The sequence below is a fragment of the Podarcis bocagei genome, assembly GCF_964188305.1.
Source record: "Podarcis bocagei genome assembly, chromosome: 13".
NCBI lineage: Eukaryota > Metazoa > Chordata > Lepidosauria > Squamata > Lacertidae > Podarcis > Podarcis bocagei.
This window is the reverse complement of record NC_138138.1, coordinates 42,524,216-42,596,304: the sequence shown is the minus strand read 5'-3', so window position 1 is coordinate 42,596,304 and position 72,089 is coordinate 42,524,216. Positions and strand designations below refer to the sequence as shown.

The 72,089-nt window shown below is 42.9% G+C and overlaps 1 protein-coding gene across 1 annotated transcript; it reads right to left on the bottom strand.

Annotated features, from left to right (window-relative positions):
* Nucleotides 1–56,179: 56,179 nt before the first annotated feature.
* Nucleotides 56,180–68,206, bottom strand: LOC308571825 (vomeronasal type-2 receptor 116-like; the record flags this gene model as incomplete). Its single annotated transcript, XM_081167442.1, has 6 exons — nucleotides 56,180–56,205; nucleotides 59,899–59,958; nucleotides 60,587–60,713; nucleotides 61,441–61,668; nucleotides 66,664–66,857; nucleotides 68,164–68,206. 6 exons carry the CDS (start codon nucleotides 68,204–68,206, stop codon nucleotides 56,180–56,182), a joined length of 678 nt encoding a protein of 225 aa, XP_081023568.1.
* Nucleotides 68,207–72,089: the final 3,883 nt, after the last annotated feature.

Genomic DNA, 72,089 nt, shown 5'->3' with positions numbered 1-72,089 from the left:
CTGCCAAGCCCCCATTCACATCAAAATAGATTTCTTCCCCAGCACTATTGTTAAAGTGGATGTTTCTCAGAAAAGGGTGAAGCTAGAATCAAAGAGAAATATTGAGCAGACAATGGGAAATGGGTTAATGTTTTTTTTCTCTCAAATGAGCCCAAGTTGTGTCAAATAACTGCATTCCTCAGGTGTGTGTTTCTGAAGCATTTGAAGGTGGTGTTATTGATTTCTAAGAAAAGAAGAGGAGCCCTGCATGTCTAGTCCAGTACCCAGGGAGAATTAAAGCTCAGGCCTGAGGGTGCTAGTGGGGACAGAGAAACAACTTACTAGCAGCATAGTCATCATTTGCAATCATCATTCCCTCACATAATTTATGATGCTTAGAAGTGTTTCTGACACACAGGCCCAAACACACCCTTTTGGACTCCAACATCTTCAGATCTAGTGTCAGCTAAACCAGGAGTTGTGGGTATAGCAAAGCCAATAGGAAGACCCTTTCAAAAACTCTTTACCACAATATCATTACCACCAAACATGAATCTGCAATGGTCTGCTCTTGCCAGATATTCAGATCTCCTCCATCAAAAGAGATTTAGAAGATGAATAAAATAAGTAGTCCAAGAATGGCATATAGGCAATACTTCTTGTTGTTTAGTCGTTTAGTTGTCTCCGACTCTTCATGACCCCATGGACCAGAGCACGCCAGGCACTCCTGTCTTCCACTGCCTCCCGCAGTTTGGTCTAACTCATGCTGGTAGCTTCGAGAACACTGTCCAACCATCTCTGTTTTCCCCTTCTCCTTGTGCCCTCAATCTTTCCCAACATCAGGGTCTTTTCCAAGGAGTCTTCTCTTCTCATTAGGTGACCAAAGTATTGGAGGCAATACTAGAAGCTTCCAATTATTCTCTGCAGCTCAGCAGCAGATCTCTGGACTTCAGGGCAGAACTATGTGCCAGGTCATGCTTCCAAAGACCCCTGCTTTCACTGGAGAATACAGTAACAGGCTGGGATCCAAAGCATGTGAAGCATGTTATCCAGGAGTGACAATCCTAGGGACCCACCTCGTTTGGGGGCCAAAATAATTTTGGGTGTGGGAGCCAAAATTGGGGGCATTGGATGCCAGGTCCTTCTCCTTCTCCTTCTCCTTCTCCTTCTCCTTCTCCTTCTCCTTCTCCTTCTCCTTCTCCTTCTCCTTCTCCTCCTCCTTCTCCTGCCCTGGATGGGAAGGAGCTGGAAAGCAGCCCCTGACCAATGGTGGCAGCAGGAGAATGAAGAAGAGGAGGAGGCCAAGCCCCAGAGAGGAGAGGCAAGTCAACCATTGAAGCCGCACTGTCACCACCTGGCTCCTCTCAACAACCTGACCTCATGCTGTGATGTCACACATACATCATCCACACCCCACACCCATCTCCCTCACCAATTGGCACATCTGGTGTGATTTGTGTCTGAACTGTAGGTCTTCCTCTGCTCAGTGGCAGTACTAACATGGGTAAGCACCAGGAAACATTGTGGAGGCCATAGCCCAACTATGAAACATGAAACAATAATAACAGAGAACTGTGTTTTTGTGTTACTTTATTATGTCTTCTAATTTAATTGAAGAAGCTGTAGCTACCTGCCAGGCCCCGACTTCAAGGATTCCCCTTGCTTTATGCTTGGCTCTTGAGGAATACATGGCATGAAGAGCATGAGCTACAGCATACACAGCATTGTAGATACTGTAGCTCTGGCCAGACATTTGCATTTCAAACACAGCTCTGGGGAGACTCTCCAGCCTCTCCTCCCCTGTGCAGTTCCCTCTGTTTGGATAATTTAGGCTATATCTTGGGAATGAACAGAAAAAAGCAGTGCACCAGAACTCCTTTAGAAAATAAAATGTAGACTGGAGAGGATTGATCGTCTCAAGAAAGTCCTGAAATCCTGGCACCTCCATGGTGTGGAGGGTGAATGACAGTGAGCCGTTGAATGATTTTTTAATTATTTTCTCCCCAGTCTGAACAGCCATAAAATCCCACTGAGCCGTAGTGATCCACACCCTTTCTAGAGGGTGCATTAAAAAGATTTCATTGGAATATAAAATCAACCGCAAACCTTCCAGAGACTGATTGTCTCCATAGACCAAAATCACATTGATTCCTGGCAATTTAAGAGTTTTCAGGACTGGTATCAATCTTTGTTGGCTTATCTCATCTGGTAATAGCTGTGTCACTGGTGGAATCACTACTGTCCAAGCTGGGCAAAGATTGTTCTGCAAAAGCTTTGGTCTCAAGTATCGAAGGAAAGTTTCTCCACTGTCGTCACTGGAAACAAGGAGGCCAATCCAGTTCCATCCAAAATACATGAGTAGCTGAACAATGCCATCATACTGAGGATCTTCATTTGGGGCCAAACGGTACATAGAAGAGAAGTGAGTTTTCTCACTCAGCACTGGATCAAAGGAGCTGTAGCTGAGCTAATGGGAAAGAGAGAACACTTTTAGAGTTCCAGCAGCCAAGATCTTAATAATGAGATAGTGAAAGATCTTAGAGGGCAAATAGTACTTATGTTGTTCATCTTCATCCTACATGCTGGCAATAGTTCTTCCCAATCAAGTGTTAAGCCACAATATTACCAGCAGGATCATCAAGACAATTTGAAAGGCTAAATCCACACAGAATGCATTGCAACAGTCAAATCTTGGGGTTACTAGTACATGAGTCTCTGCATTCAGGCTACCTGTGACCAAGAACATCTGTAGCTAAGAAATTAACCACAGCTGGGAAAAGACACTCACAAAGATGGATCCAGATGGATCCAGGAATGCCCTCAGGCTAGAACCCTGTTCTTTCAGAGGCAGAGGAACCCCAACCAGGCAGGCAAATGACCAGCCTCTCAGGCACAGCCACCCACAGTCTGTCCACTTTCCCAGGATTCAAACTCAGTTTCTTAACTCTCATCCAATCCATGACTGCATCCAGACAACCTTCCAGACCATACTCTGCCTCTTCGGACTCAGATGTTATAGTGAAACAGAGCTACTTATCGTTTGCGTATTTATGATGCTTTGACCCAACACTCTTAATGACTGCTCCCAATGGCTTCATGTAGATTAAGACAGCAATGCAGCCAGCGCAGATCAAAATAGACTTGGCAAAACCTGCTTTCAGACTGGTGGATGAAGCATACAGGAGAGGATGGGTTGCTCTTTATATCCCTCCTCCTTGCTGTATCTGCCTACTGCTACACATACCTGTGGAATCTTGTAGGTATTTAAGATGTTGGACGTCTGAATGGAGTTTTGGGATGTGAGACATCCAATGACAGCCAGCACTTTCTTTCTCCTGGCGCAGTTGTAATTGGGGTAGTGCACTTTTCCTAGGAATAGTAAATCCTGAGTAGCCCCAGAAGTTCTCACGGCACTGAAATAATTATCAAGAACCTTTGCTGTCAGCGAGGTGTTGGGTAACAATTCAGGATTTTTGTTGACCTCATTCATGGCAAAAACAAACGCAAGGACATGTTGGTAGTTTTTAGGAATAATGCTGTCAATGAGATGGTCATACAATCTTTTATTCTCACAACAGAGAAGCAGCCTGCGTTATAATTCCTACGTCTAAGTAAATTGGTTATGATTTCTACATCTAAGTAAATCACCTCTTTTCCTATCCTATGGGATAGTTGTTACGATACAACACAATTTTGAGCTTTACGCAGGCAGCATATGCATATGCAGAAAATGATCCCTGGATCACTCTGTCATTCACCCTCAGGCAGCAAAATGTATGGGGCCAGAACTGCCCAGAGGAACGATTTTCTAGCTGCTGCCCATATATCAGCTTTAAAAAAATCAAAAGAGACTAGCAGAGACATCACTGAGAATGTTCCCCTTAAGAGGAGAAGGGGGCAATGAAGAAAAAGTCAGTCCAAGCAGCTGATTGTAACTAGCAATCTTTGTGGTGAAGCAGAGGGTTTTCATGTGATCAATGACAGCATAAATATATAAAAATGGTATTACTTACTACCCCAGAAGACGAGAATGTGAATGTTTTCTAAAGTCTCTTAAAGGAAAATTAACAAGGCCAATGGATACAAATTCAGCAATTATGATCTCATCTGCAGAACCTTCTGAGCTCAGATGGTGGCTTATAGAATATTGCAGATACAGCAGCAGTAGCAAGATCAACTGAAGCACTGATAAATCCTGCTCCAAGCCACAGCCCGACACTTGCATGATGTCCTTCTGCACTCACTGTCACCACCAGCAGCAATTTTCGTCTTCTGACACAAGTTACATAAAGCTTCACTCTAGAAGTTCTTCACTAGTGCACCAATTCCAACATGGGGCGTTTGGGTGGAAGGACCTACAATCAAAGTCTGGGCTGACAGAGTTGTTCTTGTTTGTTGCCATGAGTCTAATACTCCCTGACTGAATTATAGGCACATCATGGTTACGCTGTTTTTGATATTTGTGTAAAAAGTGATAATAAATGAGGCACTAGTTTAATGCAGCTTCCCAAAGTGACCTTGCTAATTACTGTCATTTTGGTAATTACAGGGCAAGGCATCTTTTCCACCAAATTCCACAAGTATGAGCACAAGCAAAAAAAATGATTTGTTTCCATGTCAGAGCTAGAATTTGTGTGGTTCCTTTGCTTCATCCAAGCACATTCCTTCTTATAGGGTCGCAATGCTTCATCGTCCAACCACAGCCACCCACCAACCAGACCCCTCTGGTCACTTCATAACAGCATTATGATATCGGCTATTTTAGCTTCATTTCCTTTCCTAATGATCCCTAGCACGGAATTTGCCTTTTCTGTGGCTGCTTCACACTGACTCCATGAATGTCCCGGACACTGTAGAGCATATTCTATGCTCTATGAATGTCCCGGACACTGTAGAGCATATTCTCTTTCATTGCCCATTGTACAGTACGCTCCGTCAACGCGTGCTGTCCCCTCTTTTGGGTGGTCTGGAACCCCAGCAAGGTAAATGTGCGGGATTCTGCCTATCCGACGTTGACCAAAGGGTTACGGCGGGGGTAGCCGAGTTTTTGGCTGCAGTCCTCCAAGGAGCAGGTTAACAAGGAAAACCACTGATTTTATATGTATATATATATATATATGATTGTAGCCAACTGCTGCCTTTTTATATATATTTCAAGGCTTTTACATGTTATTTTTCCTTCTTACGGTTTTATTTGCATAATGCCTAATAAAGGTTTGATTTCAGACTCCATATCTTCATTGTGCAATCCATTATGACACCAAGGTCACATACCTGGTCTGTCACCTCCAATTCACACCCCATGAGCATATATATGGAATTTGTATTTTTTTGCCCCAATTTGCATCATGATACAATCAAGGGAAGTCACAGTACCACTCTACTGTGCCTTGGGCAGACCACAACTGACAGGGTGACACAAACCCATGCCACTGGAGTGGGGAATGTCTTTCAGTCCAAAGACTCTGCAAATTATTGCGGTTATCATCTGAGTGAGGCCAAAAGAGAATACAGACAATAGAAACAGATTTAGTAAATGTATTTTAATCCTCTCTTGCCTAATTAACAGACAAGTTCTTCATATAAACACATCAGACCTACATTGGCTCCCAGTTCGTTTCCGAGCACAATTCAAAGTGTTGGTGCTGACCTTTAAAGCCCTAAACGGCTTCGGTCCAGTATACTTGAAGGAGCGTCTCCACCCCCATCATTCTGCCCGGACACTGAGGTCCAGCGCCGAGGGCCTTCTGGTGGTTCCCTCATTGCGAGAAGCAAAGCTACAGGGAACCAGGCAGAGGGCCTTCTCGGTAGTGGCGCCCGCCCTGTGGAACACCCTTCCAGCAGATGTCAAAGCGATAAACAACTACCTGACATTCAGAAGACATCTTAAGGCAGCCCTGTTCAGGGAAGTTTTTAACGTGTGATATTTTACTGTATTTTTGGTTTTTATGGAAGCCGCCCAGAGTGGCTGGGGAGGCCCAGCCAGATGGGCGGGGTATAAATAATAAATTATTATTATTATTATTATTATCATTATTATGAGCCTGCCTCATGTAGTGGACAGGGAATCATAGACTTAGAATCCTAGAGGTTTGGATTCTAAGAAATTTGCCTTTTCTATGGCTGCTTCACACTGACTCAATATCTTCATCGAGCAATCCATTATGACTCCAAGGTCACATACCTGGTCTGTCACCTCCAATTCTTATTCCATGAGCATATATATGGAATTTATATTTTTTTTGCCCCAGTTTGCATCATGATACAATCAAGGGAAGTCATAGTATAGTGATACCTCGGGCTAAGAACTTAATTCATTCTAGAGGTCCGCTCTTAACCAGAAACTGTTCTTAACCTGAGGTAGCTCTTTAGCTAATGGGGCCTCCCGCTGCTGCCACCGAGCGATTTCTGTTCTCATCCTGAAGCAAAGTTCTTAACCTGTGGTACTATTTCTGGGTTAGCGGAGTCTGTAACCTGATGCGTCTGTAACCGGAGGTACCACGGTACCACTCTACTGTGCCTTGGTCAGACCACAACTGGCAAGGTGACTCAAACCCATGCCACTGGAGTGGGGAATGTCCTTAAGTCCAAAGACTCTGCAAATTATTACGGTTAACATCTGAATGAGGCCAAAAGAGAATACGGACAATAGAAACAGATTTAGTAAATGTATTTTAATCCTCTCTTTCCTAATTAACAGACATCGCTTCATATAAACACATCATGAGCCTGCCTCATGTAGTGGACAGGGAATCATAGACTTAGAATCCTAGAGGTTTGGAGTTGGAAGGGATTCCATGCGTCATCTAGTTCTACCTGCTGCAAGGCAGGAATCTCAAATAAAGGAGCCATGACAGATGTGAAGTCCAATGCCATCAGAGGCAGCCCAATGGGAGGTGGTGGGACATCATATGGTCATTCATTTCAGTGCTTCCTGCAGAATGTTCTTGTTGACTGGGCATAGTCTATGAGATCTGTGAGTCTCCTGTTCACTCATCCCTAGCAACATCTCAATCCACCATCTGCAGTGACCATATGATGTCCCATTGGACATCACACCTGTATGTTAGGTCTGGAGTCATTAAATGAAAAACAAGCAGTGTACATGGAATAGATCACTCTTCTTCAACCTTGTGTCTCCAGAGGTTGTTGAACTACGCCTTTGACAATATTTCTTGGAGTTTTATGAAGAAAAATTTACAGGGAATGGGGGTAGGCCAAGGTTTTGAAAACGGCATAGGTGCAATTTATTCAGAACAAAAAGCTAAATTGATTGTGAATAACATAGTTACAGAAGAGTTTAAGATTGAGAAAGAAACACGACAGGGGTGCCCAATCTCTCCATTGCTCTTTATATCAGTCCTGGAGGTTTTGCTAAATATGATTAGAAAGGACCAATTGGTTAAAGGCATACAAGTCGGAGCTAAACAGTGTGGATGATTTGGTATTGCCATTACAGGAGCCAGAATCTAGTACTAAAAGAGTATTGGAATTGATTCAAGAATTTGGTCAGCTAGCAGGTTTCAAGTTGAATAAGCTGAAAACTAAGGTTTTAGAGAAAAATCTAACACCGATTGAGAGAGAGAGGTTTCAGAAAGAGACAGGATTAACATTGGTTAAGAAAGTGAAATACCTTGGGGTTAATATGACTGTTAAGAATGTGAACCTTTTTAAAGATAATTATGGAAAATGTTGGATGGAAGTGAAAAAATATCTAGAAATATGGTCAAATTTGAAGCTTTCATTGCTAGGCCGAATCGCAGCGATAAAAATGAATGTATTGCCAAGAATGTTGTTCTTGTTTCAATCATTGCAAATTTTGGATAAAATGGACTGTTTCAAGAAGTGGCAGAAAGATATTTCTAGATTTGTCTGGCAGGGCAAGAAGCCCAGAATAAAATTCAAAATATTAACTGATGCAAAAGAAAGAGGTGGATTTGCCCTGCCAGACCTCAAACCTTACTATGAATCAGCCGCATTTTGCTGGCTGAAAGAATGGCTGCTTCTTGAGAACACAGACATTTTGGATTTAGAAGGTTTTAATAACGTATTTGGGTGGCATGCATATCTGTGGTATGATAAGGTCAAAGCACATAAAGCATTTAAAAACCATATTGTCAGGAAAGCTTTGTTTAATGTTTGGATAAGATACAAGGATCTGCTTGAAAACAAAACTCCTAGGTGGTTGTCACCATTGGAAGCTAAGGCTCTGAAAAAGCTCAATATGGAGGCCAATTGGCCGAAATATTGGGAAATATTGGAACAAGAAGGAGACAGATTAAAGCTGCAGAGCTTTGAAAAACTAAAAAACAAAGTACGGGATTGGCTTCATTATTATCAAATAATGGAGGTTTATAATTTGGATAAGAACATTGGGTTTCAGGTGGAGAAATCAAAATTGGAAACAGAATTGTTAGATGCAAAAACTAAGAATTTGTCGAGAATGTATAACTTGCTGTTGAAATGGAATACTCAGGATGAAACGGTGAAATCAGTTATGATTAAATGGGCTCAAGATGTTGGACATAACATCATGATGGCTGACTGGGAACAGTTATGGACCACAGGTATTAAGTTTACAGCATGTAATGCCTTAAGAGAGAATATAATGAAAATGATATACAGGTGGTACATAACACCAGTCAAGCTTGCAAAAATCTATCATTTGCCCGATAATAAATGTTGGAAATGTAAAGAGACTGAAGGTACATTCTTTCACCTTTGGTGGACATGCCCAAGGATTAAGGCTTTCTGGGAGATGATCTATAATGAAATGAAAAAGGTACTTAAATATACCTTCCAAAAGAAACCAGAGGCCTTTCTCCTGGGCATGGTCGGCCAATTGGTGCCAAAGAAGGATAGAACTTTTTTTATTTTTATTTTTTTTAATGAAATTTTTATTGGGTTTTCAGATTTTATATAAACACACAATACACAACACAGACACACAAACACAAACACAAACATGCATAATTTCAAATCCTTACTTTCTTAACCACTTTCCCTGACTTCCCCACACCTCCCCCTCATACATCCTAATTCCAATAGTTAACTCAGCAAGTTCTTATCTCCCACCTTTACCTTATTATTGTTATTTTTTTAACTAAATTCTTCTTCATTAACCAAATTTAACTTATACCTCAATTAATTCATAATACTAATCTTTTACGTCTTTTTCTAAGGTCGACCCAAATTCCCTTCCACAGATTTCCCAATTTTATAATAATTGCTAAACATACTAACAAAAAACAACATAAAATTACGCACCCTTTGGATTCAAAAACTCTCCCCCCCCCTTTCCCGGTTTCAATCCCCAAAATATGTCCATAATATCAGATCTTAGCCTGGATTCCTCACGTCCGAGGCCTTCAAATCTCTCTCAGTCCCTCTCTGCCGGTTTTGTTGGTAGTCCTTTATGTTGGTCATCAAGTCTCGGAGGAGCTCTGTCCCAGCAAAATCTATGTTACTTCCAACCAGACCTCCATTTTCAAAAGCGGAGCCCAAATCATGTTTCTTACTTCTCTTAAGTCCAAATGACCCAAAAGCTCCAACTTTTATCTTAATCAAATTTGTAATCCATAGTTCTTCCGATCTCCCCATGAAGAGATCACTCCATTCTTCATTCTTAATTTCAGTCCAAATTCTCATTGTCCAAATCTTGTTTTCCTTGTAGTTCTTTTTTGTAGGCCTCTGGCTGTCCCTTTCCACCTGCAACACTTCAGCTCCTCCTTCCCGCTCCTCTAAATCTGCAGATATCTCTTCTAATTCGGCTGCAGAATTCTCTTGAGTCAAGTCGTTAATGCAATCAACAAGTTTGCTTACTTTAGAATTCAAGGTCGTTACTTCTGTAGCCAAAGCTGTACTCTGGTCTTGTAACCTTCCCACGAGAAGGAACATTCTTTCCAGCTCTGCCTGTATTTTTCCATCTGCAGCCATTGTAATGTCTCAGAACCCCCTCTAGAGGGATTCTAGTTACTTAGTAATCTTTCTCCCACAGTCCAGTTACTTTATTAATATATCTTCTTTGTTTCCAGCAACTTAAGATCCAATGTATCAAATCTAGCCAGCAGAGATAATAAAAAACAAATTTTTCTAGCTTTGACAGCTCGTTTGACAGCTGGTTTGACAGCTGTCAAACTCCTTATGTCTCCTCAACAGGCTCGCTCGCGGATCGCTCCCAGATCCCGGGGGGTTGCACGTCAGCTCCTAAAATTCAGTTCTTATCCTCCAGCACAAAACTTCTAATGCCAAATCGTGAAATTAATAGCTTTTATCTCACAAAGATAGAGATAGTCTCTCGACTATAGTTATCCAATTCTTGCTTTAAATTGTCTGCAGGACGGGGGGGCGGACTTCCTTTTAGCGCTTCCCCCGATCGTACCAAATTCAAAGGAAAGGAAATTTTTAAGTTCAAATTCCGTACTACTCACGGGTTGTTTCTTTTACAGTCCAAATGTTCAAGGAAAGAAGTCAGCGCTCTCCGGCCATGGCTCGCGGCTTCACTCCATAGAAGAAGCGGTCTACTCACAGCACCACGCCACTCTCCGTCCCCCGCTCCGAAGCCTTTAAAAAGGCTTCTTTGCGGGTCGGGGGCGCAAATGGTGCCCGCCGAGTCACCAGGTCCACAGGCTTCAGCGCCTGTGGTTTCTGAGGGTCCCCGCGTTGCCGCCGCGGAAAGACCCGTCCTTCATGGAGCCGATTCCCTCCGGAGCTCAGAGGGAATCCGCCATTTGCTGATCGCGCTAACCCGGAAGTCTCAGGATAGAACTTTTTTTATGTATGCAACAGCAGCAAGAATACTCATCGCAAAATACTGGAAGACACAAGATTTACCCACTCGGGAAGAATGGCAGATGAAAGTAATGGACTATATGGAACTGGCGGAGATGACTGGCAGAATCCGAGACCAAGGTGAAGAGTTGGTGGAAGAAGATTGGAAAAAAATTAAAATTTACTTACAGAAACATTACAGATCCAGGAATGCTAGAAGGATGTTGGAATGAAGCAATGTGGTTTTAGCAGAAATGATATAAAAGATTAGGTAAAATATGATTTTTTTAAGTGGTGAAACGAGAATGTAAAATTATAGTACACTAAGATAAATTATTAGGATAAAAACCAAGCGGAAAGGATTTGCTGAAATATTTAATTGAACTAGAATACAAAAAAGGGAGGTGTGAGGAGGTCAGGGAAACAAGTAAATGAAAGATAAGACATGGAAAGATGGAAATGTTTTTAATTGTTTATACTTTCTTGTATTTTGTATTTTCTGCTCTCCTTTTTTCCCCTCTTTTTTGTAACTTCTTTGAAACTCTAATAAATATTATTTTTTTTAAAAAAGAGGTTGTTGAACTACAACTACTTTCATTCTCAGCAAGCATGGGCAATGGCCAGAGATGATGGGAGCTGAAGTCCAATATTATCAAGAGACCCAATGCAAAAGATGCTTTGACTTCTATGGGGAGAGACAAGAACCACATGTGTGAGGGTATCTGATGGAAGCAGAAGGAGGAAAGGGTTGCCTGGCATGCTCTTATTCTTATTTTTATTCTTATTCTTATTCTTATTCTTATTCTTATTCTTCTATATCGCCCTTCATCTGAGAATCACAGGGCAGTTGACAATATAAACAATGAAGGCGTGCATAACCATCTAGCTTACAATGAGGGGATAGAGCTCAGTAGCAGAGATCAGCTTTCCAGGCATAAGGACACAATGTAATTACTATCATCTCCAGTTCAAAGAGCCCCAGTTGAAGCAGAGAAAAACACTTTGAAGGGCAAGAGAGAATTTTTGCTACTCAAGGTAGACTGTAGTTAGATAGAAGAGCTAATGGTTTGAATCAAAGGAAGGGATATGTACATCCACAATCCTCTTTCTATGCCCTGCACAAGTTTCACATTATATCAATTCAGAAACTTATACCAACTGTCCAAGGCACTGCTTCACAAGGGAGCAGATCTTGGGCTATAGTGGGATGGCACTGACATAGCACTTGAGGACTTTAGCAAAACAGATCCCCCACCCTGTAATTTTTCTAATTATTGATCAGCATCACTACTACTAAATATCCCATGGGAAATCAGATGCCAGCCACAATAACAGCCACAGAAACAGCCCTTTCCAATTATGAGGACCCTGTGTTGTAGTCTATATAGGCGCCTGTCCTATCAACTTACATGAATCCAGTTAGGGAGGTGGATTTGGGGCTGGTGCATAGCTCCTTGCAGCCAAGTTTCCCTATAACTTTAGCCAAGACTGAAATGCTGTTGATAACTAAATGTAAACATGATGACCTCCAGCTGCCGTTCAGCACAAAAATGGTTAGCGCTCCACCTGCTTTTCCTGCTGTTGGAGCGGCATTGTTCTTCTAGCAAGTATTTGAACTCCTCCACAAGCAGATTGAGACAACCAATTCAACCCAATTCATTCGGTCCTCCAGCAGACATGATCATTGGTGAATTTATATCCGTTACACAAGGAAACTTCAGAGTGCATGAATTTACGGAAAAACCCAAAATCTCTTCGTTTACTGCTAAGTAAGTAGTTATTTATTTATTTATTTATTTATTGGAAAATTGTCTACTGGGCCCACTGATCATTCTTGATGAAATAAACGACTGCATCAGCTTCTCCTTTAATCCTTCTAGGATACATTCAGGCTTATGTACCACCACTTGAATTATGTCCCGGTCCCCCCACATAACGGATCACATGACACAGTGCATGCACACCATTTGAATCGAAATGCTTTCAGGGGGAGAGGCTTTCTCCAGTATTTGGGGGGGTCCCTTCAGCCCCTAGGAGTTGGATCCTATGCCTGTAATCCCATTAATGCTTATTGCGGAAGCAAAATGCATTGGATTAAAAGGTGGGATTTGCTTCCCAAGCACTTTTTTAAAAGGCATGCAGCAGGGTAAGGAAAGATTGGAGTGAGCTGAGCTGGTTTGCAAAGAGACCCAGAGCAAATGGATCATCCTATCCCAACAAAATAAATGGAGCCTGGGTGAGACGGACCCTGTGTTCCCCAGAAGCAATCTACTCTATCATTTGCTAATGGCTTGGAGTTGCATTAAATCAGAAATTTAGAAAACTCAGTGTACAGAAAGCAGGGAGGAGGGAATACTGCAGATATTGCTCATTTTCTGTTTCTCTGTCTGTTCCTGGAGCTCATTTCTGGCAGTCAAAATGTAGCATGGAGAGAGAGGGAGAGGGAGAGGGAGAGGGAGAGAGAAGGAGAGACCATCCCAGTCCTACACTCCCAGCTCTCTTCCTCTCTTACGCTGTGATTCAAGGGCTGGTAAAAAGCCCTTGTGTGTTGGAGCACACTGGTATACTCAATGGTTGTTCTACAGGTTGAATGGAGAACACATTCCCATGAATACTTCATGGTTCAGAAATGGAAGGGAGGTGTGGTGGACAAAGCAGCAGAACAAGAGGTAGGCATGGACATTGCGTATAAGAAAGAGGCAAAAGGGGTTAACAGAAGAACATAACATCTTTTTATTTCTGGGTTTCCCATATCCAAACCCACCAATTCATCCACAGCACGACAATGAATCCCTTTGAATTCACCATTTACATAAATCTAATCAAAATCTATAAGGAGACTGCTCTAGTTTCATTACTTTGAATAAAATGTTCCTTTCCTATGGGTTGCAACATTCAAGTTACATAGATTCACAAATCAAAAGTGAAACACAGTTGTATCTCTTCCGCCAGTGTTGCAGTCATTCTTTGTCTCATTGCAGTATGATTCCAAAAAACTACCAGCATGTTTTTGCCTTCATCTTTGCCATGCAAGAGATCAACAAGAATGCCGAATTCTTCTCCAACATCACACTGGGATCAACATTTTATGAGAATGCTTTTAATCCTTTGCTAACTTGTTGGAACACTCTTGCTCTTCTTTTCATGGGACAACGAAATCCCCCCAATTACCACTGTAATGGGGAAGATAGATTAATTGCCGTCGTTGGAGGGCTCACCTCCCAAAACTCCCTTCAGATGGCCAATATATTAAACACCTACAAGATTCCACAGGTATGTGTGTAGATACATAGATACAACCACAAGGGCAGACATACACAGAAAACCCCAAAAGCATCCAGGTTAGCTTTCAATCCCATTACGTTATGTTTTCTACACATATATCCTACATTAGACTTGGTATGGGTACATGATTATGTTAAAGCCTCCTAGCTATGTGCTGCCAACACTGCCGTCTCAAGTAGCATTGGGATTTTTTGGGGAGGGGGATAAACCCATAATATTAATAATCCAAGCTCTGGTTCTTCCAAACCTGGCCATGCCACAAATCATGTAATCATAGGAGCATCCAACTTCCTGCTTAGAAACCTCTCCTAGCCTGAGACTTAAAAAACCAGTGGTGTATACTTACAAAAGTAAGACCAGGTGGATAACTACCACAATACAGAAGTATTCTTTCTAGGAACAAATAGATGGTCTTTGGATTCTTGAAAATATAAATCCTTTCCCTTTAGCTCAGCTATGGCTCCTTGGATCCAGGGCTGAGTGACCAAAGACGCTTCCCTTCCCTCTTCCAAATGGTCCCCAATGAAGAAGCTCAGTATGATGGCATTGTCTGGCTACTCAGGAAGTTTGGGTGGAACTGGATTGGCCTCCTTGTTTCAGATGATGACAGTGGAGAAACCTTCCTTCGTACTCTCAGACCAAGGCTTTCCCAGAAAAATCTCTGCATTTCTTGGACATTGGTGATCCCACTAGTGACAAAATTTCTACCTAATGAGCTACTTCAACAAAAGTTGAGACCAATCATGTATGTTCTCACACGGCAGCACATGAATGTGATTCTTGTCTATGGAGACAATCAGTCTCTAGAGGCTTTGAGACTGGTTTTAGTCTACTGTGAGGTTTTCTCTATGTACCCAGTGGAGAGGGTGTGGATTACAACAGCTCAATGGGATTTCACTGCAGTGCTAGTTGGAGACAAATTCCCTTCAAAATCCTTCAATGGCACTTTGTCATTTACACTCCATTCAAATCCAGTTCCAGGGTTTCAGGACTTTCTACAGACCATAAATCCATGGCAGCCAAATCTTTATTTCATTCAGCAGTTCTGGGCCAGTGCATTCCTCTGTTCATTCCCAGATGACAATCTAATTGACACAACTCAGGAACCCTGCACTGGGAGGGAGAAGCTGGAGAAACTCACTGGACCTGTGTTTGAAATGGAAATGTCCAGCCAGAGCTACACCATCTACAATGCCATCCATGCAATAGCACATGCTCTCCATAGCATGTATTCCTCAAGAGCCAAACAGAAAGTACTGAGTGAGAGACGGATGCAGCCAAAAGTTAAGCCCTGGCAGGTACTGTCAACTACTCTCCTCAGTGTTAGAAGCACAGGAGTTATTATTACTGGTTCATATGTTTCACAGCTGAGCCCTGGCATGGAGGAGAGGCCTTGAATTAATCTATCCCAGGATTCTCCTACTTGGAGCTGCACAAGGGCTAGAAGTGTCCTCTGTTATAAGAACTGAGTTGAAACCTCAAATGTATGCCATATAGCACTGTGGCAATTTAGAGTAGACAGTTTTGCTTTTGTTTTTTAGATAATATTTATTATTTTTCCAAAAACTTAAACACTGAAGAAAAAAACAACAACAATACAATATAACACATTAAATTAACAAAACAAAACAAAAACAAAAACAAAAACAATAAAATAAATCAAACAATTTCATTATCCCATCTTTCATTCACTTATTTCCACGACCTCCTCACACCTCCCTTTTTGTATTCCACTTCTATTAATTATTTCAGCAATTCCTTTCCATCTTCCTCTGTTTTCTATCCTATAATTATCTGAACTCATTCTAACCTTATTTTTTCCTTTAATGCTCTATTAATCTATCTGTACTTAATTCTTATAACATTTCTACTAAAGCCATATAACTTCATTCCAACATTTTTCTAACATTCATTAATTTTACAGTATTTCTGTAAATAGTCTTTAAATTTTTTCCAATCTTCTTCCACCGACTCTTCTCCCGACTCTGTTTTGAGCTACAGAGACCAATGATTGGACTCAGCACATGGCAGTTTCACATGTTAATGGGGGAATTTTTTTGAAGTATATATGATAAAATGTAGTAAGAATCCAAAGGTCCACTTTGCAAACGGGAGAGAGAGAGTGTGTATTAGCCTACAAGGTCTGTGTCTTTTTTTCTCCTGCAATCTAGCTCCACTCCTTTCTGAAGAACATCCACTTCAACAACAGTGCTGGGGAAGAAATCTCTTTGGATGAGAAGGGGCAGAAGGCAGGTGGCTATGATCTCCTCAACTTGGTCACATATCCCAATGAGTCCTTCCAGAGAGTCCGAGTGGGGAGGGTGGACCCTCAGGCCCCCCCAGGAAAAGAGTTCACAGTGGATGGAAGTGCCATCGCATGGAATCCCAAGTTCAAGAAGGTGGGTTTGGCCATTTCTTTGTTTTAATCATCATCCACTAACATCTTTTCTGAGAAGATCAGGCGATTCAGGAAAACAGAGATGGCTACAAAGGAGAAGTGTGAGGAGAGAAGCTCTGGTATTCACTGATGAAATACTGTTTTAGTTTCTTTTGTTCAAATTTGCTGATTCAAAACTAGTTTGAAGCTAATTTGGAGCTCAGAGTTCAGAACAAGGTATTTCTGACTAAGGAATCTGTCAGTGTTTAAAGTTCTTGGAAAGGGACTGTTGTCCTCCAAAATGCGTTGTTGGCAACAATCTCTGCCAGGCGGAGTCCAAGTAGAAAGAAAATCATCCACCACCTGAAGTGTGTGGTCACTAATGTTGATGGATGGAGTGCCGGTGATATCCTGTTTTAGGATGTTGGTCTCCATTAGGGTGATAATGAGGCCAAACTCCATGCAGGCTTGGCCATATATTCTTTTGGTTTTTTAAATAAATCTTTATTAATTTAAAGGTTTTGTTGTTGCTGTTTAGTCGTTTATTCGTGTCCGACTCTTCGTGACCCCATGGACCAGAGCACGCCAGGCACTCCTGTCTTTCACTGCCTCCCGCAGTTTGGCCAAACTCATGCTGGTAGTTTCAAGATCACTATCCAACCATCTCGTCCTCTGTCGTCCCCTTCTCCTTGTGCCCTCCATCTTTCCCAACATCAGGGTCTTTTCCAGGGAGTCTTCTCTTCTCATGAGGTGGCCAAAGTATTGGAGCCTCAGCTTCAGGATCTGTCCTTCCAGTGAGCACTCAGGGCTGATTTCCTTAAGAATGGATAGGTTTGATCTTCTTGCAGTCCATGGGACTCTCAAGAGTCTCTTCCAGCACCATAATTCGAAAGCATCAATTCTTCGGCAATCAGCCTTCTTTATGGTCCAGCTTTCACTTCCATACATCACTCTTGGGAAAACCATAGCTTTAATATACGGACCTTTGTTGGCAAGGTGATGTCTCTACTTTTTAAGATGCTGTCTAGGTTTGTCATTGTCATTGCTTTTCTCCCAAGAAGCAGGCGTCTTTTAATTTCATGGCTGCTGTCATCATCTGCAGTGATCATGGAGCCCAAGAAAGTAAAATCTCTCACTGCCTCCATTTCTTCCCCTTCTATTTGCCAGGAGGTGATGGGCCCAGTGGCCATGATCTTCGTTTTTTTGATGTTGAGCTTCAGACCATATTTTGCGCTATCTTCTTTCACCCTCATTAAAAGGTTCTTTAATTCCTCCTCACTTTCTGCTATCAAGGTTGCATCATCTCCATATCTGAGGTTGTTGATATTTCTTCCGGCAATCTTAATTCCGGCTAGGGATTCATCCAGCCCAGCCTTTCGCATGATGAATTCTGCATATAAGTTAAATAAGCAGGGAGGCAATATACAGCCTTGTCGTACTCGTTTCCCAATTTTGAACCAATCAGTTGTTCCATATCCAGTTCTAACTGTAGCTTCTTGTCCCACATAGGGATTTCTCAGGAGACAGATGAGGTGATCAGGCACTCCCATTTCTTTAAGAACTTGCCATAGTTTGCTGTGGCCGACACAGTCAAAGGCATAGTCAATGCAGCAGAAGTAGATGTCTTTCTGGAACTCTCTAGCTTTCTCCATAATCTAGCACATGTTTGCAATTTGGTCTCTGGTTCCTCTGCCTCTTCTAAATCCAGCTTGCACTTCTGGGAGTTCTCGGGCCACATACTGCTTGTGCCTTCCTTGTAGAATTTTAAGCATAACCTTGCTAGCGTGTGAAATGAATGCAATTGTGCAGTAGTTGGAGCATTTTTGGCACGGCCCTTCTTTGGGATTGGGATGTAGACTGATCTTCTCCAATCCTCTGGCCACTGCTCAGTTTTCCAAACTTGCTGGCATATTGAGTGTAGCACCTTAACAGCATCATCTTTTAAACTTTTAAATAGTTCAGCTGGAATACCATCACATCCACTGGCCTTGTTATTTGCAGTGCTTTCTAAGGCCCATTTGACTTCACTCTCCAGAATGTCTGGCTCAAGGTCAGCAACCACACTACCTGGGGTGTACGAGCCATCCATATCCTTCTGGTATAATTCATCTGTGTATTCTTGCCACCTCTTCTTGATGTCTTCTGCTTCTGTTAGGTCCTTACCACTTTTGTCCTTTATTATGGTAATCTTTGTACAAAATGTTCCTAAATTAACCACAAAAAAGGGGGGAGGAGAAAAAAAGGGATTCGTCACCTCAAAAAGGGCGAAAAGGAGTTTAAAAGCAACAAGAAAAGAAAAAAGGGCAATTAAAAGAACCAGATATTTATACAACATCATGTCTTTTCCAATAAAGTTTTCTGTAAAAGACTTCCAATCTATTGTCTTGATTTAGTCACACAGTTTGTTTTATATCTTTTTCCATATATTCCTCTAAGATGTTTATTCCATTATTTATTGTACACAAATATCATTCAAGTCTGCTATGATGGTATCATTTTTACAATATAGTCTTATATATTCCTTAAATATTTTCCATTCTCTGTATACTTTTTGATTTAAGGCTCCCCTGATTTTTTCGGTAAGCATTGCTAATTGGAAATACTCTATCATGAGTGTTTGCCAATCTGTTATTGTTGGTGTTGTTTCACATTTCCAACTTCTGGCTACAAGTATTCTTGCAGCCGTGATTGCGTACATAAACAGTGGTCTTGTGTTTTGCTTGATTTCTATTGGCAATATTTCTAATGGGAAAACCTCCGGCCTTTTTTTGATTGTAAGTTTAAATAATTTCTTAAATTCGTCATATATTATATTGCAAAATTCTCTTAAAATTATGCAGGTCCACCACATTTGATAGTAAGACCCTATTTTGGGGATGAAAGCATCCATGCTAAGGAAAGGGCTAATTCTCAGAAGGCTATTGAGCGCTGTGCTGTCATAGGCCTGAGGTAGTTGATTGATGGATAGAATTTATATACCGCCCTATTCTCAGAGGTCTCAGGACAGTTCACAGAATAAGATCAACGTATAAAACCATAAAATAAATAATGAATATATACATAATGCATAATGAAAATAAAAAACCCAATAGCCCCCCAGAAAAACCCTGTACATTTTAAGAGGGAATAGTTATGTCAATTTCTACAGCTATGGCAGTTATGAGCAGTCTAAACAGTTAGAGCAGCAGGAATGTTCTCTTGTGCTGCTGTCAGTCTGTAACAGTATTTATCATAGATTAAAATCTATGTAACATGTATTAGCAATGTAAGTAACACCTACCTGCATTGTATAGTTTAATCTGAAAGTTCAAGTACATTTGGTAAGAAGGAGAAGCAGCATCTGCTGCCAGCTCCTTATTTCAGCTCTGCTCTCCCTCCAGGAGGGAATCAGCATTGGGTTATGAGGAATCAATCAATCAAGAGGGAGAAGGTTGGCACTAGCGTCTCTTTGCCATTCAGACATGTGCTGGGCTGGCCAAATGGTTAAGTGACAGCACAAAGCATCTTTATTGGGGGGGCCTGATGCTTGCCCAGGGAGCAAATGCTTGACAGCCATCCTCTAATTTCAGTCCTGTGACCTTTCTGCTGCAAAGCGGACATAGACGACAATAAGATTTATTCCATTCAAAATCCCTTGTTTGTCATTACCATTAGATGCTACCCATTTCCACCTGTGTTGAGAGCTGCCACCCTGGACAGAGTATGTTTCCACAGCAGGGAAAGCAAATCTGTTGCTATGACTGTGTTCAGTGCCCTAAAGGGAGGATTTCAGTCCAGAAGGGTAAGTGAAGGAACCCAAGTCAACTGGAATTCTTCCTATCCAACTTTGACATTCATTTCTTAGTCTTATTATGTCTGCTTATTTTCTGTCATAGATCCCAAGCACATGTGTTAATATGTTACTGATACATAAAGTCCTTGCCTCTCTCCTCCCCTGTGGATAGCCATTCAAGAGAATATTGTGTGAAATAACGTCCACATGGGAGTAACCACCATTGAAATCAGGATGACATACATCTGGGAAGAAATAATTAGGATTGCACTCCATAGATTCCCTTTTTGTCAACATTGAACCTGCAGCCAATCAATTTTCATCTTCTGTGATTAACAACTAGTGAACAATTTTCTCTATTGTATCCCCACAATTTCAGTCCTTAGGCACAGTTATTACTTGTCAAATATAGATTTTCCCAGTGAGCAAATGACAGGCTACCTGGCTGTTTCATTCACTCCCAAATTCAATTATGGAAAGTGCAACAAAGAAACACTTGGGCCAGAAGCTTTGAAATGCAAAGACATGGGGCTGAATGCAGAGATAGGCATGTTTAAGGGGGAAAGACTGAAATCAATCAGTATACTCTAACCATGACAGATAAATATGAATGGATTGATTAGTACAGCTGAGGTGCTCATGGAGAAACCATCACTTAGTTGTGAAAGTAGACTTTGGTTCATCAGCTCAGTAATATGTTTTGTGTACAGCATAACAGACAGTATCAATATTAATAAGTATCGCTTCAAGAAATGCTAAAAGCATGCTTCTCATTTTCAGATGCAGATCAATGTGAGAAATGCCCAGATGATCACTACCCAAATACCTTTCAGGACCAATGTTTTCCCAAAAAAATAAGCTACCTATCCTATGAGGAGCCCTTGGGGGCAATTCTGGCCTCCTTGGCTCTCCTGCTTTCTCTGATCACAGTTGTTGTGATGGGGACCTTCGGTCTGCACTGGAACACTCCCATTGTCAAAGCCAACAACTGGGGCATCACCTGCACCTTGCTCTCTGCTCTGCTTCTCTGCTTTCTCTGCTCCTTCCTATTCATTGGCAGGCCTACAAAGGTGACCTGTGTCTTGAGGCAAACCGTCTTTGGCATCATCTTCTCCATTGCTGTTGCCTGTGTGTTAGCCAAAACCCTCACTGTGGTTTTGGCATTCATGGTGACCAAGCCTGGGAACAGCCTTAGGAAATGGCTTGGGAAGAGGCTGACAGGCTCCCTTATCACCTTCTGCTCTCTCATTCAAGCTGGCATCTGTCTTGGGTGGCTGGCATCCTCTCCCCCATTCCCAGAGTTTGACCTGCACTCCCAGGATGGGCAGATCATAGTGCAGTGCAATGAAGGCTCCGACATCATGTTCCACCTTATTCTCGGCTACATGGGTCTTTTGGCCATTGTGAGCTTCTCTGTGGCTTTCTTTGCCAGGAAGTTGCCTGATACTTTCAATGAAGCCAAGCTGATTACCTTCAGCATGCTGGTCTTCTGCAGTGTTTGGCTGTCCTTTGTCCCCACTTATCTGAGCACCAAAGGGAAATACATGGTGGCTGTGGAGATCTTCTCCATCTTGGCCTCTACTGCTGGCTTACTGGGTTGCATCTTCCTCCCTAAAATCTTCATCATTTTATTTAGGCCTCAGATGAACAGTAAAGAGAGGTTAGTAAGGAAGTAGGTGTGGCGTAGTCAGGGGAAGGGAGGGCAGGAGGGAGAGGGGGGGAAGCAGTGTCTCATTCCCTTGATCGTCTCCTGACTGTATAGAGTCCAAGAAACCTCTAATACAACATTTGAACATGAGAATTGATTCAAGCCCAAATCCAGGTCAGGCCTTCCTCAGGTCAGGTTGTGGCTACTGTGTTCAATGTCCCTTCATTTTTAAATGCAAATACTTATTTTCCTTATGTTTATATATTTGTACATTAAATTCATGCTACCCTAATCACAACGTCCAACTGTTTTATGTGTGTTCTGTGATCAGATTTACAGTACAATTGTGCTTGCCTATCAACAACAGGTTATATTTGTGGAGTGAACAGTGAAAAATAGAATACCAGAAATTTTGCATGAAATATATTGAAGACTGATATGGATTTATGGACTCAACCAGGTCCTGAAATCCAGGCACCTTGTTGCTGTGGAGTGTGAAGGCCAGTGTTCCATTTAGGGATTTTGCTGTGAATTTTCCTGTAGTAAAAGTAACTGTAACATCCCACTGTGCTGTGATATTCCATACCTTCTCCATTGGATGTATAACCTTTTCATAAATTCCTAGAAGTATTCTCAGACCCTCCATAGACTGAACATCCCCATACACAAGAACCACATTGATTTTGTCCAAGGATAAGGATTTCAGCAAAGGACTTAATATTAAATGTTGGAATTCTGTTTGTCATACAATGCAAATGTCCCTCTTGAACAGCTTTGGTTTTTAGTGTTTGAAGAAACATTTCACCACTATCATCATCTGATATGATGAGGCCAATCCAATTCCATCCAAAATATTCCAGGAGCTGAACAATGCCATCAAACTGGGGGTTTTCATTTGGAACCATTCGAAAGAGAGAAGGGAACAGAGTTTTATCACCCAACACTGGGTCAATAGAAACATAAGACAGCTAAAAGGGAAAGAAACACAGAAATATTGGGAAGTTGATTATTATATATGTAAAAAGTCCAGCCCTCTTAAACGTCTGCATCCAATCATTGCATAACTCAATTATTTATTAAAGCCATCCCTCATATTCATGTTATTTATTTGCATTCACTGTCAGAAAGGTAGAAACCTTACTAAAATATTTGTTCTATTTTATGTCTCTTATCATTGTTGTTTCCTTTTTCCTAAACCATAATTATATAGTTTGTCCTTCATCTAATTGAATCGCCAACTAATATTATAGGCCAAATGTTATAATTTTAGGAGAACTACCCTAAATGCAGTCAAAAAAGAGAGGGTGGGGTAAAGCTAAGCTTGGGAGAAGGTGGGAAAGGGAGAGTTTTGGTACTCTTGCAGTTAAAGGAATGATGGGCTGTTTACAGGACCCTACTCAGTTGCCCAAGTAGACTCTCTGAATATTACAAGTTGTGATAGGGACACATGTTTTTTGTTGGTATCCTTCTGTATTGAGAGACACTGGAAGACTGCACCACATAGTCAGCTCCAGAATATGGAGACTCACACCTGTGGAAACTTGTAAGTATTCAAGATGTTGGCCAACTGGATGGTGTTCTGAGAGGTCAGATCACCAATGGTGCCCATGAGCTTCTTCTCCCTGGCGCAGTTGGAATTGAGGGGATTCCCTTCTCCTGTGAAGAGTAGATGAAAAATAGACCAAACCACTCTTTCTGGATTAAAAGCATTCTCCTGTATGTTTGAGCCCAGAGTAATGTTGGGGAGCAAGTTGTCATTTCTGTTGATTTCATGAATGGCAAATACAAAGGCTGATAGTGTTTAGGGAATATCCTGCAATGAATTGTTAATGTAATTTAGATCCCCACAATCTTCTGTAAGAGAAATATGTGCATTTAATTTTCATGAAAACACAGCTTCCAGTCCAATCCACCAGGTATTACTCAGAAAGGACAGAGAAATTTTTACCTATCCTTTAACTATAAAGGTTCCAAACTGAAGTTTGGGTTTGATTACTCATCAGAGCTCCATCTGACACAACTACCCATCACTCTCATGGCCCCTATTTTTCTCACATATATTAATTTGATAGAGTCTTTATAGGTTAACTATAACTCAGCAGAAAGTATTGCATTGAATCTAGCTGTTAGCTATTCTCTGCAGGGCCTCCAGCTAGTGACAGCACATCTAGAATAAGCTGATAATTACACTTCAGATAATCACATTTCTTGAAGTTCTCAAGTCCCTGCACAATCAGAGGACATGCTCTTAAAGGCTCCCAACACAGCCAAAGTCTGCTCTTCATGCAGAAATTAAAGGGTTTAATAAGCCTTGTGAGAATCAAAGTGCAAAGGTCTCTGAACAGATTACTACTAATATCAACTTCTGGGAGTAACTTTTTACAAAGGTTGCTGGGTGACCGGCACCCCTATAACATATCAATAAAATAAAATAAAATAAAATAAAATAAAATAAAATAAAATAAAATAATAAAATAAAATAAAATAATAAAATAAAATAAAATAAAATAAAATAAAATAAAATAAAATTGTTATTTTAGTTGCATATATGCATATTGGTACCTTTGTTTTCCACTGTCCCTTCATGGAACTTAAAGTGGTATTTTCCTCCCAATATGATCCTCATACCAATCCTTCGATGCAGGTTTGACTGAGAAGCAGTGAGCTGAAAAAAGCAACAGCAACCCTGACCTTGTTTGCCTGCTGTGTACCATCTATTGAAGCTGGACTGGGAGGGGATGAACCCCCCTTCCCTTCCCTTCCCTTCCCTTCCCTTCACTTCACTTCCCCTTATTTCAGCTGAACTTCCCTCAAGATCCACATCTTGCAGGATTGGCTAACCCATGACATGACATGAGGTGAGGTGAGCTATCTGTCAAGACCTAAAGCTCTCTGTCCCTCAAGGCAGTTTGCATTATTTCAGCTACTGCAATGGAAGACCTGGTCCTTTCACTTTAAGAAAATTGCCTCTGTGCCTGGAAGCACTCCATAAAATTCAAAGTAGCCTTTTCAAATACACAAAATAAGCTTCTATCCCTTCAGACAGGGGTCCAAATAGAAACCTTTCCCAAATTCAAACCTTTCCCTGCTTAATCCCCATGGATGGCCAGTGATAAGTACCCATCTCCTGGAACGCAGTAAAATAACCTCTACCTTCGCAGTAGACAACCCAATATTTCCTCTGGATGAAAATGGGGGGGGGGGGATCATATAAAAGGTCCTTTTGTGATCTAATTGTTTGAAGACGTTTAAAGAAAGAATACCAAACTGTAGCCTTTTTTATTTTAAATAGACCATTTTCATAACAACAAATTTTAATAAAGCATACTTTAATAAAATAGATACATTCATTTTTATGCTTGGATGGCTTATATTTTTAATGTATATATGTATGCATGTATGTATATATATTGTAGTTATCATGTGAGATGACCACTGAGTTTAAAACACATTAGAAAACCTGAGGAAATAAATTTGCTTCATTCGCTGCCTTTCCCATTTTTTCCTCATGGCATTTTATTTCCTTCAAGAAATAAAAAAATCTGAAGGTTTAAGCGTCATCTCTTTTTTTCTTTCCTATCTGTTCTCTGGTGTTCAGATCAGGTCTCATTAAAATAATATAGCACTTGGGAAGGAAGATACAACCTAATAAACCAGAACTAGAGACTAAGATGGAGAAGATCTCCACAGCCACCATGTATTTCCCTTTGGTGCTCAGGTAGGATGGAACAAAAGACACCCAAACACTGCAGAAGACCAACATGCTGAAGGTAATCAACTTGGCTTCATTGAAAGCATCAGGTAACTTCCTGGCCAAGTAAGCCACAGTGAAGCTGATGATGGCCAAAAGACCCATGTAGCTCAGGACAATGTAAAACATCGTATCTGAGCCTTCGTTGCATCGCACTATTATTTGTCCCATCTGGGAGTGTGTGTCCAACTCAAGGAATGGAGGAGAGGTTGCCAGCCATACAGCACAGAGGCCAATTTGAATAAGGGAACAGAGAATGATGACTGACATTGCCAGTTTCTTCCCAACCCATTTCCTCATCTTGTTTCCAGGCTTAGTAGCAATGAATGCTAGAACCACAGTGATGGTCTTGCCCAACACACAAGAAACTGCAAGGGAAAATATGGTTCCAAAAACTGTTTGCCGGAGAAGGCAGGTCACTTTCTGAGGTTGGCCAATGAAGAGGAAGGAGCACAGAAAGGAAAGAAACAGAGAGGAGAGCAGGATACATATGATGCTCCAGTTATTGGCTTTGACAATGGGTGTGTTGTGATGCTGAATGAAGCTCCCCATCACCACAACCGTGATGATGGAAAAGTAAAGGGCAAAGGATGCCAAAACTGCCCCCAAAGGTTCTCCATAGGATAAGAAGGTGACAGTTCTGGGGATGCATTGATTCTTTTCCTCATTTGGATATTGATCTTCTGGGCACTTCTCACATTGGTCCACATCTGAAATTAATGTTTTAACGTTAATCCAGGGAAGCTCACCTGGCAACTTCATTACATATTGCTGCATGCCATCCCAATCTCCTAGCATTGTGAGATTCCAAGGATTCCAAATGTGTTTCCTTTGGAATGAAGTACAGCAGAGACTGTGGTGTCTTTATTATATATTGTTTATTTACACATATAAACAACCTGGAGGGGTTCAGAGCATTAACACCCCAAGAAGGCCTTCTTTCTCTCATAGCCACAACCTTGGATTCAAACAGAAATCAAGCACCGCTTTGCCTCTCTGCCTTCCCAGCATGCAACTTTGCTTCCAGTCTCCAGCTCACATAACTCTCAACTCTGTGTTTGTCTTTCTAACTACCCTAGAGTTGAAAGAGGGAGGCCCACACCTTTGCTATCTCACACAGAGCCATTCCCTTTGTTTCCTTAATAACCCATTACCTAATCTGACTTTAGAAAATATGAATCCTTGCTTCAATTTTAACTCTTGCTGGACCTAGGAATTAGGAATGTGTCTCAATTTACAGACTACCTGCTCAAACACATGAAATGTAAATAGGTTGAAGGTCCCAGGACAGTAGTATCCATGGAATAGATCTTTTCTTCACTACTCTTCATCCCCAGCAAGCATGGGCAGTGACCAGAGATGATGGGAGTTACAGTCCAATACTATCAGGGGACCCAATGCAAACTATGTTTAGGCTTCTGTGGAGAGAGACAGGAATCACATGTAGGACAGCAAGTGCCCAGGAAGACTCCCCTGTGGTGAGTGCCTGAGGGCCCTGCTCTTGCCACTTACCATCTGGCCTGGGGCGGGGCCTGAAGCCTCACAAGGACTACTTGCTGCCTGCTGCCCAGGAAGACTCCCCTGAGGTGAGTGCCTGAGGGCCCTGCTCTTGCCACTTACCATCTGGCCTGGGGCGGGGCCTGAAGCCTCACAAGGACTGCTTGCTGCCTGCTGCCCAGGAAGACTCCCCTGAGGTGAGTGCCTGAGGGCCCTGCTCTTGCCACTTACCATCTGGCCTGGGGCGGGGCCTGAAGCCTCACAAGGACTGCTTGCTGCTTGCTGCCTGCTGCCCAGGAAGACTCCCCTGTGGTGAGTGCCTGAGGGCCCTGCTCTTGCCACTTACCATCTGGCCTGGGGCGGGGCCTGAAGCCTCACAAGGATTGCTCTGCTGCCCAGGAGGACTCCCCTGTGTGAGTGCCTGAGGGCCCTGCTCCTTCTTGCCACTTACCACCTGGCCCAGGGAGGGTCTGACAGGCCTCACAAGGACTGCTCCTGCCACTTACTATCTGGCCCAGGGTGGGGCCTCACAAGGATCGTTGTTGCCACTGATGCTGCTACTGCCCAGGAGGACCCGGAGGGGTGCAGAGTTCTTTTCAACATGTTTTTTTAAAAAATATATTTTCCTTTCCCTTTAGATTTATTATATATGGGAGTGGGATGGATGTTTGGGTGGGCTTGGGAATTTGTTAGATTTTGATGAATTTGTAATTTTTGCAGTTTTTATTTGTATTGTTTTATGGGTTGTTTTTGTTTTTTTATTGTTTTAAGATTTTATTGTTTTAGGCTGCGAAAGAATAACATTAATTGCCATCAATGGAGGCTACTATGAGGCCTGGGATTGCTACTATGGAGGGAAGAGGGAGGTATGGCAGTGGGGGCAGATGTTATAGGTGAAGGGGATCGAGATATGGATACGCTCGTACCCCTTCCAATCTGCGCCCCATCCCGAGGGACGAGGGTAGGGTGAGCAAGGATTACTCACCTCCGTCACTGGTGCTGTGCAGTGGCAGGTCTATAGGCAATAAAACCGCCACCCTGTGAGATTTCTTTATCTCGCAGGGGGTCGACCTGGCTTGTGTGACGGAGACCTGGGTGCGCGAAGGGGCAAAAGTTACCTTACGAGAGATGGTGCCCCTGGGTTTCTCCGTCCTCCACCAGTTGCGGACTGTGGGCCGGGGGGGAGGGGTGGCATTATTAATCCGGGAAGATTGTCCTTTCAGGGCTCTACCATCTCCATCGATCCCCGGCATTGAATGTGTTGGCCTAGTGTGGGGCTCCGAGGAGAGCTTGGCTGTCTGGCTGGTGTACCAGCCACCTAGCGCACCAGCAGCCACCCTGTCAGGCCTATTGGAGGCAGTGGCCGGCTGGGCCTTGGAGTTCCCTAACCTATTGGTATTGGGGGACTTTAACATCCATGCTGATGCCATTCCCTCCTCACAGGCTCTGGACCTGGTGTCTTCCATGGCGACACTAGGGCTCTCCCAGTTTGTTTCGGGCCCCACACATCAAGCAGGCCACACGCTGGATTTGATATTTGGAGTAGGTATAGATGTGATCATGTCTCCTTCGATGAAGGTGCCATGGTCTGATCACTACGCTCTGAAAGCCAGGATTGACTTTCCACCCCCACCCTGCTTAGGTGGCGAGCCGATTTGGGCTCGCCTGCAGAGGCTGATGGGACCTTGCTCCCCCTGGTGACTCATTGACTGAGCTTGTTGAGGGCTGGAATACCCAGCTCCTGGCAGCCATCGATGAGATCACACCTAAGAGCCCTCTGCAACCCCCCAGAAACCGGGCGCCCTGGTTTATCGAGGAGCTCTGGAAAATGAAGCGGGACCTCAGGCGGCTAGAGCGAGTATGGCGGGGTGCCCATGACGGAGCCTCAAGAACATCTTATAGGGCTTTTATGAAAACCTACGAGATGGCGGTGAAGGCTGCTAATAAGTCATACTTCTTGGCCTTCATTGCATCCGCTAGCTCTCACCCAGCGCAATTATTTAGTATAATCAGGACTTTAACGTCCCTTGAGGGACAGCCAAATTTAAATAACAATTTGACACACAATGTGAGGCATTTGCGAGCTTTTTTGCGGAGAAGGTCTTGTTGCTCCGCCATGACCTCCCTGCCAATTTGGATACAATAAAGGAACCGGAGGCCCCTCGATTGTCCTCGGGTCCAGTATTGGACCACTTCGACCGGATATCCCCAGCTGATGTGGACAGACTCCTCCGAGCTGGAAAGCCCACCACCTGTCCTCTCAACCCGTGCCCGTCTTGGATGATTAGAGCATGTCCAGACGAGGTGCGGGCCCTCCTGGGGGATATCATCAATTTGTCCCTTGGCACGGGGACATTCCCAGGGGAACTGAAGGAAGCAGTGGTGTGCCCGCTCTTAAAGAAAACATCATTAGATCCTTTAGAACTATCCAATTACCGCCCGGTTTCGAATCCTCCGTTCCTGGGTAAGGTGATTGAGAGAGCGGTTGCTGAACAGCTTGGTGGGTTTCTGGATGAAACATCGGCTCTGGATCCATTCCAGTCCGGCTTCCGCGCTGGTCATGGGACCGAGACGGCTCTGGTTGCCCTAACAGATGATCTTCGTAGACAGCTGGATCGAAGTGGGTCGGGGCTGCTGATTCTTCTAGATCTGTCAGCAGCTTTCGACATGGTCGATCATGAAATTCTGGACCACTGCCTTGCCGACGTGGGGATCCAGGGCACAGTCCTTCAATGGCTGCGCTCGTTTCTCTCTGGTCGGGGACAGAGGGTGGCGCTTGGGGGGGAATTGTCATAGAATCATAGAATCATAGAGTTGGAAGAGACCACAAGGGCCATCGAGTCCAACCCCCTGCCAAGCAGGAAACACCATCAGAGCACTCCTGACATATGGTTGTCAGGCCTCTGCTTAAAGACCTCCAAAGAAGGAGACTCCACCACACTCCTTGGCAGCAAATTCCACTGTCGAACAACACTGTCATCGTGCCACTCCTTGGTGTGTGGAGTACCTCAGGGTGTGATACTCTCCCCGATGCTTTTCAACATCTTTATGCGCCCCCTCGCCCAGCTTGTTCGGAGTTTGGGGCTGGGTTGCCATCAGTATGCCGATGACACCCAACTCTATCTGTTGATGGATGGCCATCCTGACTCGGCCCCAGACACACTGACCAGATGTTTGGAAGCTGTGGCTGGATGGTTACGTGGGAGCCGGTTGAAGCTAAATCCTTCGAAGACAGAGGTCCTGTGGCTGGGATGGGGCAATATGGGATTGGGGGGGCAACTCCCATCTCTTGCGGGGGCACAATTAGTGCCAGCACCGTCCGTTAAGAGTTTGGGTGTAATCTTTGACACCTCCCTTTCCATGGAGGCGCAGATTGCAGCTATAACAAAGGCGGCATTTTTCCATCTCCGCCAAGCTAAGCAGTTGGCTCCTTACCTCTCTCGCCCTGACCTAGCCACTGTGATCCACGCGACGGTCACCTCCAGACTGAATTATTGTAACTCGCTCTATGTGGGGCTGCCCTTGAGACTGACCCAGAAACTCCAGCGGGTGCAGAATGCTGCAGCGAGACTCCTTACGAGGTCTTCGCTGCGAGATCACATTCACCCGGTGCTATACCAGCTGCACTGGCTCCCGGTGGAGTACAGGATCAGGTTTAAGGTGCTGGTTTTAACCTTTAAAGCCGTATACGGCCTAGGACCCTCGTACCTACGGGACCACCTCTCCTGGTATGCCCCACAGAGAAACTTACGGTCTTCAAATAAAAACATCTTGAAGGTCCCAGGCCACAGAGAAGTTAGGCTGGCCTCAACTAGAGCCAGGGCTTTTTCGGCTGTGGCTCCGATCTGGTGGAACACTCTGTCACAAGAGACCAGGGCCCTGCGGGACTTGACATCTTTCCGCAGGGCCTGCAAGACAGAGCTGTTCCACCAGGCCTTTGGCCAGGGCACAGCCTGACTCCCCTCCCTCGGCAATCTTCGCGGAGCTCTGGCCCAATGGTTGCCAGTGGCTTGAATTAATTAATTTTACAATGAATGACTTTAGAGTGTTGTTTATGCTGTACTTTTGTACTGTTTTATTGTTGTTAGCCACCCTGAGCCCGGCTTTGGCTGGGGAGGGCGGGATATAAATAAAATTTATTATTATTATTATTATTATTATTATTATTATTATTATTATTATTATTATCTGATGGAGGTTGAAGAATGACAGGGCTACCTGGGAAGCTGTTTTGAGGAAAAGTTTAAACATACGGCTTAGAGTGAATGGCTCTTGCTCACTAGCAGAGCTCAGCTGAGATACATAAGGGATAAAGTTTTCAAAAGTCCAAGTTGCATGGGGGAAACCTCCCTTTGATACACCACGGAGCATGATTGACAGTAATTGGAGAGAAGGGCTGATGGTCTGGATCAGAAGAAGGGATATGGACCTTCACAACCCTCTTTCTATACCCTGGCCAAGTCTCAAATTGAATCCATTCAGAAAGTTATACCATACATGAGAGGCACTGCTTCACAAGGGAGCAGAAATTGGGCTGTAGTGGGATGACACTGACATAGCACTTTGCTTGTTCTGAGACTTGAGGACTTTAGCAAAACAGATCCCCCACCCTGTAATTTTTTATAATTATCGATCAGCATCACTACTTCTAAATGTCACATGGGAAATCATACACCAGGCACAATAACAGCCACAGAAACAGCCCTTTCCAAACAGACCCTGTCTTGTAGTCTATATAGGCGCCTGTCCTATCAACTTACATGAATCCACTTAGGGAGGTGGATTTGGGGCTGGTGCGTAGCTCCATGCAGCCAAGTTTCCCTATAACTTTAGCCAAGACTGAAATGCTGTTGATAACTAAATGTAAACATGATGACCTCCAGCTGCAGTTCAGCACAAAAATGGTTAGCGCTCCACCTGCTTTTCCTGCTGTTGGAGCTGCATTGTTCTTCTAGCAAGTATTTGAACTCCTCCACAAGCAGATTGAGACAAACAATTCAAACCAATTCACTCGGTCCTCCAGCAGACATGATCATTGGTGAATTTATATCCGTTACACAAGGAAACTTCAGAGTGCATGAATTTACGGAAAAACCCAAAATCTCTTCGTTTACTGCTAAGTAAGTAGTTATTTATTTATTTATTTATTGGAGAATTGTCTACTGGGCCCACTGATCATTCTTGATGAAATAAACGACTGCATCAACTTCTTCTGTAATCCTTCTAGGATACATTCAGGCTTATGTCCTACCACTTGAATTAGCTTCTGTCATTCCACTATGTCCTCTATGTCCTCCTCACGGGACCACTGGTGCCCATGCAGAACACATGACCATTTTGGGAAGGCTGGAATGAAGTAGAGAAAGGAGAACCAGCAGCAACGACCACCACCACCCTTAACTTCACTCATAATCACACACAGAGAGAGATAGATACACATACCTCACAAGGACACTGTAGGACAACACAGCCAGCAAACTGCAGCTCCCTCCTCTTCCCTGAAAGTGCAAAAATCTGCATGCATAAAACCAAGCATTTGGGACACATTTACTTGAAAACAAGTCCTTTCATTGTGGTCAGTGAGTTTCTTCTTTGGTAAAAGAGCAGAGGACAACCAACTCTTAAGAATGGGCTTCAGAATCCTGCTGGAAACCATGGGGATTTCAAAGAGCTTAAGTTTGTTTCCTAGATTGCCCCTGCTTTTTGCCCATATGGGCTCCATCCACAACCTAGTTCAGGTTTTCAAGCTGCTTGAAACCCATAGATTTTGCAACCCATCCCTATGCCAAGTAAACCTCACTCCCCCCACCAGCATGCATTGGCTTCTAACCGAAAAGGGCAAACCTATGCATGTCTACTCTGAAGTAATCACCACTGACTTGTAAGTGGCTGCAACCGGAATGCAGCTTAAATCATATTTCTGTGAGAGCCACTTTTGTGAAAGCCAATGGGATGCTTCCTCTCAAATATTTGGATATAACGGATCACATGACACAGTGCATGCACACCATTTGAATCGCAATGCTTTCAGGGGGGAGGCTTTCTCCAATATTTGGGGGGGGTCCCCTTCAGCCCCTAGGAATTGGATCCTATGCCTGTAATCGCATTCATGCTTATTGGGGAAGCAAAATTCATTGAATAAAAAAAAGAAAAGGAGGGATTTGCTTCCCAATAACTTTTTTTTAAGGTTCTGGATGGGCTCCATCCAGAACCTACTTCAAGTTTTCAAGGTGCTTGCAACCCATAGATTTTGCAACCCATCCCTATGCCAAGTACGCATTGCATTGGCTTTTAACCAAAAAGGACAAACCTATGCATGTCTACTCTGAAGTAATCACCACTGACCTGTAAGTGGCTGCAACCGGAATGCAGCATAAATCATATTTCTGTGAGAGCCAGTTTTATGAAAGCCAATGAGATGCTTCCTCTCAAATATTTGGAATTAACAGCAGTTTTCCTAAACACATGCTTACATGGGAGGAAACAATTTCAAATGAAAGCTTGAGTGATCAAATCCTGTAATCAGCTATGCTAACTTCCAAAAATATGGGGAGAGCAGGTAAGCCTCTCCCCACATGATGAATCACATGACAAAGTGCATGCAAACCATTTGAATCGCAATGCTTTCGGGGGGAGAGGCTTTCTCCAATATTTGGGGTGGGGTGGATCCAAAGACTCTTCAGCCCCTAGGAGTTGGATCCTATGCCTGTAAGGCCATTCATGCTTAATGGGGAAGCAAAATGCATTGAATAAAAAAAAAAAGGAGGGATTTGCTTCCCAATAACTTTTTTAAAAGGCATGCAGCAGGGTAAGGAAAGATTGGAGTGAGCTGAGCTGGTTTGCAAAGAGACCCAGAGCAAATGGATCATCCTATCCCAACAAAATAAATGGAGCCTGGGTGAGACAGACCCTGCGTTCCCCAGAAACAATCTGCTCTCTCATTTGCTAATAGCTTGGAGTTGCATTAAATCAGCAGTATAGCAAACTAAGCGTGCAGAAAGCAGCGGGGGGGGGGGATACTGCAGATTTTGCTCATCTGCTGTTTCTCTGTCTATTCCTGGAGCTCACTACTGGCAGTCCAAATGTAGCAGGGAGAGAGAGGGAGAGAGAGAGAGAAGGAAAGACCATCCCAGTCCTACCCTCCCATCTCTCTTCCTCTCTTACACTGTGATTCAAGGACTAGTAAAAAGCCCTTGTGTGTTGGAGCACACTGGTATACTCAATGGTTGTTCTACAGGTTGAATGGAGAACACATTCCCATGAATACTTCATGGTTCAGAAATGGAAGGGAGGTGGGTGTGGTGGACAAAGCAGCAGAACAAGAGGTAGGCATGGACATTGTGTTTAAGAGAGAGGCAAAAGGGCTTAACAGAAGAACTTAACAGCTTTTTATTTCTGGGTTTCCCATATCCAAACCCACCAATTCATCCACAGCACGACAATGAATCCCTTTGAATTCACCATTTACATAAATCTAATCAAAATCTATAAGGAGACTGCTCTAGTTTCATTACTTTGAATAAAATGCTCCTTTCCTATGGGTTGCAACATTCAAGGTACATAGATTCTCAAATCAAAACTGAAACACAGTTGTTTCTCTTCCGCCAGTGTTGCAGTCATTCTTTGTCTCATTGCAGAGTGATCCCGAAAAACTACCAGCATGTTCTTGCCTTCATCTTTGCCATGCAAGAGATCAACAAGAATGCCAAATTCTTATCCAACATCACACTGGGATCAACATTTTATGAGAATGCTTTTAATCCTTTGCTAACTTGTCGGAACATTCTTGCTCTTCTTTTCATGGGACAACGAATTATCCCCAATTACCACTGTAATGGGGAAAATAAATTAATTGCTGTCATTGGAGGGCTCACCTCCCAAAACTCCATTGAGATGGCCAATATATTAAACACCTACAAGATTCCACAGGTATGTGTGTAGATACATAGATACAACCACAAGGGCAGACATAGACAGAAAACCCCAAGAAGCATCTAGGTTAGCTCTCAATCCCATTACATCGTGTTTTCTACACTTGTGTCCTACATTGGACTTGGTATGGGTACATGATTATGTTAAAGCCTCCTACCTATGTGTTGCCAACACTGCCATTTCAATTTGTATTGGGATTTGGGGGGGGGACCCATAATACTAATAATCCAAACTCTGGTTCTTCCAAACCTGGCCATGCCACAAATCATGTAATCATAGGAGCATCCAGCTTCCTGCTTAGAAACTTCTCCTAGTTTGATAATGCCAGGGGTGTATACTTAGAAAAGTAAGACCAGGTGGTTAACCACCACAATAATGAAGTATTCTTTCTAGGAACAAATGGATGGTTTTCAGATTCCTAAAAATATAATGCCTTTCCCTTTAGCTCAGCTATGGCTCCTTGGATCCAGGGCTGAGTGACCAAAGGCGCTTCCCTTCCTTCTTCCAAATGGTCCCCAATGAAGAAGCTCAGTATGATGGCATTGTCTGGCTACTCAGGAAGTTTGGGTGGAACTGGATTGGCCTCCTTGTTTCAGATGATGACAGTGGAGAAACCTTCCTTCGTACTCTCAGACCAAGGCTTTCCCAAAATAATCTTTGCATTTCTTGGACACTGGTGATCCCACTAGTGACAGTATATTTACCTATTGAGCTTCTTCAAAAATATTTGACTCCAATAATGTTTGCTCTCACACAGCAGCACATGAATGTGATTCTTGTCTATGGAGACAGTCAGTCTCTAGAGGCTTTGAGACTGGTTTTAGTCTCCTGTGAGGTTTTCTTTATGTACCCTCTGGAGAGGGTGTGGATTACAACAGCTCAATGGGATTTCACTGCAGTGCTGGGTAGTGACAAATTCCCTTCAAAATCTTTCAATGGCACCTTGTCATTTACACTCCATTCAAATCCAGTTCCAGGGTTTCAGGACTTTCTACAGAACATAAATCCATGGCAGCCAAACCTTTATTTCATCCAGCAGTTCTGGGTCGGTGCATTCCTCTGTTCATTCCCGGATAACAATCTAATTGACTCAACTTGGGAACCCTGCACTGGGAGGGAGAAGCTGGAGAAACTCACTGGACCCGTGTTTGAAATGGAAATGTCCAGCCAGAGCTACACCATCTACAATGCCGTCCATGCAGTAGCACATGCTCTCCATAGCATGTATTCCTCAAGTACCAAACAGAAAGTACTGGGTGAGAGACGGACGCAGCCAAAAGTTCAGCCCTGGCAGGTACTGTCAACTACTCTCCTCAATGTTAGAAGCACAGGTGTTATTATTACTAGTTCATATGTTTCACAGCTGAGCCCTGGCATGGAGGAGAGGCCTTGGGGGTTTTCCCTGGTGAGTTCTATCATTGGGAGGGACTTGATCTCAGTGAAAGACCAAATGCTTTGCCTGCTGCACATTCAAAGTTTGTTAAATTAATCTATCCCAGGATTCTCTTACTTGGAGCTGCACAAGGGCCAGGAGTGTCCTCTGTTATAAGAACTGGGTTGAACCCTCAAATGTATGCCATATAGCACTGTGGCAATTTAGAGTAGACAGTTCTGGGCTACAGAGACCAATGATTGCACTCAGCACATGGCAGTTTCACATGTTAATGGGGGAATTTTTTTGAAGTATATATGATAAAATGTACTAAGAATCCGAAGGTCCACCTGCCAAATGGAAAAGAGAGCGTGTATTAGCCTACAAAGTCTGTGTCTGTTTTCCTCTTGCAATCTAGCTCCACTCCTTCCTGAAGAACATCCACTTCAACAACAGTGCTGGGGAGGAAATCTCTTTGGATGAGATGGGGCAGCAGGCAGGTGGCTATGATCTCCTCAACTTGGTATCATATCCAAATGAGTCCTTCCGGAGAGTCCGAGTGGGTAGGGTGGACCCTCAGGCCCCCTCAGGAAAAGACTTCACAGTGGATGGAAGTGCCATTGCATGGAATCCCAAGTTCAAGCAGGTGGGTGGGACAATTTCTTGTTTTTATTTTTTTTATCCTCTTCCATCATCATCATCATCATCATCATCATCTTTTATGAGAAGATCAAGAGATCCAGGAAAACAGTGATGGCTACAAAGGAGAGAAGCTCTGGTACTCACTGATAAAATTCTATTTTTGTTACTTTGTTCAAATTTGTTGATCCAAAGCTAGTTTGAAGCTAATTTGGAGCTCAGGGTTCAGAACAAGGTATTTCTGACTGAGGAATCTGTCAGTGTTTAAAGTTCTTGTAAAGGGACTGTTGTCCTCCAAAATGCGTTGTTGGCAACGATCTCCGCCAGGTGGAGCACAAGTAAAACGGAAATCATCTACCACCTGAAGTGTGGTATAGAAAACAGAGATGGCTACAAAGAAGATGTGTGAGGAGGCAAGCTCTGGTACTCTCTGATGAAATACTGTTTTTGTTACTTTATTCAAATTGGTTGCTCCAGAGCTAGTTTGAAGGTAATTTGGAGCTCAGGTTAAAGAACAAAGTATTTCTGAGTAAGGAATTGGCAAGTGTTTAAAGCTCTTGAAAAGGGACTGTTGTGCTCCAAAATGCATTGTTGGCAACAATCTTTGTTTGAGACTCGGTCCAGCCATGTGGAGCCCATATAGGAGGGAAATCATATACCACCTGAAGTTTGTGGTCACTAATGTTGATGGATGGAGTGCCAGTGATATCCTGTCCCAGGATGTTGGTCTCCATCAGGCTGATGGTGGGGCCAAAATCCATGCAGGCTTGGCCATAATGCATGGGATGAAAGCATTCACAAGGCTATGGAAAGGGCTAATGCTCAGAAGGCTATAGAATGCTGTGCTGTCATATGTCTGATGCAATTGATTGATGGGTGGATGGATTGATTGAATTTATATACCACTCCATGCCTGGAAGTCTCAGAGCAGTTCACAGAATAAAATCAACCTATAAAACCGCAAACTACTTAATCAAAATCTAAAAAGCCGAATAACCCGCGCTCCAAAAACCCTACAAAGATGTATTAATACAAGATGTAAGATGTATTAGCAACATAAGTAACACCTACCTGCATTATATATTTTAATCTGCAAGTTCAAGTACACCAAGTAAAAATTAATTATTATTTAAACTTTAAAAGAGAGTGTCTTGCATAGTTTTTGTGGAAGGAAAAGGGGAACTTATTAATGGGGAACTTAATGGGTCAAAGGACCAGGGCTATCTTCTGCATAACTCTGTAAATGGGAACTAGAGTTTAATTCCCATAAAATGGTTGGTGAAAACTTCCTTGGAGAGCGCTGTCAAGGTTGTGTCATCTGCAGAGAACATCCAAAATATGTATAGCAACCTTATTAAATAGCTTTCATCAGCAACAACCAGAACCTGCCTCTTCTTTGTCTCACTCATAATGGTTCTTCATTCCCTACTCCTGCACACCTAAGAAGGAGAAGAAGCATCTGCTGCCGGCTCCTTATTTCAGCTCTCCTCTCCCTCCAGGAAGGAATCAGCATTGGATTATGAGGAATCAATCTATCAAGAGGGAGAAGGTTGGCACTAGCGTCTCTTTGCCATTCAGACATGTGCTGGGCTGGCCAAATGGTTAAGTGATAGCAGAAAGCATCTTTATCGGGAGGCCTGATGCTTGCACACGGAGCAAATGCTTGATAGCCATTCTCTAATTTCAGTCCTGTGACCTTTCTGCTGCAAAGCGGACACAGATGACAATAAAATTTCTGGAGAGAAGCAAGCATATTCCATTCAAAATCCCTTGCTTGTCATTACCACTAGATGCTGCCCATTTCCACCTGTGTTGAGAGCTGCCACCCTGGACAGAGTATGTTTGCCCAGCAGGGAAAGCAAATCTGTTGCTATGACTGTGTTCAGTGCCCTAAAGGGAGGATTTCAGTCCAGAAGGGTAAGTGAAGAAACCCAAGTCAACTGGAATTCCAAATTTCCTCTCCAACACAGACATGTGTTTATGTTACTGATACATATTCTCTTTCTTTTCGCTTCCCCTTTGGACTGCTTTTCAGGCATATCTTGTGTGAATTTACGTCCACATGGGAGTAAGCACCATTGAAATCTGAATGACATACATCTGGGTAGAAATGGTTAGGATTGCACTCCGTAGATTTCCTTTTCTCACCATTGAAACTCCAGCCAACAAATTTTCATCTTCTTTTATTTACAAGTAGTGAATTATCTCCTCTGTTCCAATCCTTAGGAACAGTTATTTCCTGTCAAATATAGATTTGACAAGCTCCATTACAGAAAGTGTAAAAAAGAAACACTTGGGCCACAAGCCTTGAAATGCAAAGACGTGGGGTTGGATGCTGAGAAAGACATGTTTAAGGTGAAAAGACTGAAATCAATCAGTATACTCCAACTCTGACAAATAAATATGAATGGATTGATTAGTAAAGCTGAAATACTCAGAGAGGAACCATCACGTATTTGAAAAAATAGGCTTTGGTTCATCGGCTCAGTAATAGGTTCTGTGTACAGCACAATAGACAGTACCAATAATATTAATAAGTATCACTTCCAGAAATGCTAAAAGCACGCTTCTCACTTTTAGATGCAGATCAGTGTGAGAAATGCCCAGATGATCACTACCCAAATGCCTTTCAGGACCAATGTATTCCGAAAAAAATAAGCTACCTATCCTATGAGGAGCACTTGGGGGCGATTCTGGCATCCTTGGCTCTCCTGCTTTCTCTGGTCACAGTTGTTGTGATGGGGACCTTTGGTCTGCACTGGAACACTCCCATTGTCAAAGCCAACAACTGGGGCATCACCTGCACCTTGCTCTCTTCTCTGCTTCTCTGCTTTCTCTGCTCCTTCTTATTCATTGGCAGGCCTAGAAAGGTGACCTGTGTCTTGAGGCAAACTGTCTTTGGCATTGTCTTCTCCATTGCTGTTGCTTGTGTGTTAGCCAAAACCCTCACTGTGGTTTTGGCATTCATGGTGACCAAGCCTGGGAACAGCCTGAGGAAATGGCTTGGGAAGAGGCTGGCAGGATCCGTTATCACCTTCTGTTCTCTCATTCAAGCTGGCATCTGCCTTGGGTGGCTGGCATCCTCTCCCCCATTCCCAGAGTTTGACCTGCACTCCCAGGATGGGCAGATCATAGTGCAGTGCAATGAAGGCTCCGACATCATGTTCCACCTTATTCTCGGCTACATGGGTCTTTTGGCCATTGTGAGCTTCTCTGTGGCTTTCTTTGCCAGGAAGTTGCCTGATACTTTCAATGAAGCCAAGTTGATTACCTTCAGCATGCTGGTCTTCTGCAGTGTTTGGCTGTCCTTTGTCCCCACTTATCTGAGCACCAAAGGGAAATACATGGTGGCTGTGGAGATCTTCTCCATCTTGGCCTCTACTGCTGGCTTACTGGGTTGCATCTTCCTCCCTAAAATCTTCATCATTTTATTTAGGCCTCAGATGAACAGTAAAGAGAGGTTAGTAAGGAAGTAGGTGTGTCATAGTCAGGGGAAGGGAGGGCAGGAGGGAGAGAGGAGGAAGCAGTGTCTCATTCCCTTGATCCTCTCCTGACTGTATAGAGTCCAAGAAACCTCTAATACAACATTTGAACATGAGAATTGATTCAAGCCCAAATCCAGGTCAGGCCTTCCTCAGGTCAGGTTGTGGCTAATGTGTTCAATGTCCCTTCATTTTTAAATGCAAATACTTATTTTCCTTATGTTTATATATTTGTACATTAAATTCATGCTACCCTAATCACAACGTCCAACTGTTTTATGTGTGTTCTGTGATCAGATTTACAGTACAATTGTGCTTACCTATCAAAAATAAGTTATATTTGGGGAGTGAACAGTGAAAAATAGAATACCAGAAATTTTGCATGAAATATATTGAAGACTGATATGGATTTATGGACTCAACAAGGTCCTGAAATCCAGGCACCTTGTTGCTGTGGAGTGTGAAGGCCAGTGTTCCATTTAGGGATTTTGCTGTGAATTTTCCTGTAGTAAAAGTAACTGTAACATCCCACTGTGCTGTGATATTCCATACCTTCTCCATTGGAAGTATAACCTTTTCATAAATTCCTAGACGTATTCTCAGACCCTCCATAGACTGAACATCCCCATACACAAGAACCACATTGATTTTGTCCAAGGATAAGAATTTCAGCAAAGGACTTAATATTAAATGTTGGAATTCTGTGTGTCATAGCAATGCAAATGTCCCTCTTGAACAGCTTTGTTTTTTAGTGTTTGAAGAAACATTTCACCACTATCATCATCTGATATGATGAGGCCAATCCAATTCCATCCAAAATATTCCAGGAGCTGAACAATGCCATCAAACTGGGGGTTTTCATTTGGAACCATTCGAAAGAGAGAAGGGAACTGAGTTTTATCACCCAACACTGCGTCAATAGAAACATAAGTCAGCTAAAAGGGAAAGAAACACAGAAATATTGGGAAGTTGATTATTATATATGTAAAAAGTCCAGCCCTCTTAAACTTCTGCATCCAATCATTGCATAACTCAATTATTTATTAAAGCCATCCCTCATATTCATGTTATTTATTTGCATTCACAATCACAAAGGTAGAAACCTTACTAAAATATTTCTTCTATTTTATGTCTCTTATCATTGTTGTTTCCTTTTTCCTAAACCATAATTATATAGTTTGTCCTTCATCTAATTGAATCACCAACTAATATTATAGGCCAAATGTTATAATTTTAGGAGAACTACCCTAAATGCAGTCAAACAAGAGAGGGTGGGGTAAAGCTCAGCTTGGGAGAAGGTGGGAAAGGGAGAGTTTTGGTACTCTTGCAGTTAAAGGAATGATGGGCTGTTTACAGGACCCTACTCAGTTGCCCAAGTAGACTCTCTGAATATTACAAGTTGTGATAGGGACACACGTTTTTTGTTGGTATCCTTCTGTATTGAGAGACCCTGGAAGACTGCACCACATAGTCAGCTCCAGAATATGGAGACTCACACCTGTGGAAACCTGTAAGTATTCAAGATGTTGGCCAACTGGATGGTGTTCTGAAAGGTCAGATCAGCAATGATGCCCATGAGTTTCTTCTCCCTGGCACAGTTGTAATTGAGGGGATTCCCTTCTCCTGTGACGAGTAGATGAAAAATAGACCAAACCACTCTTTCTGGATTAAAAGCATTCTCCTGTATGTTTGAGCCCAGAGTAATGTTGGGGAGCAAGTTGTCATCTCTGTTGATTTCATGAATGGCAAATACAAAGGCAATGATGTGCTCATAGTGTTTAGGGAATATCCCGCAATGAAATGTTAATGTAATTTAGATCCCCACAATCTTCTGTAAGAGAAGTATGTGCATTTAATTTTCATGAAAACACAGCTGCCAATCCAATCCACCAGGTATTACTCAGAAAGGACAGAGAAATTTTTACCTATCCTTTAACTATAAAGGTTCCAAACTGAAGTTTGGGTTTGATTACTCATCAGAGCTCCATCTGACACAACTATCCATCACTCTCATGGCCCCTATTTTTCTCACATATATTAATTTGATAGAGTCTTTATAGGTTAACTATAACTCAGCAGAAAGTATTGCATTGAATCTAGCTGTTAGCTATTCTCTGCAGGGCCTCCAGCTAGTGACAGCACATCTAGAATAAGCTGATAATTACAGTTCAGATAATCACATTTCTTGAAGTTCTCAAGTCCCTGCACAATCAGAGGAAATGCTCTTAAAGGCTCCCAACACAGCCAAAGTCTGCTCTTCATGCAGAAATGAAAGGGTTTAATAAGCCTTGTGAGAATCAAAGTGCAAAGGTCTCTGAACAGATTACTACTAATATCAACTTCTGGGAGTAACTTTTTACAAAGGTTGCTGGGTGACCGGCACCCCTATAACATATCAGTAAAATAAAATAAAATAAATAAAATAAAATAAAATAGTTATTTTAGTTGCATATATGGATATTGGTAGCTTTGTTTTCCACTGTCCCTCCATGGAACTTAAAGCGGTATTTTCCTCCCAATATGATCCTCATACCAATCCTTTGATGCAGGTTTGACTGAGAAGCAGTGAGCTGAAAAAAGGAACAGCAACCCTGACCTTGTTTGCCTGCTGTGTACCAAAATAAATATCTTTAATACGGTCAGTGACCAGGAAGCAATTTATAAAAATATGACATTAAGAGTAGTATTATGCTACAAATAACAGTAGAAATATGGCCAATTCACCAAATTGGTGCTTATATTTATGTCCATGTTTCGATTTTTAAGTTTTTAAAAATTCAATTCAGGAGTTGCTACTGTTTATTATCGTTCCTTCGATGTTTACAATTTGAACTCCATTGTTGACATCATTGCTCATCTTATTCTTGTTGCAATGTAACTGTACTTTGCCACGGACCTGTTAATTTCGGGCTCTTTGTCAGCTAAGAGGTGTCTGATATAGGTTTCGTCTGTACTCCGAGGTATTTTCCTCAGAATCGGTTCGATCAGCTCTTTTCTTGAGTCTCGATATAATGGGCAGTATAAGATGACATGCCCAGTGGTTTCGATTTCATTGCTGTTACAGGGACATAATCTTTGTTCGATCGGTATTTTATTGTATCTTCCCTCTAGAAGAGCTGAAGGGAGAGCGTTAAAGCGGGCCCTGGAAAATGCCCATCGGTGTTTAGCGTTGTCTAGAACTTTGAGATAGTTTGCTAGATGGGGCCTTTGGGAATTGTATAGAAGTTTATAAGTTATCGGAAGTTGATTAAAGTCATTTTGGGTTTCGATGTCCCTAAGTCTTTCTTTAATTATGTTCTTGGCCCTTCCCCTTTCTAAACTTAATAAATACTCTGGGGAGAGACCATATGTGGCCAGTTTTCTGAGAGTGCCCTTCAACCAGCTAGATTGGAATTTGTCAAGAAGCATCAGGGAAAGTAGTCCAACCGGCGAGTTGTTAAGTCTTAGCCAAGTGCATAAGGTTCTTATCCATACTTTGGCTTTAATGCTGTATAAGCCCGCTTCCAGTCGTAGGGCGGCGTTTGGGATGCATTTAGGTGTTTGCAGGAGTGATCTAAGGAAACCTGATTGTATCTTTTCATATGGGTCTAGATTAGAGAGGGAGACGAGTGGTGCGCCGTATAGGATTTGTGCTGTTGGTTTTGCAACAAATAGTTTAATTGTAGCAGGAATGAAATTTCCTCCCGTTGTACGATGGAATCTTAGGATTGTTGTTGTACTTTTTTGTGCTGTAGAGGAGCTGTAGTTTATGTGGGCAGTCTTCTTCCTTGATGCTTGGAATAATTGATGCCTAGATATTTAAAGCATGTCACTTGTTCAATCTCCTGATTGTCTAAGTTCCATCTGTATATTTTCCTTTTGTTAGAGAAAACCATGGTTTTTGGTTTTTGGTAGTTCACTGCTAGTTTCTCTTCTCTACAATATTGGGATAAGCTGTTAAGAGCTCTTTTGAGGCCCATCTGAGTCTGGGACAATATAACCGCATCGTCTGCATAGAGTAGGATAGGCAGTTTTTTCTCTGCTAATTTTGGGGCGTGTGTGTCCGCTTCTTGTAGGTGGTCTATTAGGGAGTTTATATAGATGTTGAACAAAAAGTGGGCCAAAATGCACCCTTGTTTAACTCCCTTTGTTGTTCTAATGAAATTAGAGAGTTGACCTTCTTGGCTGCATCTTATACGAAGTCATGTGTTGTTGTACAGTTTGTATATTAGTAGCAGCAGACGTCAGTCTATGGATGATTTGTTGAGTTTGTCCCAGAGTTGAGTTCTTGGGATGGAGTCAAAGGCTGCTTTAAAATCTACAAATGCTGCGAATAGGTGTGATTGTGGTGCAACGTGTATTTCTCAGCTAGGTGCTGTAAGATCAGGCAGTGATCCATTGTGGATCTCCCTTGTCTAAATCCTGCCTGTGCATCATCAAGAATCTTCGCTCTTTCTATCCATTCACACAGTTTCTCGCTGAGATGTTTAGCGTATAATTTACTTATTATATTCAGGAGGCTTATAGGTCTATAGTTGGAGGGATCGTCCCTCACTGTGTACCATCTTTTGAAGCTGGAATGGGAGGGGATGAACCCCCCTTCCCTTCCCTTCCCTTCCCTTCCCTTCCCCTTATTTCAGCTGAACTTCCCTCAAGATTCACATCTTGCAGGATTGGCTAACCCATGACATGAGGTGAGGTGAGGTGAGGTGAGCTATCTGTCAAGACCTAAAGCTCTCTGTCCCTCAAGGCAGTTTGCATTATTTCAGCTACTGTAATGGAAGACCTGGTCCTTTCACTTTAAGAAAATTGCCTCTGTGCCTGGAAGCACTCCATAAAGTCATCATTGTTGCAGACTCCAGTCACATTCAAAGTAGCCTTTTCAAATACACAAAATAAGCTTCTATCCCTTCAGACACCTTTCCCAAATTCAAACCTTTCCCTGCTTAATCCCTATGGATGGCCAGTGATAAGTACCCATCTCCTGGAACGCAGTAAAATAACTTCTACCTTCCCAGTAGACCACTGAATATTTCCTCTGGATGAAAATGGTGGTGGTGGGGAATCATATAAAAGTGATCTAATTGTTTGAAAACGTTTAAAGAAAGAATACCAAACTGTAGCCTTTTTTATTTTAAATAGACCATTTTCATAACAACAAATTTTAATAAAGCATACTTTAATAAAATAGATACATTCATTTTTATGGTTGGATGGCTTAAATTTTTTATGTATATATGTATGTATGTGTATTTATGTATGTATGTATGCATGCATGTATGTATGTATATGTATTGTAGTTATCATGTGAGATGACCACTGAGTTTAAAACACATTAGAAAACCTGAGGAAATAAATTTGCTTCATTCGCTGCCTTTCCCATTTTTTCCTCATGGCATTTTATTTCCTTCAAGAAATAAAAAAATCTGAAGGTTTAAGCGTCATCTCTTTTTTTCTTTCCTATCTGTTCTCTGGTGTTCAGATCAGGTCTCATTAAAATAATATAGCACTTGGGAAGGAAGATACAACCTAATAAACCAGAACTAGAGACTAAGATGGAGAAGATCTCCACAGCCACCATGTATTTCCCTTTGGTGCTCAGGTAGGATGGAACAAAAGACACCCAAACACTGCAGAAGACCAACATGCTGAAGGTAATCAACTTGGCTTCATTGAAAGCATCAGGTAACTTCCTGGCCAAGTAAGCCACAGTGAAGCTGATGATGGCCAAAAGACCCATGTAGCTCAGGACAATGTAAAACATCGTATCTGAGCCTTCGTTGCATCGCACTATTATTTGTCCCATCTGGGAGTGTGTGTCCAACTCAAGGAATGGAGGAGAGGTTACCAGCCATACAACACAGAGGCCAATTTGAATAAGGGAACAGAGAATGATGACTGACATTGCCAGTCTCTTCCCGACCCATTTCCTCATCTTGTTTCCAGGCTTAGTAGCAATGAATGCTAGAACCACAGTGATGGTCTTGCCCAACACACAAGAAACTGCAATGGAAAATATGGTTCCAAAAACTGTTTGCCGGAGAAGGCAGGTCACTTTCTGAGGTTGGCCAATGAAGAGGAAGGAGCACAGAAAGGAAAGAAGCAGAGAGGAGAGCAGGATACATGTGATGCTCCAGTTGTTGGCTTTGACAATGGGTGTGTTGTGGTGCTGAATGAAGCTCCCCATCACCACAACCGTGACAATGGAAAAGAAAAGGGCAAAGGATGCCAAAACTGCCCCCAAAGGTTCTCCATAGGATAAGAAGGTGACAGTTCTGGGGATGCATTGATTCTTTTCCTCATTTGGATATTGATCTTCTGGGCACTTCTCACATTGGTCCGCATCTGAAATTAATGTTTTAATGTTCCAAATATTATCTAATACGCAAATATTTTTCAGCTTTATCTGAGATATTTTACTCTTCATTGTGCCACTCATAACATGTCATTGACCTTCAATGGTCAAACGTTGTTCAGCATCACTGAAGAATCGTGTGATAAAACTGAATATAAGGTAGCTGAACCGAGCTCCTTCAATATTTGCATTAGGGATAAGATAAACTCATATTTGCAATCTGTGTTTTAAATCATCTCGTTCCAATACAACGGATTCCCAAAGAAATCTGCCATTCCAGAATGAAGCAAGATTTACTGGCCTTGACAAGGTTCAGTATGCCTCTCTGCATGTCTGTTGTGATCACAGTGAAACAGCATCAAGGGCATAAAGGTATTTATAATGAAATACTCTAGGTGTTGCTCCTATATTATTTTGGTTACAGACGCTTCTCATTATGGTTGTTAGATTTCATGGGGATCCTGAGTGGGGGGCCCTCAAGGCCAGAGAGGACCCTGCCACTTAAATAATGTGCCATGGGGCAAGTAGCAGCACCACTTCTTGGCAACATACGTAATATAGCCTACAGTCCTTTTGTGGCCTACACCAATCCAAGATGAATATCTATCCTGGATCAGGAGTGTGGAAGCTTTGGTCCTCCAGATGTCATTGGACTAAAACTCATTTTAGCCCCAGCCAAGGATGATGTCACTGTAGAGACTCTCCTCCCTGAAAGAGAGGGGAGTGGTTGCCCCCTGCCTCCAGCTCACCTGGCTGGCGCTCACGCCCCCTCCCCCCGGTGGCCGCCCAACCAGGTGCCATGGGGTGGGCGTGTCCAGCAGCCTTTATGCTGCAGTGCCAGCCTCTCCCCGGCCTCATTTCTCTTTGTCGTCCTGTGCGAGTCACCCACCCTCCACTCCCTTTGAGTTAGGGCTTAGGTCATTGGCCTTGTTATGGACCTTAGGTTGGTCGCCCCGGTTGCCCGGGGGGCCTGGTAGGAGTTTTTCCATTTGGCATTAGGCTTTTTGGTTTTTTCGCCTACCTCGTAGCAATCGTCACAACTTTCTGGTGGTATTGGTGGGTAGGTTAGGCATTGGAATAATGTGTTGTGGTGTGTCGAAGTGCTAGGTGTGGCCATCGCCTATGCCTTCAATTTCTAGGGGTATTCCGGTAAAGGAATCTGGCGGTCGTGTATTCCGTCCGAAGCCTGCTTGGCGGGAGGCCATGGCACGACCCGCGGTGACATCAGGGGTGAGCCTATAGTTGGATTAGCATCAACAGGTGATGAACCCCTGGTGAATAAACCCACTTGTTTCGCGATCCAATGCCTAAGCCAATACCTTTTCATTGCTGTAATCAATAAAGTTGTGGCCTTTTCTAGCCCATTAACCTTATATCACGTGTCCCTGTGTCTTCATTTTACTTCGCGGGGGTCGGGTCCTCGAACCACAATTGAGCAACATCTCTAGAGGTCTATGGGTTCTCCTCCCCAATTATAGAGGATAAAATGTGGGAATTAGTGTAGGCTGAAATGCAGAGCATTTGCCATTCCCTGCCCCCCCACACACGAAACATAGCTTCATTATTCACATCCTTACCAATATGAACAGAAATCCTCCCTTCAGGACACTGAGCGCAACCGTAGCAACATACTTGTTGCCCCTGCTGGACGATTCTGCTGTATCCAGGGTGGCAGCTTTCAACACATTTGGCACGAGGTGTCTTCTAATGGTAACCACAAGTTATAATGGTTATGGTGGAAATAACCTGGTTTTCTCCACATCCCTTCTGTATAGAATGTAGTGTTTGAAGGAGTGTGGGATACCATCCCAGTTATTTTCATGAGGATTAGTGTGGGTTGATTACTCCATCCTCATGAAAATAATTGGGATAGCATCCCACACTCCTTCAAGTAGCCAACAGTTACAGTGTTACTATCAGGTGGGCCAAAGCTCAGAATGAGCTCAGACTTGCAAGAGAGATTATGTATGAATGTATACATGAATGAATGAATGAATGAATGAATGAATGAATGAATGAATGAATGAAGCTTCCTTTGGCTATGTCTGAAGCAAGAGGAAGACACACAAGTGGTAGGATCTCTGTGTGCAGAAAGCATTATACTGCCAATTCCTATACCACTGGTGGTACAGTGGTGCTTCATGTTACATACGCTTCAGGTTACAGACTCCGCTAACCCAGAAATAGTACTTCGGGTTAAGAACTTTGCTTCAGGATGAGAACAGAAATTGTGCTCCGGTGGCGCGGCGGCAGCAGCAGGAGGCCCCCTTAGCTAAAGTGGTGCTTCAGGTTAAGAACAGTTTCAAGTTAAGAACGGACCTCCAGAACGAATTAGGTACTTAACCCTAGGTACCACTGTATATCAATGTAAAATTAGGCCCATGCACTCTAGTCAAATGTTACTTCAATTCCCAGATGATTTCAGATCTCATTTTGTATAAGCAACACACAGTGGGAAAGGCAAGAAGATGCAATTTCACTCCCATCCCACAGATATGGAGGGAATAGGGGTCTTGTTTGATACCAGTGGTTGTAAGCTCTGCTGCTATATTATTCAGTACTAGTAATAGCAGAGGAAAGGGTAAAGAACTGGGTACATTTGCAGCGTTTCTGTTTATAGTCAATCCATATCATTTATGTAGTTATTTATTCTTTAGCCATAAAAATGATGCTTTACCTGATTAAACTTGTGATTCCACACAATGTTTCTTCCATTGATTATGAACCTTTTGCCTCCAGGATGCTTCGGGTTCATCCTTCCAACAAGGAGTCTGCGGAAGGATTTATTGTGGAACATGACCCAGTTGACAATATCATATCCAGCTGCTACATCCCCATTCTCATCAAAGAATATTTCTTCCCCAGCACTATTGTTAAAGCGGACATTTCTCAGAAATGGGCGAAGCTAGAGGAGAGGAGAAAAAAGTTTAGAAAACAGGTCCCAGAGTCTGCAGTAGGGATAGAACATTCATCAGTAACAGGGCATCTGGTTTGCATTCAGAAGACCGAGGGATCAGCAAATCTGTCCATTGTGGTTTCTATTTCTTTCTCTTTTTTAATCTGAAATTTCCCCCAAAGTCCTCATGAGTACCCACCAGCATTTTAGTGCAAATCTCCCAATAATCACACTTTTGCATGCAATTTTGTCAACTGGACACATTTTTGCAAAATAAAGAAATAAAAATGTATTTTCACTAATATATACATATATACACATATAGATATGCACACATTACTCTTGTATATACATTTTTGCACATTTTACTTGGTTGGAAAACTGCATTGCACCATGTTTAGAAGTGCAAATGTCGAAGTATGGCAGTGTTTTGGTTTGCACAGAGTTTAAAGAAAGTATAATTTAGGTCGGCTCACCTTTAAATGCGAATTGAATTGAATTTATCCTCCATCCCTAATAACATGCTAGACTCAATCCCTGCCATCTTCAGGGGGGGTTGGGAAAGTCTCCCATCTGAAACCTTGAAGAGCCACTGTTAGCCAGAATGGACAGTATTCACTCATTCTAGATGGACCAATGGTATGACTCAGTAGGACAGCTTACTATATTCCTTGAATTTGCCACATAGTGTCCTTTTGGAATACAGTACCTACTTTCCACTATATTAACATCATTGAATGTGAATTTGCAATAATTTGTAGTTTGAAAAATGCCACACTTTTAAAAATCTACAAAAAAAGGGACACTATCAAACATGAATGAGTGCACCAGGAAAATCTACTCAGGCGGCTTCCAAGTGTGACTACCTTGAGAAGATGATGCACCAAGGTTCCTGGTTTATTCTATTTCACATGAGAAATTACTCTATAAGGGTGGTCATTGAAGATGGCCACTTTTGTACATGAAGACCTTCTCATGTGAATATCCAACTGGACTACAATGCATATGGCGAAGTTAAGTAATGACTGTTTCTAAAGCATATACTGCAGTAAGTTAAAGCTGATTTCAAACAGAAACAATACCATGTAAAATCATAGCATCATAGAATCTTAGAGTTGGAAGGAACCCATGAGTCATTTAGTCTCAACTAAAGAATCCATGGGACGCGGGTGGCACTGTGGTCTAAACCACTGAGCCTAGGGCTTGCTGATCAGAAGGTCGGCAGTTCGAATCCCCGCAACGGGGTGAGCTGCTGTTGCTCGGTCCGTGCTCCTGCCAACCTAGCAGTTCGAAAGTATGTCAAAGTGCAAGGAGATAAATAGGTACCGCTCCAGCGGGAAGGTAAACGGCGTTTCTGTGCGCTGCTCTGGTTCGCCAGAAGTGGCTTAGTCATGCTGGCCACGTGACCCAGAAGCTGTACGCCAGCTCCCTCGGCCAATAAAGCGAGATTAGAGCCGCAACCCCAGAGTCGGTCACGGCTGGACCTAATGGTCAGGGGTACCTTTACCTTTAAAGAATCCATAACAAAAGGCCATCCAACCTCTGTTTAAAAATATCCAATAAAGGAGAGTCCAGAACCTCCCAAGGAAGACTGTTCCACTGTCGAACAGCTCTTACTGTCAGGAAGTTTTTCTGTGTGTTTAGTTCGAACCTCCTTTCTTGTAACTTTAAGCTACAGTATGGGGTCGAGGTCTACTTTCCAGAGCAGGAGAAAACAAGCCTGCTCCATCTTCCATGTGACAGCCTTTTAGATATTTGAAGATGGCTATCATATCTCCTCCCATTTTCCTCTTTTCCAGGCTAAACATACCTAGTTCCTTCAACCTTTCCTCATACGGTTTGAAAAGAAGTAAAAGAAGAAAAGAAGGGAGCATTGAAATGAGGAGGACATATGAGGAGCCCATCATTAGTTTTTGAATTTGATACACTAGGGCAGTGTCAATGCTGCACAAGCAAACATTGCAGGTTTGAGATAAGTGAAGATCATGGTATAACATCCTGTCAAAATGGAAAGGTCGTTGCTCCTTTAGAGTATTGAAGAATTTTACAAAATCTCCAAATTATTAAAAATCCCTTTTCATACCATTTCCTGTTGAATATTCCTCAATGTATCAGTGAACTTAATTTTGTTTTTGGATGCAGTAACAAAAAAATGTTGATTGAAACCTGCTGCAAAATGATGTTACAGGCCTTTGGTTATGGCACAAATTATTAGAAAGTCGCTGAATCCAACCTCATTTCATACTACGTCATTGCATTTTGAAAGCACGAACTCAGTTTTGCTCCATTGATGTATTTACTGATTCATTTATTTTTGTTCAATTCCTCATATCAAAGTGAAGAGATTCTTTTAAAAAACTATTTAAAGATATGTTTTTTTCAGGCGTCAGAAATCTAGCATATACAAAGCATAAAGGAGCTATATGTTTTGTGGATTGTATTTGAACTACTTCCCCAATTGCCTTCATCACTGAGGGAGTGGAGAGGCTCATAAGCAGCTATTGGGTGGCATCTGAGTCCAAAAGCTCATACATAGTTCATTGCATTTGATTGGTAATAAACACAAGCCATATGTTACCTGCCATGGTTGAACATTCAGAAGATCTCCTATAGCTTTGTGTTTAGTTTTTGATGAGTACATGGCATGGAGAGCATGTGCTACAACGTGGACAGAGTTGTAGATACTGTAGCTCTGGCCAGACATTTCCATTTCAAACACAGCTCCAGGGAGGCCCCCCAACTTTTCCTTTCCAGTGCAGTTTGTCATATATACATAATACTTTGGGAGTGAACAGGCAAACGCACTGCACCAGAATTCCTGGATGAAATAAACTGAAGACTCATATGGATTTATGTTCTCAATAAAATCATGAAACCCTGGAACTACGTTTTTGTGGAGTGCAAAGGACAAAGTACCATTGAGGGATTTTGCTGGAAATTCATTCCAAGTTAAAATAGCTGTGAAATCCCACTGAGATGTTATGAGCCAAACCTTCTCCATTGGTCGCAGATGAACAAATTCGCTGTAATCTAAGACTATTTGTAAACCAGCCATAGAGTGAGCATCTCCGTAAACAACTATTACACTGATGTTATTTAAATGGAGCACAAAACTTATCCTTTCATAGTATTTTTTACGGTTTTCGGGTGTGTGACTTATCACTATTGGAACTGATTGTATTACAGCAACACAAATACCACTCTGAGAGAGCTTTGGTCTCATAGTCTGAATAAATGTTTCTCCGCTGTCATCATCTGAGGTGAGAAGGCCAATCCAGTTCCATTCAAAATAATTCAGTAGCTGGACAATCCCATCATATTGGGGGTTTTCATTTGGAGCCATCCGGAAGAAAGAAGGGAATTGGGTTTTATCACTCAACACAGGGTCAAAGGAGCCATAGGTGAGCTAATAACAATAAGAATATAGATACAGTTAAAAGTGCAGAACTATATGCTGTCTTTGAACAAACAAAAAGTACAATAAGTACAGCTTGAATTTGCACAATTTTATATTCCAGCAAATATCATTGCTGCAATCTAGGTTCACACACAAAGTAGATTATGACCAGGAAGCTGGAGAAACACAATAACTCAAGCCTAGGAAAAAAGTGGACTAGGGATAGCTAAGGTCCTCTTTTTCCAAGAAACCTATAAGAATTATGAGGTGTGCTTGTTTGGAGGTTCTAGCAGGGGAGCGCAGCTATCGTATATCCTTGACCGAAGAACGGTACACTCCTTCTATCTGGGATGGTCGTCCTCTTCCACCGAGCGCGCAGCTTCGGGAGGGACGCACATGGAGCGGTGAGGGAGGAAGGGGACACCTGCCTAGCCAACATTCTTTCACCTTTGGTGGACGTGCCCAAGGATTAAGGCCTTCTGGGAAATGATATATAATGAATTGAAAAAGGTATTTAAATATACCTTCTTGAAGAAACCAGAGGCCTTTCTCCTGGGTATAGTTGGCCAATTGGTGCCAAAGAAGGACAGAACTTTTTTTATGTATGCCACAACAGCAGCAAGAATACTTATTGCAAAGTATTGGAAGACACTAGAGCTACCCACTCTGGAAGAATGGCAGATGAAGGTGATGGACTATATGGAACTGGCGGAAATGACTGGCAGAATCCGAGACCAGGGAGAAGAGTCAGTGGAAGAAGATTGGAAGAAATTTAAAGACTATCTACAGAAATATTGTAAAATTGATGAATGTTAGAATGATGTTGGATAGAAACTAAGCGGTTTTCAGCTGTAATATTATAAGGGAATATGAAAAATGGATTATTTAGGTAAAAACTTAATGTTATAATATTTTAAAATTAAAGATTAGGATAAACAAAGAGGGTAGGTATTTGCTGAACCAACAAACTGAATTGGAATACAAAAAAGGGAGGCTTGAGGAGGTCCGGGAAACAAGTTAATGAAAAATAAGTAATGGAAAGATGGAGTTGATTTTAACCATTTTTTTATCTTGTATTTTTTTCCTTTTTTGTAATACTTTGAAAATCTTAATAAATATCTTATAAAAAATAAGAATTATGAGGTGTGTTCTACAGGACCCTGCTGTGAGGATCCATTAGAGTTCTTGACCCTTTAATTTCTGAGATGACCACAAGGGGGTGTTGGAAGAGAACATGCACAGGTCAATTGCATCTATACTACAACTCTGCATAAAAAATTGAAGACATACCTGTGGAATTTTGTAGGTATTTAAAATGCTGGCTATCTGTATTGAGATTTGGGAGGTGAGCCCACCAATAATAGCCATTAACTTCTTCTCCCTGCCACATTTGTAATTGTGGGGATCTCTATGTCCTGTGAAGAGAAGATCCAGAGTGGCCCAATAGGTAAACATGGAATGAAATGCGTTGTCATAGATATCTGATACCAGTGTGACGTTTGGTAAGAGGCGATTGTTCTTGTTGACCTCTTGAATGGCAAAAACAAAGGCAAGGACATGCTGGTAGTTTTTTGGCATTAACCTGGAAGGAGATTTCCACAGGTCAATAAATTTATTTATTTATTTTTATATAAGATATTTATTAAGATTTTCAAAGTATTACAAAATGAAAATAAAAAAGTAAGAAAATACAAAATAAAAATGGTTAAAAACTTCCTCCTCTTCCAAGTCTAAATGCACTCACTATCTTAAATTCTTCCTTCCCCATATCCTATTGCCAGAAATCTGTAAATTCCTGCGTAAGAAAATCAGCCAAGTTGTCTTTCTCAGGTTCTGGTACAGCCCTGATTCTTAAATTTCTTTGTTTCTCTTTCAATTCAATCATAGACAATGTCAAACTGTGGTCCTCAAGTTGCTTATATACCGGCGGTATCTTCTCTTGAGTAGCAGTTGCTATATCTTTTGCTTTTTCAGCTATCTTTCGGGTTGAAGCAGATTCCTGTAATAATTTTTCAATAGACTCTGTGTTGGTATTCACCTTCTATTGATGCTTGTAGTATTCTGGTCAATTTTAACTGATGCTTCAGCTACTTGTTTATTTGTTTCAGCTACTTGTTTAGCTAAATTTTCCAAAGATTCATTAATTTTTCCAAGTGCCTGTGCCAGAACGTCTTCGGACGACATAACTTTTGGTTTAACCTGTGGAGGTGCAGCCCCTGGTATTCCAGATGGTCCAGATGTTGAAGCCCTTCGCTGCAACGCAGGATCTATCCGATAGGGTCTGCCAGACCTAGTAGTTTTTTTCCATTAAATTTAAACTACTAACAGATACAAAAGAGAGAGGTGGCTTCTCCCTGCCATATTTGAAATTGTATTATGAAGCTTCTTGCCTTTGTTGGTTAAGGGATTGGCTTTTGTTGGAGAACACAGATCTATTAGATCTGGAAGGATTTGGTAACATATTGGCAGACATATTTGTGAAACACTGGTTGCATTATTGTCAAATTAATCAAATGTTTAAAGATAATGAAAAGAAAAATGGATTTGGATATATAAAATTGTGATTTGAATTAGAATTATTAAATAATAAAGTTTAAATATTATCTAAAATGTATAAATTATTATTGGAATGGCTTTTGAAAGATGAAGAAGTTAAATCCGTTATTGGGCTAAAGATATTGGTCAAAATATACAATTAGAAGATTGGGGGAAATTATGGAAAGAGGGAATAAATATTGTTAAGCAAAACATCATTGCTGATCTGATTTAAATAACTCAAGAGAGCTACCAACTGATCCCAATCTACCTTCTCCCTGCCTTACTCTACAGACCTGAGATACTCAGTGTGTTTTGCCTGCTCCAGCAGAGTAAATAAGTTAGAAGCCTGCAGAATTAATGTATGTCCTTCCATGTAGATGCAAGATTAGCCCTCCCATGATCTTTGATTGCTGTATTATTTTTTTTAGATAGTGGCTGAATGTGGGAAGAGATGCTACCAGTGTGTCTGATGTGATTCGAAATGTCAACTGTGATCTTTTAAAGGCCCATTCAGACGTGTAAATCATCAACTGATGCTGCAGGCAGTGAGAGATGAAGAACATTGAAGGACATTGTCTGAATTCAACATTTGAAAGCTTTATACTCGAGGTTTAGATCAGAGCAGGGCAGAATTTGATAAATGTAATAGCTAAAAAAGAAAATAAAAAACCTAAAAAAGAAAATCAGCCTTTCTTTAAAAAAAAGCAGAACAACTTACTTACCATGACATTGGGTTGGCCTCTGGCTTAGCCTTATAGTTGAACAAAAACATTTCAGCAAGTTGCACAGAAACAAATTCCCCAACGACAATATTATCTTTGGAGTTAGAAAAACCGTTTTGAACTTTTTCTTGTGCACTGTAAGTAGAGTTCGAACTCTGGCTACACGCAGGAGGCAAGAGGAGGAGAAGCAGAAGGAGCAGTAGCAAAACAATTCTGAATGCCAGCAAATGTCTGCCCCACTCCCAGCTGTGTACCTGCATTTTCACCTATACATCGCTGTTGCAATCAACAACTGTCTTCATAGGAACTAAGAAGGACTAAGAACACTGTACCAATATACAGATGACACAGACCTAGAAACTTCCTAGATCTGAGGAGGGTTTTTCATCATCAAACAAATGAATAAACAAATGAATAAACAAATTCCAACCTGGGCTTTGGGTCTAAGGGATGAAGTCACAAAGTTCTATTTAACATCACATTGCCTGCCTCAGATTAATTCCTCTTCTCTCTGTAACATGCATTGATCTGGCAAGAATCTTTATACACTGTGTAATGTATAGCAAAGTGTAAGCTACTGTGCTGAATCTTATATTTTTCTTCTTAATTCTGACTAGCCATAAAGTGTTAATGAGAAGCAGAGTTCAGTTATAGTGATTTTGATTATTATAGGGTTCATAATCACCTTTCCCAAGGGTGTAAGTCCCTACACAACTAAAGAAAACATATTTCAGGGATCTGAACATACTAGTTAGGACCTGCTTTCCACTGAGGGAGTAATAGGTCTTAGTTTAATGCAACCATGATGCATGCTGGGTAAGGGGCCTAACTTTCTGAATAGATCACGAGTGGCCTACGAGTTGTGGGAAGAAAGATGCCAAAAAAAAGGAAAGGTCCATAGAAAACTAGTCTAGGACCTTACAAAGTAATCCTAAAGCAAGTTAGGCAGCAGTAGGGTGTCACAGAGGAATTTATACTTCTTCTTTCACCTCAATATCCAGTCCAGTCACTTCCCCATTCTGCCTCTAGGAGTCCAAGTGCCCTGATGTTCCAGGGTCAGTCGCAGAATTACAAAAGCCATCCTGGCTTCTGATTTGATCCTGGAATGTCCCTATTTCCTCCACCAGAACCCCAGCTGAGGAGCTCAGGGAGAAGAGGGAGTCAGTGCTTATCCTGAGCAACAACAGCAGCTATAGCTGCAAGGAAGCATCCCATGGCCTCTCCATGGTTTCCGCTTCCAGCCTCCTCCCTTGGCTAGCTGATAGCAGATTCTGGAGAGTGGGTGAGCAGGAGGAGAGCCTGCAGCCTCAGACGTTCAGCCCCGTGTGATATGCCGGCTCTGAGAAGCAGCCAGAGGGTAGGGGCTCCAGGAGTGACCAGAGACAGGGGACTTAAACTGGATCCTAACCCTATTCCTTGTGGTTGGGAGACTTAACTTACACTGGCTTACTTCACACCAGTTTCTTGTGTGTAAAATGGCTCCCTCAAATCTACTTGGATGCAAATGCAAGATAAGCATTTTCAGTGGCTACACCAAGGTTTTGGAATTGCCTCCCTCAGGAGCCATACTTCCCTCCACACCTCTTCTGGCATTCCTTTATCAGATGTGCCTTCCTTTCTCCATTTTTTATTAAAAGATTTTCAAAGGGAAAATGTGAGAAAAGAAAAAAGAAAAAGAACTCTCATGGTGTTGTTGATGTTTTGATGTTTATTGCACACTTTCATTTATAACATTGTACTTTGTCTTTTGATGACATTTCTTGTCCTAAATCATTTAGTTGTGAAAGAGGCATGCAAATGTCCTTAACAAACAGATGAACTACTCATAAATCATGAATGCAGATGTAAAGCTATAAAGGTCTCTAGAGCAGGCATAGGCAAACTCAGCTCTCCAAATGTTTTGGGACTACAATTAAAATGATCCCTGGCTAACAGGAACAGTGGTCAGGGATGATGGGAATTGTAGTCCCAAAACATCTGGAGGGCTGAGTTTGCCTATGCCTGCTCTAGAGTATTGAAGGTGTAACATAAATAAGGAGTCCATGTTGACACTGGTCTTCTGCTTTCATTGCACATCAACTAAGCCACCAACAACTTGGGTGAAAGGAAAGGAGCCAGTTTAGGAAGACTTCTAACTGTTAGGAGCGTCCTACTCTCGTGTAGAACCCTGCCAGAGACACATGCCCAACTGACATGTTCCCTCCCTCCTGGTCGGTTGTTCGGGAGCTTCAAAAGCTTTCTTCATCCCAAACATCACAGCGACTGATACCAGAAGGCATTAGCATGCTTAGGGATCCGCAGAGTATTCACAGTTTGCATACCAGAACTCAGTAGCACAGCATTTTGACTAATCTACGTTTATTTATATATAATACACTCGGAGCATTCTGACTTAGCTCCTTCCTCTTTCTCATCAGACAGCAAAGAGAGAAAGAACAAAGGACAATAGTCCTACATCACGGTAACACAAATATCCTGTCTCCATCACTTCCCACACTGTGGAATGAAAACATACACTGTCATGTGATAGACAACAATCCCATGACTGCAGACATGGAGCAGGAATCTCAACATCTAACATGATTAGCCAGTATCTCCTTATCTTGGGACATCATGTTTCCCAATTCACTCCTTCTCAGGAGGAGGTCAAGTTCCCGCCTCAAGCACTGTTTGTCTTCCTTACTAAGTGCTCTCTGGTATTTAGGTCAGGCCTTAGGAAAAGTATGTATAACTTAGGAGAAAAAATGAAGCCCAACAAACTAGCACTAGAAATCAAGATGGAGAAGACCTCCACGGCCACCATGTATTTCCCTTTGGTGCTCAGGTAGGTGGGCACAAAGGACACCCAAACACTGCAAAACACCAACATGCTGAAGGTGATGAGCTTGGCTTCGTTGAAGGTATCAGGCAGCTTCCTTGCTAGGAAGGCCACAGTGAAGCTGGTGATGGCTAGGAGACCCATGTAACCCAGAACAATATAGAACATGACATCGGAGCCTTCGCTGCATTTCACTATTATCTGACCAACCTGAGAATGTGTGTCCAGTTCTGGGAAAGGAGGAAAGGTGCTCAGCCACACTACACTAATGACTGTTTGAATGAGAGAACAGAGAACGACGACTGAAATGGCCAGCTTTTTCCCAACCCATTTCCTCATCTTGTTCCCTGGCTTTGTGGCCATGAAGGCCAGAACCACAATGATTGTTTTGGCCAACACACAAGATACAGCCATGGAAAAGACGATGCCAAATGTTGTTTGCCTCACAAGGCAGGTCAGCTTCCCGGGCATGCCGATAAATAAGAAGGAGCAGAGAAAACAGAGGAATAGGGAGATGAGGAGGGTGCAAGTGATGTTCCAGTTGTTGGATTTGACAATTGGAGTATTGCAGTGCAGAATGAAGGCTGCCATCACTGCAATTGTGAAAACCGAAAGGCAAAGAGCCAGGGAAACCAGAACTCTTCCCAAGGGCTCCTCATAGGATAGGTAGCTGATTCTTTTGGGAATACATTTGTCCCGGCTGTTGTTTGGATACTGATCTTCTGGGCAGTCCTCACATTGGTCTGCATCTGAAAGTAATGGAATCCAGTTTGTTGAGTCTTCAGCATGTGTGACAGTTGTTCTCTCAGGGCTTTATATGACAAAGAGGATTGGCAAAAACCAATCCAATATTTGTCTTTGTCTTTAACATCTTTTATTTTTTCTTGATTTTTGCACAACACAGAACTAATAATAATAATAATAAATATTATTAAAAGATTTTTAACTTGTAAATTTTATTAGCTTACTTGTACCAAACCCAATCCCAATTCAAGTTCCAAACTCCAGTCTTCTCTTTTCGCAGCAAAGTGCAGAGAACAGCTCATTGGCTGGTTATGGAGATCATTTACATCAGGCATAGGCAAACTCCGGCCCTTCAGATGTTTGGAACTACAATTCCCATCATCCCTAGCTAATAGGACCAGTGGTCAGGGATGATGGGAATTGTAGTCCCAAACATCTGGAGGGCTGGAGTTTGTCTATACATTCTGCTCTGCTAACAAACTTAATGGACATGTACCAGAATGATTCAAAGGTGTTTCTCTTTTTCTGCCCATGGCAACCCTTAAGCTTTGTGCTAGTTTTTGAAGCAAAGCTTCAAAAGCCAAAAACGCTTCTTTTCTTTTTTGCCACATAGCTCTATTTTTCTTCACTTACCCATCTGGATTGAAATCCTCCCACTTGGGCACGGAACACAGTCATAGCAACAGATTTGCTCCCCCTGCTTGGGAAACATGCTTTGTCCAGGATAGCAGTGCTCCACACATGAGGAACTGGGCGGGGTCTAATAGGAACCAGAAGAAAAGGCATTCAGAATGGAAACAGAACTTCTTTTTTAACACTAGTCTAAGTCTTAATATCATCTTTTTGGCACTCTAACAAAGCACATTCTCAGGAGTCAGCACTTGGGTGCATTGTGGGATATATGCCAAGGTCTTAGTGTAGCGGTTGTCAGCCCATGTACTGCCTTTCCTCCGAAGCAACCTAGTTTCAACACACACCAACTTCTCTACCCTTTTCCAATATCCAAGGAAGCAAGAGGTATTATCATAGAGCAAGGACACAAGGCAGGGCCAGTAGAAGGTGTGGCTGGGAGGGTGGTGGCCTGGGAAGAGTCTCAAAGACCCAATAGAAATGCTTGAACTTCTGCTTGAACTTGCTCACCACTGGGTGCAACCCCCTGGAAACCATGGGAGGCAGTGGGGTGCTGTGAAATATTTCGTAGCAAAAGTCTGAGCAAGCCAAGGAGCCTTTGAGAGAGCAGTGGATGCGCAGCGGGGAGCTGTTTGCATTCCAGTGGTCCCACATTTAATATTGAGCATCTGCTGGTTGGGTCATTTCTCCGGTGAGAGGACTGTTGACTCCTCCTGCTTCAGGGGTGAGGAAGAGGTCTGGATATGTTAATAAATTTACCTCCGCCATCTTGTGAGTCTCCAGGCTATTCTCCAGGCTATTCTCACAAAATAGATATCAGTGAATGTAAAGAAGGAGAAGGTGGAGATCGTTCTCACCTGATGAAACTTGTGATTCCACACAACAGCACTGCCATTCATAGTGAGCTCCTTCCCTGAAGAACTCAGGGGGTCCACCCATCCAACTTGGGTTCTCTGGAAAGACTCGTTGGGGAAAGTTACCAAGCTGATGAGATCATATCTAGCTGCCAAGCCCCCATTCACATCAAAATAGATTTCTTCCCCAGCACTATTGTTAAAGTGGACGTTTCTCAGAAAAGGGTGAAGCTAGAATCAAAGAGAAATATTGAGCAGACAATGGGAAATGGGTTAATGTTTTTTTCTCTCAAATGAGCCCAAGTTGTGTCAAACAACTGCATTCCTCAGGTATGTGTTTCTGAAGCATTTGAAAGTGGTGTTTTTGTTTTCTAAGAAAAGAAGAGGAGCCCTGCAGTATCAGACCAAAGGCATGTCTAGTCCCAGGGAGAGTGAAAGCTCAGGCCTGAGGGAGCTAGTGGGGACAGAGAAACAACTTACTATCAGCATAGTCATCATTTGCAATCATCATTCTCTCACATGATTTATGATGCTTGGAAGTGTGTCTGACACACAGGCCCAAACACACCCTTTTGGGCTCCAACATCTTCAGCTCTAGTGTCAGCTGAACCAGGAGTTGTCTATGACTCTTTGTGACCCCATGGAACAGAGCACACCAGGCACTCCTGTCTTCCACTGCCTCCCGCAGTTTGGTCTAACTCATGTTGGTAGCTTCAAGAAGACTGTCCAACCATCTCGTCCTCTGTCATCTCCTTCTCCTTGTGCCCTCTATCTTTCGCAATATCACGGTCTTTTCCAAGAAGTCTTCTCTTCTCATGAGGTGGCCATAGTATTGGAGCCAATACTAGAAGCTTCCAACTGTTCTCTACAGCTCAGCAGCAGATCTCTGGACTTCAGTGCAGAACTATGTGCCAGGTCATGCTTCCAAAGACCCCTAGTTTCACTGGAGAATACAGTAACAGGCTGGGATCCAAAGCATGTGAAGCATGTTATCCAGGGGTGACAATCCTAGGAACCCACCTCCTTTGGAGGCCAAAATAATTTTGGGTGTGGGAGCCAAAATTGGGCGGAAGTGGATGCCAGCTCTTCCTCCTCCTCCTCCTTCTCCTGCCCTGGATGGGAAGGAGGTGGAAAGCAGCCCCTGACCAATGGTGGCAGCAGGAGAATGAAGAAGAGGACGACAAGACCCAGAGAGGAGATACATGTCAACCATTGAAGCCGCACTGTCACCACCTGGCTCCTCTCAACAACCTTACCTCATGCTGTGGTGTCACACATACATCATCCACACCCCACACCCATCTCCCTCACCAATTGGCACATCTGGTGTGATTTGTGTTTGAACTGTAGGTCTTCCTCTGCTCAGTGGCAGTACTAACATGGGTAAGCACCAGGAAACGTTGTGGATGCCGTATGAAACATGAAACAATAATAACAGAAAACTGTGTTTCTGTGTTATTTTATTATATCTTCTAATTTAATTGAAGAAGCTGTAGCTACCTGCCAGGCCCCGACTTCAAGGATTACCCTTGCTTTATGCTTGGCTCTTGAGGAATACATGGCATGAAGAGCATGGGCTACAGCATACACAGCATTGTAAATACTGTAGCTCTGGCCAGACATTCGCATTTCAAACACAGCTCTGGGGAGACTCTCCAGCCTCTCCTCCCCTGTGCAGTTCCCTGAGTTTGGAAAATACAGGCTATATCTTGGGAATGAACAGAAAAAAGCAGTGCACCAGAACTCCTTTAGAAAATAAAATGTAGACTGAAGAGGATTGATGGTCTCCAGAAAGTCCTGAAATCCTGGCACCTCCATGGTGTGGAGGGTGAATGACAGTGAGCCGTTGAATGATTTTTTAATTATTTTCTCCTCAGTCTTAACAGCCATAAAATCCCACTGAGCTGTAGTGATCCACACCCTTTCTAGAGGCTTCATTAAAAAGATTTCATTGGAATATAAAATCAACCGCAAACCTTCCAGAGACTGATTGTCTCCATAGACCAAAATCACATTGATTCCTGGCGATTCAAGAGTTTTCAGGACTGGTATCACTCTTTGTTGGATTATCTCATCTGGCAATAGCTGTGTCACTGGTGGGATCACTACTGTCCAAGCTGGACAAAGATTGTTCTGCAAAAGCTTTGGTCTCAGGTATCGAAGGAAAGTTTCTCCACTGTCGTCACTGGAAACAAGGAGGCCAATCCAGTTCCATCCAAAATACATGAGTAGCTGAACAATGCCATCATACTGGGGATCTTCATCTGGGGCCAAACGATACATAGAAGAGAAGTGAGTTTTCTCACTCAGCACTGGATCAAAGGAGCTGTAGCTGAGCTAATGGGAGAGAGAAAACACTTTTAGAGTTTCAGCAGCCAAGATCTTAATAATAAGATACTGGAAGATCTTAGGGGGCAAATAGTACTTGCGGGAAAATTCAATAATAATAAAAGAATGGCACAAGTCCCACAACACAAAGACTCCTTTGGAATTGAATGGCCAGTGGATTATGCATATGGTGAAAAATGAGAATAGAAGATGCCCTTCACAATGCAAAACTTTTTAGTTAACGTAAACTGTGCCTCACCTTCAATGATAGTAGTCTGCAATAAACATTAAAATGAATTTGCTGTTCTCTTGTAAGTATTGATTAAACACCAGCTTCTGGGTTAAAGTGAACTGTTTATCATGCTATCTGATTTATGTTGTTCATCATCCTCCTACATGCTGGCAATAGTTCTTCCCAATCAAGTGTTAAGCCACAATATTTTACTCCAGCAGGAGCATCAAGACAATTTGAAAGGTAACTCCACACAGAATGCATTGCAACAGTCAAATCTTGGGGTTACTAGAACATGAGTCTCTGCAGTCAGGCTACCTGTGGCCAAGAACATCTGTAGCTAAGAAACCAGCCACAGCTGGGAAAAGGCACTCATAAAGATGGATCCAAATGGATCCCTCAGGCTGGAACCCTGTTCTTTCAGAAGGAAGGCAAACCCAACCAGGCAGGCAAATGACCAGCCTCTCAGGCACAGCCACCCACAGTCTGTCCACATTCCCAAGATTCAAACTCAGTTTTGACTTCCGGGTTAGCACGAACAGCTAATGGCGGATTCCCTCCGAGCTCCGGAGGGAATCGGCTCCGCTGGAGACGGGTCCTGCCGCGACGGCATCGCGGGGACCCTCAAAAACCGCAGGCGCGGATGCCTGCGGACCTGGTGACTCGGTGGGCACCTTAAACGCCCCCTCTGACCCACGAAGAGCCTTTTTAAAGGCTTCGGAAAGGGTACGGAGAGCGGAGCGGTGCTGGGAGTAGACCGCTACTCCAGTGGAGCGAAGCCGCGTGCCATGGCTGAAGAGCGCTGACTTTTTTCCCTGAATTCGGCTGGAAAAGAAACAACCCGTGAGTAAAGTGGAATTGGGACTTTAAAATAGTTACCTGTGAATTTGGTACGACCGGGGGGTGTGTTAAAGGGAAGTCCGCACCCCCCCCCCTCTTGCAGACGATCTAAAGCAACAATAGAAGAACTAAGCTGGAGAGCCTACCCTTTGCGGGGTGAGTTAAAAAAGACACTAACTTCCAAGATTTGGCAAAAAGAAATTTTGAGCTGGAGAGAAAGAGTGGAATTTTAAAAGTTTTCTTTCTGTTGTATACAACCCCCCCTCCCGGGCCCGGGAGCGTCCTGTGTTTTGAGCTTGTGGAAGAGGAATACGGAGTTTGACAGCTGTCAAAGCTGTCAAACAGACAGTTTAAAGCTGAAATTTTTTTATTTAAGATCCCTTTGGATTAAAATGAGTTACAATTGAACTAAAATCGTTGGAAACAAAGTAACAATAACAAGTCAGAGGTTTGTTGGAGAAAGATTATTAAGTAACCAGATTCCCTCTAGGGGGAATTCTGTGACATTACAATGGCTGTGGATGGAAAGTTACTAGTGGAAATTGAAAGAACGTTTTATTTGGTGGGAATCTTACAAGAGCAGAGTCTGGCTATGAATAAACAACTCATGACCTTGACCTCTGGAATAAGCAGCTCTGCTGAATGTATTGAGGACCTGAATGAGAAAGAATCTGCAGCTGAATTGGAAATGATATCTCAAGAAGTGGAGGAGACTAAACAAGGAAAAGAGAAAGCAAAAATGGAAAGTACCAACCAGAAGCTTACACCAGTGGAGTATAAACAAGGAGACTTTTGGATTACATCGACTACAAATCTGCGAAAGATGCAAAAGACGAAGGAGGAGGCCCCTGGAGTATATGGAATACAGGAACTTAAAATAAAGAAAAAATATGATTGGGACCTCCACTCTGACTCTGAAGAAGTATGGCCTGTGGAACTTTTGCAGCTGTTGTTCCTAAATACCCTTGCGGGAAGTGATCCTGGTTTGATGGGAACAGAACTCCTTCGAGATTTGATGACCAACATAAAGGACTACCAACAAGACCGGCGGAGAGGGACTGAAAGAGACTTGAAAGCCTCGGATGTGAGGAATCCAGGCTAAGAACTGTTGTTTTGGACATGTATTGGGGAAGGGACGAGAACCGGGGATGGGAGGGAGGGAAGAATAGAACTTTAAAAACACTCAGGACTTTTGAGTTTAGTTAATATGACTTTTATACAAGACAAAATGGGAAATCGATGGAAGGGAATTTGAGTCCAACTTAGAAAAAACTTATTTTTCATAAAAGAGGTAATATTAAGATGGTTAAGAGGAGAAACAATAATTTGCTGACACAATCATGGGAATTGGGATGCATGAAGGGGGGTGGGGGGAAGTCAAGGAATAAGGTTAAGAAAGCAGGATTTTCTGAAATTATACATGTTTTTGTCTTTGTCTTTTTGTGTATGTTATGTCTATATAAAAGGTGAAAAACCAATAATTTATTTTTTAAAAAAAATATATATATTCAAACTCAGTTTCTTAACTCTCACCCAATCCATGACTGCATCCAGACAACCTTCCCGACCATACTCTGCCTCTTCTGACTCAGATGTTATAGAGAAACAGAGCTACTTATCGTTTGCGTATTTATGATGCTTTGACCCAACACTCTTAATGACTGCTCCCAATGGCTTCATGTAGATTAAGACAGCAATGCAGCCAGTGCAGATCAAAATAGACTTGGCAAAACCTGCTTTCAGACTGGTGGAGGAAGCATACAGGAGAGGATGGGTTGCTCTTTATATCCCTCCTCCTTGCTGTATCTGCCTACTGCTACACATACCTGTGGAATCTTGTAGGTATTTAAGATGTTGGACGTCTGAATGGAGTTTTGGGATGTGAGACATCCAATGACAGCCAGCACTTTCTTTCTCCTGACACAGTTGTAATTGGGGTAGTGCACTTTTCCTAGGAATAGTAGATCCTGAGTAGCCCCAGAAGTTCTCACGGCACTGAAATAATTATCAAGAACCTTTGCTGTCAGCGAGGTGTTGGGTAACAATTCAGGATTTTTGTTGACCTCATTCACGGCAAAAACAAACGCAAGGACATGTTGGTAGTTTTTAGGAATAATGCTGTCAATGAGATGGTCATACAATCTTTTATTCTCACAACAGAGAGGCACCCTGGCTTATGATTCCTACATCTAAGTAAATTGGTTATGATTTCTACGTCTAAGTAAATCACCTCTTTTCCTATCCTATGGGATAGTTGTTACGATACAACACCATTTTGAGCTTTACGCAGGCAGCATATGCATATGCAGAAAATGATCCCTGGATCACTCTGTCATTCACCCTCAGGCAGCAAAATGTATGGGGCTAGCAAAGCCCATAGGAATGATTTTCTAGCTGCTGCCGTCTAATCATATTCATGAAAATATAACTAGCAGAGACATCAGGAATTTCTAGTGCTGAACAATGGCTCAAGAGAAAGTCATAATTTATTCCCTGCCCTTCTGTGAAGTCCACTCAGGCTGCAATTATATTCCTGCTTACTTACAACTACACAACCTATTTTCATTAAATAGGACTTGGCTATCAGGGTTCCCAGATACAATGCATTTTTTGCTTAACACAGACAGCATGAAATTTAAAGACAGTTACAATGACTAAGTCACCCAGTTAAGGCTGTGACAGCAGCAGCATTTTCTATATATGTGGAAAATGGTGATTGGATCACCCTCAGGCAACAAAATGTATTGGGCCAGAACTGCCCAGAGGAACGATTTTCTAGCTGCTGCCCATATATCAGCTTTAAAAAAATCAAAAGAGACTAGCAGAGACATCACTGAGAATGTTCCCCTTAAGAGGAGAAGGGGGCAATGAAGAAAAAGTCAGTCCAAGCAGCTGATTGCAACTAGCAATCTTTGTGGTGAAGCAGAGGGTTTTCATGTGATCAATGACAGCATAAATATATAAAAATGGTATTACTTACTACCCCAGAAGACGAGAATGTGAATGTTTTCTAAAGTCTCTTAAAGGAAAATTAACAAGGCCAATGGATACAAATTCAGCAATTATGATCTCATCTGCAGAACCTTCTGAGCTCAGATGGTGGCTTATAGAATATTGCAGATACAGCAGCAGTAGCAAGATCAACTGAAGCACTGATAAATCCTGCTCCAAGCCACAGCCCCACACTTGCATGATGTCCTTCTGCACTCACTGTCACCACCAGCAGCAATTTTCGTCTTCTGACACAAGTTACATAAAGCTTCACTCTAGAAGTTCTTCACTAGTGCACCAATTCCAACATGGGGCGTTTGGGTGGAAGGACCTACAATCAAAGTCTGGGCTGACAGAGTTGTTCTTGTTTGTTGCCATGAGTCTAATACTCCCTGACTGAATTATAGGCACATCATGGTTACGCTGTTTTTGATATTTGTGTAAAAAGTGTTAATAAATGAGGCACTAGTTTAATGCAGCTTCCCAAAGTGACCTTGCTAATTACTGTCATTTTGGTAATTACAGGGCAAGGCATCTTTTCCACCAAATTCCACAAGTATGAGCACAAGCAAAAAAAATGATTTGTTTCCATGTCAGAGCTAGAATTTGTGTGGTTCCTTTGCTTCATCCAAGCACATTCCTTCTTATAGGGTCCCAATGCTTCATCGTCTAACCACAGCCACCCACCAACCAGACCCCTCTGGTCACTTCATAACAGCATTATGATATCGGCCATTTTAGCTTCATTTCCTTTCCTTATGATCCCTAGCACGGAATTTGCCTTTTCTGTGGCTGCTTCACACTGACTCAATATCTTTGTTGTGCAATCCATTATGACACCAAGGTCACATACCTGGTCTGTCCCCTCCAATTCACACCCCATGAGCATATATATGGAATTTATATATTTTTGCCCCAATTTGCATCATGATACAATCAAGGGAAGTCACAGTACCACTCTACTGTGCCTTGGGCAGACCACAACTGACAGGGTGACTCACACCCATGCTACTGGAATGGGGAATGTCTTTCAGTCCAAAGACTCTGTAAATTATCACGGTTAACATCTGAATGAGGCCAAAAGAGAATACAGACAATAGAAACAGATTTAGTAAATGTATTTTAATCCTCTCTTGCCTAATTAACAGACAAGTTCTTCATATAAACACATCAGACCTACATTGGCTCCCAGTACGTTTCCGAGCACAATTCAAAGTGTTGGTGCTGACCTTTAAAGCCCTAAACGGCTTCGGCCCAGTATACCTGAAGGAGCATCTCCACCCCCATCATTCTGCCCGGACACTGAGGTCCAGCGCCGAGGGCCTTCTGGCGGTTCCCTCATTGCGAGAAGCAAAGCTACAGGGAACCAGGCAGAGGGCCTTCTCGGTAGTGGCGCCCGCCCTGTGGAACACCCTTCCAGCAGATGTCAAAGCGATAAACAACTACCTGACATTCAGAAGACATCTTAAGGCAGCCCTGTTCAGGGAAGTTTTTAATGTGTGATATTTTCCTGTATTTTTGGTTTTTATGGAAGCCGCCCAGAGTGGCTGGGGAGGCCCAGCCAGATGGGCAGGGTATAAATAATAAATTATTATTATTATTATCATTATTATGAGCCTGCCTCATGTAGTGGACAGGGAATCATAGACTTAGAATCCTAGAGGTTTGGAGTTGGAAGGGATTCCATGCGTTATCTAGTTCAACCTGCTGCAAGGCAGGAATCTCAAATAAAGGAGCCATGACAGATGGCCATCCAATCTGTGCCTGAAGGAAGGAGAGTCCACCATCTTCCAAGGGAGTTTGATCCACCACGCATGATGAGTTGGGCCCAACATGGGGGGGGGGGCATCTTTTTAGGAACAATTCTGTGTGAGTGTATATTCCTTGGCAAAGGAAAAGTTAAGCACATATTGAGAGCAGCATGCCATTGTCTCCGTGCAAAAGATCTCACCTCTCAGGCAAACTGTGTGTTAGAGGGTCATCTGTGGGGCAGCCACACAAAGGGAATCCCATTAAACATGTAACAGAATCCTACAACTATCTTATGATATTGTTTTGTTGATTCCAACTTTTAAAAAAACCACACAGTTTGAAAAAGGTTGTGGGTTTTCATATGAAAACAAAACATCTGTGGGGTACCTTACTTTTAAGAAGTCCTATGACATTTGTCCCTATTGATTAACAAAATTTGGAGCTTATTTGCAGCTTTTTCTGTGAGAAGATGAGTGTCTTTTTCTGCCATGTATGGAGTTGGGTTGAAGGAACACATATTGGAAGGGTCTGGAAAAGGTAGCTTAGCTTTTGGAGTACAGTGGTCCCTCGGGTTAAGAACTTAATTCGTTCCGGAGGTCTGTTCTTAACCTGAAACTGTTCTTAACCTGAAGCACCACTTTAGCTAATGGGGCCTCCTGCTGCCGCCTCACCACCGCCCGGCGATTTCTGTTCTCATCCTGAAGCAAAGTTCTTAACCCAAGGTACTATTTCTGGGTTAGCGGAGTCTGTAACCTGAAGCATCTGTAACCTGAAGTGTATGTAACCTGAGGTACCACTGTATTATCATTTTACTCATGACTATTTCATCTGAGAGGGTGAAATTGGTTTTACTCCATTTCTTCAGTTCTTGGATAAATTTCTGCCAGAGGGGAGAGTACTTTTGAAGATATACCAGTACAGTGGTACCTCGGGTTAAGTACTTAATTCGTTCTGGAGGTCCGCTCTTAACCTGAAACTGTTCTTAACCTGAAGCACCACTTTAGCTAATGGGGCCTTCTGCTGCGGCTGTGCTGCTGGAGCACGATTTCTGTTCTCATCCTGAAGCAAAGTTCCTAACCTGAGGTACTATTTCTGGGTTAGCGGAGTCTGTAACCTGAAGCGTATGTAACCTGAAGCGTCTGTAACCCAAGGTACCACTGTAGTTTGTGGAGGTTTCTAGTTATTCTTGGATGAATTTCTGCCAGAGGGGAGAGTATTTTTGAAGATATACCAGTAGTTTGTGGTGGTTTCTAGTTACCGTATTTTTCGCCCCATAAGACGCACTTTTTCCCCTCCAAAAATGAAGGGGAAATCGGGGTGCGTCTTATGGGGCGAATGCCTGCAAGCCTCGCGCGCCCGGCAGGAGGTCCGACCGGGTGCGCGAGGCTTGGGGCGGCAGCCTGTCGCCCGAAGCACGGGGAGCCCTCTGGAGGGCTCCCCCTGCTTCGGGCGAGTGTCTACAAGCCTCGCGCACCCGGCAGGAGGTCCCACCGGGTGCGCGAGGCTTGGGGCGGCAGCGGACTGCTTGCGCGCACCTAGAAGCTTGGGGCGTGCTGAGCTCAGCACGCCCCAAGCTTCTAGGTGCGCGCAAGCAGTCCGCTGCCGCCCCAAGCCTCGCGCACCCGGCGGGACCTCCTGCCGGGTGCGGGAGGCTTGGGGCGGCAGCGGACTGCTTGCCGGCATGCAGAAGCTTGGGGCGTGCTGAGCTCAGCACGCCCCAAGCTTCTAGGTGCGCGCAAGCAGTCCGCTGCCGCCCCAAGCCTTGCGCACCCGGCGGGACCTCCTGCCGGGTGCGGGAGGCTTGGGGCGGCAGCGGACTGCTTGCCGGCATGCAGAAGCTTGGGGCGTGCTGAGCTCAGCACGCCCCAAGCTTCTAGGTGCGCGCAAGCAGTCCGCTGCCGCCCCAAGCCTTGCGCACCCGGCGGGACCTCCTGCCGGGTGCGGGAGGCTTGGGGCGGCAGCGGACTGCTTGCCGGCATGCAGAAGCTTGGGGCGTGCTGAGCTCAGCACGCCCCAAGCTTCTAGGTGCGCGCAAGCAGTCCGCTGCCGCCCCAAGCCTTGCGCACCCGGCGGGACCTCCTGCCGGGTGCGGGAGGCTTGGGGCGGCAGCGGACTGCTTGCCGGCACGCAGAAGCTTGGGGCGCGCTGACCTCAGCTTGCCCCAAGCTTCTGGATTAGCACAGCGCACCTGGGGGGGAAATAATTTTTTTTTCCTTTATTTCCCCCCCTAAAATCTAGGTGCGTCTTATGGGCCGGTGCGTCTTATGGGGCGAAAAATACGGTATTTGTACCCATTGGTAAGTGACTGCATTAGCTTCTGTCTTTTTTTCTCTTTTAAGCCTTCTAGGATACAGGCACTGGAGAGGGCTGTAAGTAGTAAATGTGAGCCAATGGTATGAAATTGTATGGGAAATGGCCTTACTAGAAAAGCTAGAAACCTTGCTAGAAACCACGACAGCATTCAAATCAATCTGGCTTCCCTGATACAAAGGCAAACAAACCGCACTGC